Below are 69579 nucleotides of genomic sequence, written 5' to 3' on the forward strand. Positions count from 1 at the left end.
GTTTTTGCTCCAGTATTTCTGGTCCATGAAATCAGCTTGAATGACAAACAGTTCTTTTTGGAAGTGTTTTAGACATAAATTGAACATCTGGAATCTTTCCAATCCCTCTCCGGCTGCATCTTTGGTAGAAAGGCCCATAAATTAAGCTATTTAAGGTAACATAGACCCTGAGGGGACTGGGGCAGGGCTGGAAGCCGGGTGCTTCACTTGGCCTTTCCTGAGCACTTTGACCTTAGCTAAATCGTGCCTCTTCTGGGGCCTCAGTTTACCTGTCTGTCAGAAGATGGCATTGGCTCTAATGGTCCCTTCTGAGGCTCTCCCATCTTTTTGCTGGGGCCCCCAAGCCCTGTCTTCTCTGTGAACCCCAGCTTCCTGCTGGAAAGGAAGAACTGCACAGGGAGGGGAGCGGCTGATCCCCTGGGGCAGTGCAGTGCACAATCACATTAGCCCAGCTTCCCTGCCTTGCTGCGGGGGCGGGGGGTGGGGTGGGGGTGGGGTGGGGGGGTGGAGGGGCTCAGCCATGGGACACTGTCTGTACCTAGACACAGGACTCAGTCAGGAGAACACGCTGCGCACAAGCACACAGGCACAGGCAATCCACAATCCACTCGCACATCTATGCAGCATGCACACCCCAACCAACTCACAACACAGACTACACACACCACACACTGTGCCTCTGTGCATCCGTATGGTGAAGACTTCCGTTTCTGGTTTTGGTAACAGACAAGTATTTCTTGTTCTTTTTGGTAGGTAGGTGCTGGCCCAGATTTCTGGCTTCTGGAGACTTGGTCCCGAAGTGGATCCTTGAAGGTACAGGGAATGAGCAAGCAGGGAAGAAAGAATTCCAAGTAGTGAGGGCCACCCAAAAGGCAATTCATATGTTTGTGTGCACAGGTTTTACGTCACCGTCTACTCCACAGAGGCTTGACGAGTCCCTTTTGCTTGCCATGGGGACTGGGACCCAGCGGGAGCAAGTCCCAGAGTCCTGCCCTCCGGTGCTGCCCGCCAAGTGGAGGGGACCACGAACTCACTCGTCCACAGGGGTTGCAGGGCCCCTGGTTCCTACCAGAGTCCTGACTCATTTCCTCCGCTCACTGTGAAATCCTGAGTTCTGCAAGGTGAAGTCACCTGCCCCAGTAGCCACACTGGACTCTGGAGAAAGTGCCTGGGGCTCTGCAGAAGTCAGGGGCAGCGACTTGAATGAGCTTTTATGTAGGAAAACCTCAAAGTAGTGAGGCAAATTGTAGTGACCAGAGAGGGCAGTGTTGCAGGAATCCAGCAGGGGTAAGCAGGGCTATCAGGCTAAGGTAGCAAGGATGGAAAAGGGCCACAGAAGACATCGCCTGCTGAGGCCCTTGGCCAAGAGATGGGGTGCAAGGTATCTGCATTCACACCCTGGCTCACCTCACTCATAGGTGCCAAGGCTCAGTGTCACTCTCCGTCCATCGGGAACAATGTAAGCTTTCACTTGCTGGGCTGTGTGGGGATCCAACGCATTAAGCCCTGGGTCACTGGACAGCCTGATGTGTGCTTGTTGAGTGGAAGAAAATGAAGTGGGAGAACCATGCCAGGCCACAGGCTGGCCTCAATACACAGTCGTTCTTATTAGGGTTTAAAGTAAAACCAGGGGAAGGAGACAGCTGAACGAAGCCCAGGAAGGACTGGAGGACAAGGACTCGGTGCTGTTAAACCGCTTAGGACTGCCCAAGAAAAGCCACCTCTGTCCTCAGACCTGGGTGGCAGGACGTGAGGGACAGGGCTGGCCAGAGAAGCCCTCCCACCCCATCCACAGCCCGCTCTCCAAGCAGGGCCTATGTTGATGCAGCTGGGTGCTTTCCACAGTGCACAGCCACCTTCTGCCAGCACCAAGAAGACGCAGCCAGCCACCCTCCCATGGCCAGCACCCACGCTGGCTCCTATGGGATCCCAGGTGCCACAGCTCTGGCTGGCTTCTGAACAGGACCGGCTACAGAACTTTTGAGGCCCCTTGGTAAAAAATGCTTAATGACTGCAAATTTCCAGGCAACATTAGGCAGCAGAGCCCTGAACTCTTGTGTCCGTGGGGAGAGGGGCCACGGGAGTGTGGAGGGCACACCCCGCGAGGCTGCCCAGCACCCCAACCTGCTAGGGGTGTCTGAAGCAAAGCCTCCTCCCTGGGTCTAGACATTGCTCTGCAGATTTCAGTGCTCGGGCAGGGCTGCTGGCAGCACACACTGTCTGGAGTCTCCAAGTAGTCTGTCCCAGCAGTCACTCAGGAGACAAGTGCCTTTCACAACCCTGTGAACACAGCTGAGTTGGGAAACATGGTCCAAACTCCAGAGTTCCTGGGATCTCAAGGGCCCTTGGCTCCTCTACCGCCCACAGCTTTAGCCTTGCACCTGCTGCCCCTGGCCTGGGATCCCTAACGTGCCTGGGGGCTCCCACTGTCCCAGAGAGGTGGCCCTGACTTCTTGCACTCAGGTCCCCTCCAGACCCTTTCCTTCTCTGTTCCCCCTAGCTCTTTTTCTCCTCTAGAATTATCACCCAGACTCTTCTGCCCACAAACATCTCGGCAGATGCTCAGTCGGTGGGTTGAGTGAGAAGCCATCTCCGCCAGGCAGGCCTCTGTGATTTTGTCCCAACCTGGCCTCTGGCTCGTCATCATCGTAACTGAAATGACCTTGTTGAACTATGGGTTTGTGTGTGTATTTGTGGTCCCTTTTGCCCTCCAAGATATCACATGAGGGCAAGAACGTTGTTTCCTTTACAGTCTGGTGTCCAGCATAGAACCTGGCACTGAATAGCAGCACAGTATTTGTTGACTGAACAAAGAAACTTCTTTCCCTGATTTGTGGCCTTTCCCTGTGGGCACTAAGGCCGCTCGATCAGCACTGGGCTCCTCCCCTCTAGCCCCTCAGATCCCAGCAAAGTAAGCTCTCCCACCCTGGCTTGCTGATACCCTAACTTTGCCTCTCTCTCCCCAGCAGACTCTGAGATGTAAACTCGGCTGCCTGTGTCCGGCCTGTGTTGGGCTCTGTGCCCTTGTGGCTGCGTTCCCAGCATGAGGATTACCAGATTCAACAAAACTGCACAGGACATCCCGTTGAATTTGAATTTCAGATAAGCAACACTCAAATTTTTAGAGCAAGCAGAGTCCCAAATATTGCATGGGATATACTGAACACGGTTTACCCAAAATGCAAATTTCCCCAGGTGTCTGTATTTCATGTGACAGCCCTAGGTGCGCTGGAGGCTGCCCATGAGTGTGGATGTCAAACCCATGTTCTTCCCAAAGTAATCGTGTCTTTTCCCACTGCCTGGGGCCCAAGGTCCCCATAATCAATTCATCCGCCTGCCCAAGGGAAGGTAAATGGACAGTAAAATGTCGGCAGGTAGGTCCTCCCTTCCCCTGGTTTCCATGAGGATTACACAGCCCAAGAGCTTATACATATTCACTCTTCCTGAATTCTTTCAAGACATCTACCCAAGTCCCCACAGTGGTGCCCGTGAAGGTGCCATCAACGGTCCCACTCAGCAGAGAAGGAAACTGAAGTCAGGGAGGTGAAGACAGTCACCCCAGGCCACACTGCTTCGTTCCGCTGATCCACCTGGGCCCAGTCTGACCGCCACACTGGACGACACCCTCCAAGTGGAACCAACTTTGGAACTAGGGCCAGAGATCACTAAGCCAATCCCCGGGGACTGTAGGGTTACACTGTAGCACCTGGTAAGTGGTGGCCCTGGCCTTGTCCTAGACGGATCAATGGAAGGTCAAGCACTCTGGGGAGGTTTGTTTTCTTCAATCCACTGAATTAACTGGCTATTTTTGCCTGCTGTCGTTCAGCCTCCATTGTGTAAAAGCTGCTTCATTTCCAAGACAATCAACGTGTGATTTCTCAGTGCCAGACGAGCCAGATCTCCTGCAAGAGACTTCCCGGAGGGCAGGAGCTGTGTCTGGCATTGCTGAATTCCTGTGCTCGGGGCTGGAGCTCTGTGGAGTTTGTTGATTGAATGAACGAAGACAAGGCTGCAAGGAGGGCTAGTAATGGCGATCTCCACAGGGAATCAGGGGCATCCCAAGGCCCAGCCAACGCTTTTGCTGGGCTCCGAGGCAGCTTACTTTGCAAGCTACAGGAGCCAAGTTGCGGCAAGACCTCCGGGCTGGGGTGGGGTGGGGGCCCGGCCCAGGTGGCTGTGGCTTTGAGACCAAGTCTCCCTTCCCAACAAATGGCTGTCAGCACCTCCTGCCCTCTCTCTGGACTGCACACTCGGCCTCCTCCCAATTAGAGTGGTGATCCACCCGTGAGCTTCCGGAAAGCCCCTCCAGCCTTCCAGGGAGAGCTTCGGACCTCGCTCTGCACCACAGGCCAAGCGCTGCCTCTTCTGGCTACCCTTCAGGAGCCAACAGGGTGCATTTGTCCAGGGCTAGACTCTGCCTTCTGCTCCACCTTCACCTCCCAAACCCTCCCCTCAGCCCTCTATCCAAGCTATTAAGGGCAAAATAACTTGCACAGGTTTCTTTTCCCTCGGAATACAAAAGGAGTCCCTGCTCATTAATAAAGCTACAAGCATCGCAGGAGTGCTGCGTGTGGATAAAGAGCTAGAAACGTGTGGGTGTGGGGGAGCAGATGCCGGGGGACCTTGGCAGTACGTGCGCCTCCTCGTTGGCCAGCTCCCGCTCTGCACAACGCAGCCCTCAACATTTCACCTCCGCACGTTGGTGTCCAGTTGAGATCATATTTGGCTCCTTTCTGGCACACAGTAGGAACTCCACGACGCTTCTTTAGTAAGTGGAAATGTAGGAAAGGGTTTAAGAGGCGCCGCCCCAAATATCTTGAGAGCTGGAGAGTTGCGCTAGGGAGGGAGGCCTCTTATGTAATATTTAATATCTTTTCAAACCTGGAGAATGTGTTCTTGTAGCGCTCTTGTAATTAAAACTTAATGAGCTAAAAGTACACGCCCGCACACCCCCAGCTGAACTCCGGGGCCACGCCCCCCGCCCCTGGGCCCCGGGGCACCAGACAATGTCGGTCGCCTCTGTCGGCGCAGCCTCCCGGGTCCCCGCAGCGCCAAGCCCCCAGTCTGCGGCGCGTATTTACACCGCGAGGGCCCCCGGGCGTTCCTCCGGGCCGTCCCAGACTCGCCTACGCGACTTCATCTTCCAGAGCGAGCCACGGACCGCTCGGGTTAAAGTGCGCTGCAGGCGCAGTGGCCCGGAGCCCGATGCGGCCGAAACAGGGCAGGCGGGCAGTCTCCGGCCACCTCAGACTATGGGTGAGGGGCTCCTCCCCCTTGCTCCAATTTCCCTGCCCCGAACCCCGGGGACCTCGCGCTCCGTGGGAGACAGACTTCCCCTCAAAGCCCGGGTCACGAACCCGGGGGCGGGGGAGGGGGGCACGCCCCCAGAGCCTCGCTCCGGCTCCACGCCGACTCGGGTTGGAGAGGTGCACAGCGCCCCTCCGCGCCGTGCAGGTCCCGGGTCTACGGGGGCCGCCAAGCTCTGGCCCTTTAAGAGCCCGCCCCGTTTCCCGACTCCCCGCCCCTCGGCCCAGGGAGGGGGTGCGGGGGAACCTCGGCTGGGATTGGCGCAGCGCGCGCCCCCTCCCCGGCCCCCGCGCGGTGGGAACCGGCAGCCCCGTCTAGCGCTGACGTCAGACCGTCTGCCTGCCTCCGACCGCGGTCTCGGGGCGAAACCCGATCTCCTTGGACTTGAATGAGGAGGAGGCGGCGGCGGCGGCGGCGGCGGCGGAGGCGCTCGGCTGGGGAAAGCCAGCGGCGGAGCCTCAGCCCGGGCGGCGGAGCGCGCCCCGGCTGCTGGCCCATTTTTCGGACGCCACCCGCGGGCACCGCCGACCCCCCCGGGGCTGCCGATCGGCGGCCGGGGGACGCGGAGGAGCGCGGCCGCGCGCGCTGAGCCCCGCGGCGCCCCGGGAACTTGGCGGCGCCCGGAGCCGGGCGAGCCGGGGCGCGCCTCCCCCGCCGCGCGCCTCCTGCATGCGGGGCCCGAGCACCGGGCGCCGGCCGGAGCCCCCCCCGGCCGTCCCCGCCCCCCGCGCCGCGCCGCCGCGCCGTCCATGCACCGCTTGATGGGGGTCAACAGCACCGCCGCCGCCGCCGCCGCCGGGCAGCCCAATGTCTCCTGCACGTGCAACTGCAAGCGCTCTTTGTTCCAGAGCATGGAGATCAGTGAGTGACCCCGCGCCCCCTCCCCAGGGGCCCCATCGGGCTCGGACCCCGGGTCGGGGCGCAGCTGCAGACCGGCCCGGCCGGTGCGCGCCCCCTCGGGCCATGCGCCCTGAGCCCCAGCTGCGCCCGCCGCACCCCGGACGCGCCCTCCCGGCTCTCGGCAGCTGGCGGCCAGCCCGGCTTTGTCCCGCGGAGCTGCGAGCCTGGCACGGCCCCCGCTGCCCGCGCCCCGCCCTCGGACCCGGGGCCCAGGGGCGGCGCGGCGCGGTGCGGAGGGCTGGGGCGGCCGAATGCGTGAAGTTTCTGTTTTATTTCCCTAAGGAACAGTCGCGGTGGAGCAATTAGGCCGGCCCTTTATCAACTTCGGGCGGGGGCCGGGCGGGCCTGTGAGACACTGTCTGCTCTTCGAGGTGTCTGGGGCTCCAGCCGGATGTCTGGGGTGTGTGGCGCTGTCTCCGCGAGTGGATTTCCGTGCGGGCCATGGAGTGTGCGCGACTGCGTGTGTCTGGGGTTCCGTGCTGCTCTGGGTGTCTGTGAGTCCGCGTCGCGTCTGTCCCAGGACTGTGCTTCCGAGCCTCCCTAGTCATTGTCTGGGTCGAGGGCTGGGTGCTCTTGCGTGCGCCTCTGTGGGGTCCAAATCCCTCTGGATCTCAGGGCCGTTTGTGCCCAGGTGTCTGCGTCCAGGTTTCAGTGCCGGTGCGTCTGGCCCAAGCTGGATCCTGACAGAGAGAGAGGGAGAGAGAGAGAGAGAGAGAGAGAGAGAGAGAGAGAGAGAGAGAGAGAGAGAGAGAGAGAGAGTGAGTGAGTGTCATTGTGAGTGTCTGTGTCTGTGTTCCCGACGCACCTATAAATAGCCTCTGTCTGGACAGCTTGGCTCAGGCTGGCTGGGACGTTACAAAGGAGTCAAAGTTTGGGGCCATTTGGGTTTGGGTCTGCCCTGTTCCGAAGCGGCCAGTGGAGCAGCCCGGGGAGTGGGTGCTTGAACCTCAACTGAGGTCCAGGTCCTGTGTATCCAGACGTTGAGACCAGTGAGCCTCTGCCTCTTTCATCCTGGCGCACCCAGGCGGCTGTTCTGCTGGTGGGGAATTGAACCCTCCCTATCCTCTCCTGCAGCCCACTCTTCTGGAACCTTTTGGCCCTTTTGAGCTTTAGTTTCCGGTTCTGCCCAGAAGCACCCCAGGTAAAGGGCCATGCATTCCTTCCCTGCCCAAGCCAGCCTTCCAGCCCAGATCGGAGCCCAGGGGCAACCACCGTGGAACCAGGGCAGTCACTAGGTGACGCATGAGCCCGTTTCCACAGGCGGCTGCCACAGTTGGGGCCCCCTAAGCCTATACAGTGAGACACAAGAGGTAAAAATAACCCATGACAGCCCAGCTGTGGCAGGGTGGCCAGGCTCTGGTGGTGAATCCTTCCACCCTCCTAGACTCTTTCCTCCCATACTGGAATTGAAAGTCCTGTTCTCCCCACTGCCCTAGACGCCCTGAGCCAGGCCAGGAGGTGCCAGGAGAACCTGTCCAGAGCCAACGTTTGCGGAATTGACTTGCATTAAACCCAGCTCCCTCCCAAAGGCCCTCTGTGAACTTGGGAGGCTCCTGAAATGCATGAGGATGTTATTAAAATATGTGTGCACATTTGGTGCAGGGGTTGCTGCATAAACACCTGGGCTGCCCTATTCTGCCCCTCACCCAGTAGAGCTGCCTTAGGGGGACCTCTCCCGCCTGGGGTCCACTTTGTGCATCCCCTGTATTCCAAGGTCTAGACACAGACATCCTGGTCTTTTTCACTTTACATTCCGGACTTAAAACAATATATATCATTCTTGTTTCTGCCCTAAGGATGTTTTGGCTGACACCAAGGCATCTTGTTACTACTGCCTGTTCCCCCTGCAAGTTCGCTGCCAGCAGGACTTGAGGGGAGCCTGGAACCCTGGCCTGTTCCCTGGGTGCCCAGTTAGCCCCTGCGTTCTGGTTATACATAGGTCTTCTACTGGAAGAGAGCCTGGGGCAGGGAGGGACTCAGTCTTTCAAATGTGGATATAATGTAACAGTTTGTTGCAAGTGTTAATCAGATTTCCCTGAAAGCCCTGGGTGTGGGAGCCTTAAGGCCTGCTTTTTCCTGGAGTTCCTTTATACGGAAAGATAGGGAGGGAGAGAAGGCAGAGAAGGCGGAAGGGTGTGGGGGGACGGCGACCTGTACTGTTGGAAGCTGCTTGCAACTGTAGACCTGAAGCAGGATTTGGAGTTGGGCCTCAGGGCAGTGTCCATGGGGTTCCTCTAAAAGATTCTGCTAAAGTCGCCCTGACCTTGTTAGGTCCCTTAAGCCAGCCGCCCCCCTCCCCACTTAGTTTTCTCATTTGAAAAGTGAGACCATGATGGCTGATATCTAAAGTGAAAACTCTGCAGTCTTTTTAGGGGTATGCAGTCTTTTCTCCGGAGTGTGGCTGGACATGGCTTCTTGTCTGTGTTCAGCTCCCTTTTGTGGTCTTCAGCTGCCCCAGATTTCACACCTGGGAGGAGCTGTGTGGAGTCTAGAATTCACAGCCTTGGTTTAGAATTGGGTGAAGTTGGTGCTGGAATCTGCCCAAGGTTCCCAGCCCCCAAGACCCTGTGGGGATTGCTCCTCTGGGGACGCACCTGCCACTTCCTGAATTTGGAACTTGGGGCTTGGAGGGGACCTTTAACGCGACAATCCGAGGGCCCATCTTTTCTGATTGTCAAGGGGTTAGGGTGCTGTCTGGTGGAGGTCACTGTTCTCAAAGCCCACAATGCAAAACTCTGCTGTTTTAAGATTAAACACTGTTTAGACACAAGGGAGGCCCCCAGAGGGCACAGTGGGGAGTTCTCTGAGGTTACTTCTGAGGAAAGGATTCTCCTAGGCTCAGATTTTCTCTTGGCACTCTTTGATTGCTTTTCAGTTCTGCTGCGTCTTTGGGAAGTGCCCCTCTGCCCTCTCCAGCTTTGGAGTGAATCTCGGGGTGGGGGTGCTGCCTGGACACACTGGCTTGTAGGCCTCCAGTCTGGCTCATGAGGCAGGCATTTCTGGAGCACCTCGGGATGCCCAGGACCCACCTCTCCAGTGTCTGCAGTGATGTTTTGTTTTGTCAACGCTGCTGGCCGTCCAGAGTCCATGAGCCACTGGTTCTTCTCTGGTGGCTCTTCCAAAATACATTCCAAAGCCCCGGAAACTGAATGGATGCCAGTTTTTCATTGGTCTGTCAGGCACAGTGTTTTCGTTGGACATTGTTCAAATCCAGGGTCTTGGGCTCTACATCAAGACATCCTGGGCCCAGAGATTCCTCGTTGGGTGGTGAGGAAGGATGTCCTGAGCAGGCAGCATCCCTGGCCTCTGCCCGCTGGATACCAGCCCCCCCATCCCCAGCTGTGATGACCAGAAACATTTCCAGCCAGACCCACTGTTTAACCAGCTGTTGGCTTCTCTGGAAGGACGGAAGGCGGGGGCGGCATCTGAGTTGCTAGAGATGACCCTCAGTTCCCTTCCGAGAGCAGGGCTGTCCAGGCTGGCGCCTGCCGAGTGTCCCCTCGGCCTTTACTGAGTGCCTGTTGTGTGCTACCAGGGCTGGGCACAGAGCCCTTTCTGCAGGGGAAGCTTTCTCTTTTTGTCTTTGATTTGTCTTTGAGGACGGAGTGGTATCAGGAGAGCCTAGTGTCTGGGGATTCAGGTTCAGCCATGGATGTCGGCGCCAGCTGTTTCCCTGTGGGCCTCTAAGCTGGGACTTGTAACCCACGGGTTTCCTGCTGTCTGGGTTTTAGGTCACGGTGCAGTGAGGGAGTTGCATGTTATGACTTCGATCTTAGGTCAGACGTTTGGCTTCGGCCTCTCAGGAGATATGGGATAAGCCAAAGGGTGATCTGGGGTCAGGGGCCAGTTAGCATTGTCAGTTACAACATAGCCAGTTGCTTCTGTGCATGCCTGTGCATGTCTGCGCACACACACACACTACATGCACGCATGCATGGGGTATGCTTACACACTCATGTACTGCCCCTTTCTTCCTGCCCTGCTGGCTTCCCTTTGGGTTGGAAATGGTTAAAGCATCTCGGTATGTAAGAGAGAAAAGGGGAAAAGGTGCACCTTCCCCCATCCAGCTTCTGAGAATTGATGCACATGCCCTTTGGAAGAGAAGGAAAACAGGGTTTTCTTTGGGGTGCCTCCCGGGGTGCCCCCTTCATCCTACAGGATGAACCTCCATCAGACTGCCCCAGAGCCACTGGCTCCAGGGGCCCAGACACCAGGCCATGGGTGTGGAGACATTTTTGACTTGGTCAGTGATTTAAAAGTAACAAAATGTCTGGGAGAAGCCAGTGGGGCCCAAATTGGATCAGTGTGGCCTTTTCTCTTCCGGTGTGACCTTCGAAAAGTTGGCAGCTGGACTCTGCCCTGAAGGAAGCTACTCTGAATTTGCCTTGAGGGGCTGCACGCGCACTTCGAAGCTCAGGGCTGCTTTTGTCTTCCTAAAAGGCGTTGTGTAATCAGGCACGGTGGGGCACATGTGGGGAGGTGAACGTGCTGGGGGTGCCTGCTCTTTGTACTTCCCGGTGAGCTGTGGAGATGGCACCATGCTGCCCCGGGGCTTCCCAGGGCCCGAAAGCAAGGTTCCCAGTGAGCTCTTCTGGGTGGCCAGGGGGACCTGGGGCATGAGTTTTGTCTGAAGGGGCTCCTGTGGGCTGGGCTGTAGCTCCATGGTAGAGCATTTTGCTAGCATACACGAGGACCATAGGTCCCATCTTCAGCTCTGCAAAAATTTTTTAAAAGGGCTTCAGCACACAGTCGCCTCGAGGGCCCTACATAGCCAAACCTTTTGATTCCAGGCAGCCTGTGCAGCTAGATTTGGATGTAAAACTCCTAGCAGTTCCTCCAGAAGAATTAAGAGGGCCTGCAAAACTTACCTACAGAGGTATGGCAGTGTGACCAGGGGTGAGTGGGACAGAGGAGCCCGAATGCACTGGCTGTGTCACCTTTGCTGTCCCTTGGCAGTCTGTACAGCGGGTTGCAGCAGCGCTGCAGTGAATTTGCCGTGAGTATGCAGAGTTCAGAGCTGTGGTGTGGCAGACATCTGGCACCACGGTGTTCACGGGGAAGGGGGTCAGGATATGGGAGCCAGTTAGATTGGATGGCCCCCTCTGCCCAGGCCTCTGGAGGTCACTCCTTCAATACTGCCTGATGAGAACCCCCCACCCTCAAAAAAAAGGAAATGTCTCCATCCTGGGACCGGTGGGGCAGTGTTGGGCTCGGTCGGGCAGCCCACCTGGGACCCGACCTTGGTCGAGGCGGTCACTGAGTATTGCAGTCATTGGCTGCAGACTGAGCTGGCAAAGCCCCCTTGGTGGCTCCCCTGGATCGGGAGGCCGTTAATCTCCTAGGACCTGCCTGGAGGGCTCTCATCACTGCCAGCTTTGGAGCAGGTGAGAGCCACAGAGGCTCTGGGGCAGCACCCCCTTGATGATCCGATGCCCCAGTAGGGCCAATGCACAAGACAACCCAAGAGGAGAAAGACCGGAAACTCACGAAGACCTAGGGTGCCCACATTTGAGAGTCGGTTTCTGCTTTCACGAATGACCGTGTGGGAGCAGAGGATCTCCAAGTGCACCCAGAGCGGCCCTGCGTGGTGTGGAGGAGCTGTGGCCTGGAGGGGCTGTCCCTAGCTTCCTCTCAGCCCTCCTGCCCCGCCCCTCCCTGAGGGGGCTGCACCCCTCGGTGAAGCCATAGCAACACGGAGCACTGACAGCCAACCTCATTTTCCCATCAGGTGACACTACAAAGCCAAACCCTGACACCTCAGAGGTCTCGTCAGGGTCTTGTCAGTCACTGGGAGAAGCGGCTGTCACCAAGCTGGGAAAGAGGGGGTGGGGGGCTTCAGCACTGCAGGCAAGCGTGGAAAAGTTTGGGGTCTCTGTCTGCTCTCTGAAAGTCATAGAGCGGCTTCTCTCCTGTTCCCAAGGTTACTGAAAGATTTGGGTTTTTTTGCTTCCACTCCTTTTCCTAGTTGGATGTGGTGAGATTATTATGTGCCAGGTACTAGTGACGCATTTTTCTCAATCTTCAAAACAACTCTGGGAGAGAGCCATTGCTGTCACCAATTTGCAGACAAAAACATGGGATCAGAGAGGGTGAGACACTTGCTGTAGGTCACACAGCCCACGCTTGCATGCTTTCTTCTCCACAAAGGACAGCCCAACCCCTGAGCTCCGGTTTTCATTGCAAGACTCATGTCACAGTGGTAATTAAGTTTTGTCCTGCGTCTGCAGTCTCATGTTGGACTGTTCATTAGGGAAGATCACTAACAAATCAGCCGCCTCCCAGAGCAGGCAGCTGGCTCCATTCTCCTTGGCAAGGCACTGGCTGATGTTGGTTGGAAATTGTGTGTCCTATCAGGCCTCTGGGGAGCTGGAGTCCTGACCTCCAGCTCTCATGCGCAGGCAGGCAGCAGCACCCATAGTGTTAGGCTGGGAGCTCGGGCGTCCGTGACCCTGCAGGGACCGTGTGAGACTCATCTGGGACACCAGGGACCACGCGTCCGCGTGACCCGCAGTGGTGCCCAGGTGTGGTAAGCGTGGGAACACCACAGACACACCTTGATGAGGCGAGGTAGTGGGCTTCGAACATCCCAGGTGGGTCAGGACACGGCCAAGGTGCTGGCATGGAAACCGTCAGTTTGGAAAGGAAGGGAGGAACCCTCCTCCCATGCCTCCACTCGCCCCTCTGTGAAATGGGGCAGGATTCACACCTACTTACACAGCTGGCAAGAGGGCTGCTGAGCTCTGACAAGGTCCTCTGGCACAGAGCGTTATTTTTAATGCTCCGAGAAGATTCCAGGCTCTGGGGCAGGAAGCTGGGCCTTTACTCCCTGTCCGCCAGCTCTGAGACGGGAAGTGACACCAAGGGCAGGTGCAGAGAGATTAGAGCAGATGCTGGGCCTTCCCACCTCAGTCTGGCTGTCCAGCGATGCCAGGCCTCACAGCCATTTCGAAGGGCATCAAATCAAAATGACCAAAATGCACCGCAAGCACCTGCCACACACCCTGAAAAGGGAACTTCCGGCAGGGTTCTCTGCACACCTTGCTGCGGTCTTGGAGCATTTCCGGTCACTCCCCTTCCTGTCACAGCAAGGGTGGAGCTTGCCTTTGCTTGGAGGTGATGTTGTTGAGACACCGCATGTGGAAAGGAGTTCGCATTCCCGGCTGTCGTGACTCACCCCTGAGGGAGCAGGTGGGGATCGCCATGGATCTCTAATGTGTTTGTCTTTCACTGAGTGGGGGGGGCGCAGCAGGAAGGGGAGCGGCTCGGCTAGGCCACACCAAACCCAGGAGACTGTCAGAAACAGGGGGAGGTGCACACTTGTCTTCACTTCTCTTTGGGTGGATTTTAACTGAAAATTCTTATTGTATCAGTGGGTTTTGGAAATGGATCTAGTGGCCAGAAAAGTTTTACTTGTTTGGTAACAGAGTGGAGATCTCCAACTCCTGAGTGCTGCAGGAAGCTTGCGTCTGTCCTTCGAGTTCTGACTTCCTCGTCTCCTAGGTGGTTGCGCTGGGCAGACACAGCCCAAACTTGCATGACCACGTGGGTTCTGGCTTTGAGAAATCATCCCATCTCGCCTGCCCCCATCACAGGCATTTGGGGTGGCGGGGTGAGCTGGGTTTGTGAGCCCTGGCACAGAGTAGCTGTTCATTAAACAGACACGTGGTTGGTGAGTGAGTGTGGGTTTGTGGTGTTCCTCGGTTTCCCCCGGCTGCTGGAAGCTTGGACCGTTGTTCTGTAAAGTGTGGCCCAGCATGGGGTCAGTGGCAGCTGTTACTCTCAACTGTTGCCAAGAGGTTGTCATTGATTCTCATCGATCAGGAACGGCAGAGTTTCTGCCGGCTCCTAAGGCCTTTGAGATGCGATGTGTCCACCCTCGGCTGGGAGAGTGTGGGGAAGTGACAGTCAGCCATGGATTTATTTGGGTGACAATGGTTAGGAATAAAAAATGTGCATTGTTGTATTTAAAAGGACATAGCCTTGCACATGTAAAACGCATGTTTTTATTATATATATGCACAGAGAGTTTCAAAACGTGGCCTGTCACCCACCAAGGCAGGAGCCTTGCACCAGTCCCTCACTGGGACAAGTGTGGCCCAGGATGGAGCCTGAGCCGTTTCCCAGCCTTGCCCCGAGTCCCCAAGGAGGTGAAGTCACCTTCTCAGGATCCGTCCTTGGCAGGACAGTGGGCAACTGAGTCAGTTTTCCAGAGAACTTGGCAAAGCAAATTGCCCCTCCCCTAGAGGTTCTTCACGGTCCTGGTTACCTGCTTACCCAGGGCTCATCTGGGCTGGATTCGAGAGAGCTGCTTTGCAACCCCCGGCCTCACCCCTAGGACCGCCGGTCCTGAAGCTGGAGTCTTGCACGGCAGGAGGTGGTTCGGCCAGGTATAGGGGTCAGGGTTTTCAGAGCCGCTCAGCCTCTGTCTAGCTGTGTGATCTTTGGAGAGCTAATTCTTCTCCTTGATGTCTGCTGCTGCGTCGGTAAAGGTGATGGATTCCTTCACTGAGTCCACAGAAGTCATCCACTCAGTGGCCAGCTCAGGTCTCAGTGCATGGTAGGTGTTCAGTAAACGCATCGGGATGCCTGTGCTGATGGTAAGTAGCTCTGCTTGGGAGTGCATGCTGGGTGTAAACTCAGTTTTGTCCCCTGGTGTGCCTGGCTCTGCCCACTTGGGTGGGACAGCCCTGCCCTGAGGGAGGCTCTCAGACTTCGAAGATGCCGTCCCTAAGGCTCAGGTGCCTGGGCTACCAGGTTCACTCCAAGCTCTGCTTGGTGATTCATCCCGGAACCTGCATTTCCATGAGGAGGCTCAGAATTGGTGTGTGGCCATAGCAAACACTGTCTTCACTGGGCTAAGTTTTACAGCCAGCGAAAAAGCTTTGATGTGAAATCCCTTCAGCTGCTGTTGGGTTAGAGAGCTGGTTTGAAGGAATGATTGTCACTGGTCACATGCTTCAGCACCCCGTCAGAGATGAGGGATCTCTGCTCTGTTATAGCTGCTGTGTTTAAGAAATTAAAAGTTTACTGAGACTTTTGCCAGAACTGTATTCAAGTACTTCCTTCACACTACTCAGGTGGCTGCACATGTGGAGGACTTCGTTAAGATCTTAAGTAACCTTCCAGAGGAAGACAGAAGGTGGGAGGGAGGAGGATCCACTGCAGCCTGGGGACCCCGAGAGACTTCGGGCACCGCCCCAGCCCAGCTTACAGGCCCCCTCTCCCTAGGCAGATGTGCTCCGGCTGGTCCCAGGTCTGATTGCCTTCCTAAAAACAATTTGTTCGGTAATAATTCTGTAAACCTATGGATCAACTTTGCGCAAACACCCTGAGTGATTTCTTTGTTCTTTTCTTTCTACTTTGTAATTGGTGCCGGTAAAAGCCAAAGGTTTGGTCTTGTGGAAGGCATGATTCATTTATTGGTGTCTGTGCCGCCTCGTTATCATTCAGTCATTTCAGATTGCCGTCGCAGTGAGCCAGGAGTGATTCATGCGGGCTGAGCTCGCAGCCGATGGGGTCATGGCCATAGGAGGAAACTGTTTTTCTAATCTATTTATGGTATAGGAGAAAGAGGTGGGAGTGTTGAGATGACAGGAGAGGGTGTCGATTACACTGGTGAATAAAACCGATTAAATACCACCAGCTCGCCCCGCAAACACCACTCATGATGCCGCTGCTGTCCTATGTGCATCTCTCCTCTAGTTTGTGGGTCTTGCTCTCCAAGCTGGCTGATGTGGGGATGTCCCTGCCAGACCCGGAGGAAGTTTCATGTAAGCCACAAACGGAGAGTGTGTGGCCCCTGTCATGCCCATGTTGACTGGCTCCAGCAAGGAACCACGAAGATATCTAGGCTGAAACTAAGGGGGCTGCTCTCCCTCCTGTCTCTAGCAATTGTTAGTTACTGGCAACTGTTAGGCCTTTTCATTAGCATGATCTTACATTAGGTTTTGCCTAATTTTACGAGTTGCTCTGGGCCCCAAATAAAATTGTCGCTGTCCTCCCATCTAGAGGGTAATTAGAGTTGCTTGCTGCCTGGCCCAGAGCTGTAATTATGAGTCCAACTTCCAATTGTCCATATAAATCCAGGCCCTGCCTGCAAGTGCATACCCAGAAGTTGCTCGTGTCTGGTTGGGGACCTTTCTTCCTGTGGGGATTTCCTTCCTGCGGCACCTGTGCTGGTCAATCCCATCTGCTCAGTGAGGGCCTGGCTTGAGTAGTTCTGAATCCCCAGCTCCCAGGCCAGGGCCAGGTGCAGAGCACATTTCCTGGTATTCTGTCCAGCACTGGCTGGATCGCTGTGTGAAAAAGTTCTGTGGAGGAGAACTCTGCTGGTAACCCATTGGTTAGGGGAGGACCCAGCCAGGATTTATTGGGCTGCTTTGTGACTTTCATAGTACAGATCAGGGTGCTGAGAACGTGGCATTCTATCCAACTCTCTGCTCTCTGCTCATGGCAGACATTGCTAATGGATGGCAGCATCCGACCTTGCTGGGCTCAGATCCTTGCCCTGATGGTGCTCTGGGTGTGTTTGGACTGGGCTGGAGAGATGAACTCTGTAGGCCAGGGGGTGTAGATGATCCTTATGGGGGACTGGAGGTTGTCTCTGCAGAGAAATGGGGGGGGAACTGCCCCTGCGTCACCATGGGACCACTTCCCCATCTGCTCCTCCTTGTTACCTCGGAGGGCCCTGGGCTGCTTAGCAAGTCCCAGGCATTCCCTTCACGGATGTTCCCCTGCAGATGAGCCAGCCCCCTGCTTCTGGCTCTCAGGCCTGGGTCCCCCAGCGTATGTGAGAGACCTGCTCCAAGGGCAAGCAAGGATCTCACCAAGATCATGGTTCTGTCTGGAGTAGGACCCCACCGCAGGACCCCTCAGTCCCCCGATAGTACCACCTCGTTGCCTTTTTCAAAAATCAGGATCACAAACCGGAATGTAGAAGCCGCCCTTTTATCCTGCCATGGAAAGCCCTGAGTTCTGCCCTAAGTCCTGTGTGGCATTCCTTTACACTCTAGTGAGAAGGAGCCTGGACTCTGCCCCAAACAGTCGGTGGGGGTGGGAGGTTGTGGAACCAGAATAAGAAAGGGGAGAATCTGGGAAGGAGTCCAGATTTGAAGAATGAACCCTGTGCCTCACCCACAGCCTTGTCTACTTGGTTTTTCTCGGTGCTGGCCACAGGGACAGTCGCTTTTCAAGCCCTTGCCATTCCTCTGGAGGTCTCTGAGTACTTGCACACCAGCCTCAGGAGGAGCTAAGTCACTCAGCAGAGGTCACTCCACACGGAGCAGCATGTGAACTTGGGGGCAGGACTCGAAGCCTGTGCTCTGCTTGTCAGCCAGGGATGACCCCATGTCCCCTGAGCCTCAGAACTGCCTGTCGCCGGGTTTAAGGGCACGGCTGAGTTTGAGCCTCTCTGTTCTTTGCCCTCTTGGACTTTGTTGGCTGGGCCTGTGTCCACTCCGCTGGCCAGGAGAGCCTCCCTTCCTCTACATTCTCCGGTCTTGGAACTGTCCTGGGCAGCAGCGAGAGCAGGAGAGAGCAGGAATTGTCCGGTATCAGTTTGCAGCTGAAGGGAAAATGGGTCACCATGACTGACGGGTGCTGGGCACGGGGTGGAAGGAGAAGCACAGGGAAGCAGGAGGGGGCTGCAGGCTCGTGGCCAGAGGGGAGCAGGGCTCCAGACTCAAGGCTTTCTTGGCCCTGGAGGCCCAGGTGAGCCCAGGCTCACCCCTCTCCCTTCCCGTCCCCACCCGCTCCTCTCCTCTGTCTTTGCAGAGTGGACGTAACTGAACCCCAGCCATCTTGTAAGAGCAAGGGAACCCGTGGGGTCACTGTTCTAGCCCAGCTTAGGAGCCAGAGCTCCGTGCTGCTTCCTGCGGCAGTTTGCAGACAGCGAAGTGCACCCCACTTAGGTGCGAGGCAGAGTGTGTCCTGGCAGGTGCACGAGGCCACTGCCTGCACCCAGATGTGCACGTTGTCTCCCCGGAAGGTCCCTGCCTGCCCGGCCCGGCACCTGCCCTCTGACAGCCCTCCGTCACAGGGGACGTTTTCCTGCCATAGACATTGCCTGAGTGGGACTGGGCTGCGTGCTCACTGTCTGGCTTCTTTCCCTCGGCCTCCTGACTTCCAGACCCCTCCAGCTGTTGTCTTTATCAGTAGTGGTTCCTGCTCATTTGGATTGAGTGTAGGTGACTGACTCACAGTGAGATTCCAGGGGTCTCCATAGGAAACCCTTTGTAACCAGAGTCTGATCTCCATGGACAGGTGCCAGGACCTGGGCATCTGTCCCCCGCCCAGCCGGGGGACTTGGCAGTGGCAGAGCCTCCCATGACTGCAGGTGCAGCCTCTCTGGGTCTGCGAGGCTGGCAGCCCATCCACCTGCCCGCATTCCTGTTCGAGAATGAGGATGTGGGTGACCCCAGACGGGGATGAATCATGTCTTGGGGAGGTGGTTACTCAAGAGGCGCTGAGCTACAGGGTGGCCGTGCTGGCCAGTGGGACCGGCCTGGGAGCCACGCTGCTTAGGAGTGGGGGCGTGGCCATCCAGGTGGGGCTCGTGTGACCCCAGGGTCCCATCTTCTCCATTCAAGCATTCTCTAAGGAAGAAAAGGGACCAGCAGTGTCCTCAGAATTGGGGTGCAGTTCAGAATTGTGGCTTTGGCTCCATGCCTCCCCAGCTCCTGTTCTTCATTTGTGAAGTGGGCACGCTGGTCAGTAGTCCTGTCCTGACCCCCATGAGCTGTGTGAGGACAACACAGCTTTGACCTACTGAGTGCCAGGCATGATGTCATAGGAGCCACCAAACCCATTTTACAGGCGGGGAGACTGAGGCTGGGGACAGAAGGCCATGTGCCTGGCCACTGGCTGAGCTGGATCTGTAACCTGGCTAACCCTCTTCCACGTGAGTTCCAAGAGGTCTGCAGACCCAGAGCAAGCTTTGAGAAAATTTTAGGTGGCACCTGGATGGACAGTTAAAATGCAGTTCTTACGTACTTATGTTGATATATGTTAAATACATGTTAGGAAAAAACACAGCAAGTATATTATGGATTTCATGAGTATTGTTTAAGACAAGGCTAAATGCGTAGTAAAAGTGAATATTTCAGTTGGAAGGAAAATATCGAGCCATTTAAATTCCTTCAGTGGGATATTTGCAGATGGTAAAAATCGGACAGGCTGAGAGTGACGTTTGAGAGCTGGGGCCCAGGGCCTTGGATCTTTCCGAATAAGGATGAACCCAGACCTTCACCTCAGGATGGCAGCGCTCTGCTCTTTGGTCTTCTGGGGCCTACGGGAGCCCTGCTGCTGCCCTGCAGGCCGCACGACACCCCCGAGGTTTGTAGAGGAGCCAGCTGTGGGCAGCACATCCAGAGCTGCCCAGGAAATGGCTGGGTGGCATCCTGATCCGGGTGGCACCCAAAGTCTGCTCTTCTCTGTAATGTTGGTTCATTTGCCCTAGTGTCTGAAATGGCATCGCTTCACCGACTGGGTCTGCACCTTCTTATCCAGCTTCCTGGGGTTCCTTTCCAGGGAGCCTGGGAAGCAAAGGGCCCCGTGGGTCCAGCCCTGGGCCCTGCAGGGGTGTGGGACCCCTGTGTCGCCCTGTGTGGCCTGCACTGCTGTCCTGCTGTTGCCGCTTCCCGCAGGGAGAGTCCTGGAGTGGGCGCTGCAGCTTCCCCCACCCTGGCGCAGGGTTTACCAGGCTACCTCAGCCGGCCTTGCTCCCGGGCTGGGCTCCGACCTGTGTGCACTGGGGGAAAGGGCAGGGACGAGGCACCGCCAGCCCACGGGGCCAGGGAGGGCACCAGCGCACCTCCCACCTCCCTCCCCGCTCATCCCGAGCCTGCTACCTGACTACCTGTCTAGGAATTTTTATTGCAGCCCACAGGGGCATGGCGAGGAGGCTGGAATGCGAAAACCCAAGGCCCTGGGAGACAAGGAGTAGGCGGCTGCAGACAGAAGCTCCTGGTGCTGGACAGGAGCCCAGGCTGTGGACCCCCAGCCCACACACAGCTCGGGTGTGTGCCACGGTCTACCGCTTCAGGACCTGTCTGGGTTGGGTGAGGTTTCTTAATGCTGTTTCTAGCAGCTGAACTCTGGTTTGATTTTGGTTTGCCCACTTCCCGGGAGACCTTGACCTATGGCAGGGACTCTGAGACAAAGGGCGCTGCCTATGAGGTGTGAAATCCAGAACTGTTCCAGCCGCTGCTGCTGGGCTTCGGCAGCCCCATCCGGGCCCCGACATGCAGCTGCAGCGGAGCTCTGTTCTGAGGCTGCATCTTCCTGCCTCACTGAGCCCTCTGCACGGATACGGACGCTGAGGCCTGCACAGCGTGGGTCGTAGGTCTCTAGGTGGTGGGTGGCTGGCAGTCTGGCTCCAGTGCTTCCTAGTTTGCCCAAGTGTTGGCCGTGTGCTTTGCCCAGGACAGCACGGCACCCGCTAGGCCTGATCAGCCTTGCCGGTCAGCACAGGTCTGGGGTAGAGGCTCGTACAGCAGAGGAGAGAGGGCACCCCGAGAGAGTGAGGCCTGCCAGCCCTGCGCCTGGTGCTGTGCCTTCTCTCTGCACCCCCGAGGGTCGGCTAAGGGAGGACGGAGGGTCTCAGGCTCCAGGGTGACTGTGGCTCCCGAAGGCTGCTCCCACTGGGGCCTGCCGAGCTGGCATGGGATCACTGCGCTGCCTCTTCCCATCAGCGGCCTTGGCCCCTGGAGCCCCCCCAGGCCCAGCATGGCCACATCTGTTCCCTGCTGGCTGCAGGCCGGGAAAGAGCAGCCTCCTGGGCAGGGAGGGCCCTGAGGAGAAGGGCAGGTCGGGGGACGCAGCAGTGACCTCCACCCCACTCCCTGGCTTCCCCGAGGCCTCCTAGCAACAGCATTCACCCCTTGCCCACACCCTGCCTCCCGTGACTCCACCCACAAGGCTGTACCTCCAGTGAGGCCAGGCCCGGTGCCTAGGGGCTGAGTGGGAGCGCAGGATCAGGCCCTGGGCTGGGCGCTGCAGCCTGTGGGTCCATCCTCACCATCATTTTTAAGAGGCTGCTTCCCCTCTTTAAGCTTCTGTTTTCTCCTCTGCAAAATGGGAATTATAATCATCTCCCTCATTAGTGTCTTTGTGGAAATTAAATGAGATAATGTGGGGAAAGCATTTAGCCCAGTACCTTTGTAGCTCGAGAAATGTGTGCTCTGTTATGAAAACATGGTCTGCACAGCAGGAGAAATGGTTACCTGAGGCCCAGGACCTGCCTGTGAAAAGGGAGAGGAGAAAACATGAAGCCACTGGCTTTGGTAAACAAAAGTTGAGGGGCTTCTAGGGAAGGACATGCTATGGTGGGCCCCAAGGCATGAGTAGGAGTTCTGCCCAGGGAGAGAGAGACTCTGGGGAGAGAGTGCAGGGACCCGCTATCGAGAAAGGCCCGGTTGTCCTGGACCACATGGTGGGGTGGCGTTAGGACTGGTTGTGGAGTCAGCGAGGTTGGGGGAGGTTCCCCATCTCGGTGTACGCAGTGGACAGAATCACGAGTTGGAGATGGTATGGTTGGTGGCACCGTGGGTGGGTTTCTTTTCTCTGCGAGGGGCCCGGCCTGTCCCAGGGCCACTCAGATCTGTCTCATTCTCCTCAGCAGAGTAGATCTCCCTTGGGGAAAGCATCGGTTTCACCTTGGGGGCCCAGGGAGGAGCCCGTGTCCGCAGAGTGGGGTGAGAGCCACCAGCTGGCGCTGTCCCTGGTCTTGCATCGGCCCCTGCAGAGCCCACGTGGGGATGGCCGCACATCCCCGCCGCTGAGGGCACCCCTGGGTGCTCCCCTCTTCCCATATTGATGGAACAGGAGGTTCTGGTGCCTAGGGGGCTGTGTCCTCAGTAATTTTACGCATATTTAGAAACCTCGCTGATGAGTAGTTTTATCAAGTAGCTCACTGCCTTCTGGATGGATGTGTTTGACATGCCAAGCTGATGTCTGCCTGCAAACGGCCATGAAAACGTCAGGCTCCAGTGTGACAGAGAGGAAAGAGGCACGGAGACCAGTGAATGCCTGACACCTCTGTGGAAATCTGTGGAAAAAGCAGGGCCTGGGCACCCCACTTTCCATCCACATTGTCTCCTGGACTGGACTCTGGGGTGTGGACACATCATCAGTTTTGGGGAGCAGTGGTTCTTCACTGGGCATGGAGCAGAAGCAGGGTGGGTGTTCTTGTGGTGGGGGGATACAGGCTCAAGAACCTGGATCCTGATTGCTGGGGAGGAATCAGTAGGACACAGGCTCACTCCTGACGTGGTGGCGGCTCAGGGCGGTGGGTGTTTCACTTACAAAACCAGGTGCTTATCCCCTTGCTGAGTTGTCCTAGGACAGTTTGCAGGCAGTGGAGTCCTGCCTGTGGTGGTTCTGTTATTCAAGCTTTTTTTTTTTGAGATAGTCTCATGTAGCCCAGGCTGGCCTTGAACTCTCGGAAATCCTCTTGCCTCAGCCTCCTTAGTGGCAGGATTACAGGCATGCGCTACTGTGCCTGGCACTGTTGGAGCCCCTGACATACGCGTTCAGCCCTCCGCACACACATTTCATATCTATGGATTCAGCCAACTCCAGAACAAAAATATCTGGGAAAACATGGCGTCTATGCTGAACTGTATAGGCCTTTTTTTGGGTCATTGTTCTGTAAACAGCTGTTTGTGCACCCTTTGTGTTGTGTTGTGCATTGTGTCCTCTGGAGATGGTCTGAGGTACAGGAAGATGTGTGTAGACCGAGGAGGCAGGACTGAATTCCAAGTGACCGTGTGGAACCCTGGGCAGCATGCTCTGCACCCGCGGCTTGCGGGAGTTAACCAGCACATTTCTCTTCCTTTTCACTGTGAAAATAATGTAGCTGTTCTGACTGTAAAAGGTGATATATGCTCCTATTTAACCAGAAATTCAAAGAATTTGATAAATGACAAAAACAAAGATCCAAGAGTCTGTATTCCACCTCAAGGAGCCCAGTTCCTCATACAGATAATGTGCTCAGGGGCATCTGCCTGTAGGGCTGGGGACGGGCTGCTTCGGGCCCTGGCCCAGACTGCCACCTCCACCTGCCACCTCCTCCTGCTCCTCCTCCTCCTCCTCCTTTCTGCTCCTGCTCCTTCTCCTGCTCCTCCTCCTCTTCTTCCTCCTCCTCCTCCTCTTCCTCCTCCTTTCTGCTCCTGCTCCTTCTCCTGCTCCTCCTCCTCTTCTTCCTCCTCCTCCGCCTCTTCCTCCTCCTCCTTTCTGCTCCTGTTCCTTCTCCTTCTGCTCCAGCTCCTCTTCTTTCTCCTCCTCCTATTCTCCCTCCTCTTCCTCCTCCTGCTCCTCCTCCTCTTCCTCCTCCTCCTCCTCCTCTCTGCTCCTGCTCCTTCTCCTTCTGCTCCGGCTCCTCTTCTTCCTCTTCCTCCTCCTCTTCCTCCTCCTCCTTTCAGGGATTTGGGTGGGGGGGTGAAGAAATGTGCCCAGGCATGAGCAGCCCCTTATGGAACACCTCCCTTGTTCCTGTGCAGTTGGAGCTCGCCCGCTAGCTTCTGCAGATTCTCTGGCAGCTCACCTGATCTGGGAAGATTGGGAGCAAGGTGGCCGAGGAGGGGTCGTTTAGGGCCAGTGGGCCTGGGCCTCCTCACTTGACCGACAGTGCAGACAGCCCCAAGCTTGCAGAGCAGAGGTGAGAGGCAAACTGCGTGTGTGTGGAGACTCAGCTGGATGCCCAGCGCCCGGTGAGCAGCCACAGGCCTCTGCTTCTGCCGCCTCTGGGACACATTTCAGCCTCGGCAGAGTTGCTTCTGCATACATTTGGTCTCCCAAGTCCAGCCTTCATTAAGAACGCCAGCTTCTGTGGGTAAAGCAAGTCTAGAAAGCACAAATCTGATCCCAGCCTTCTTTACTGGTAGGGCTCTCAGAGTCTCAGAGAGGGTGAATAGGGACCTGAGGTCACACAGGTGGCTCCAAAGGTCCGGAAGGAAGGCACTGAGTGCACTGCCTGGCCTCAGCACAAAACCTTTGTGATCTCGTGCTCCTCCTTCCTGAAGCCCCGGGCCTGATGTGTGATGCACTTCAAGCCCAGCCTGGTTCTGGGGCTTCTCGAGGGCGTGGCAGAGCTGCCAGGGGCCTCCTGGGGGTGCACATCATTCAGAGAGGGCCTGGCGACAGCACACACCAGACAAGGGTAAGGCCTTCCTCCTGCCGATGAGAGAGGCAGACACAGGAAGACCCAGGGCGCCCCTGTCACCCTGGCCCTGACTGCATCTGAAGCTACTCAGCTGCTCACGACAAGCTGCAGACATTGGCAGAAGCCACCTGGATCAGCTAGTGTCCCGAGGACTTCGGGTCAGTGACGGCAGAGGGGTGGCTTCAGGCTTCACCTGGAGACAGTGCATCTGGTCTCGGCAGGGGCCGCGCCGGACGCAGAAGGGAAAGGGCAGTGTGTGGTGCCCTGGGGGTGGTCCCGTCAGAGCAGCCTCTTCCTGAGCCCCACGCCAACCAGCCTGTCCTCCAGTGAAGGCCAAGCCATGTCCTGGCCACATAATACCCTGTCTCACGTTCAGACGGGCAGTCTAGACGCCCTTGTTCTCTTTTGTTCCAAAGGGTCAGGGGCTGGGAGGCCCCGGAAAGTGGGGCTTGGGCCCTGATGAGGGAAGGGGGTGGTGCTAGGTGAGGGGAATCTGGCCTCTGAGGAGCAGCCCAGTCTCCCTCTGCCAGCCGCCCAGCGACTGTCCGCTGTCAGAACACGCACCGATTTAGGAAACGATCGCAGCCACTCCCTGGCAGAAACGAGTTCTAAAACCCAATGCAGGTGACTCCCGCTTGGGCCTGTGCGCCCAGAGCTGCATAGCTGACACCATCTAAATAAAACCCCACAGCTCGTGCCAGGACGTCTGGGGCAGGCTGCCAGTGGAACCGAAGGCCTGGAGGCAGCGTGGCCAGCCCTGAGCTGGAGAAACCCCTGTGGGGACAGAGGCAGCCGCACCCACTGTTCAAGCCGCCACCCGGCCCTGGGTACCTCGATGTCTGGGTGCTTCAAAAGGAATAGAGTAGCCAGGCGCTGTGGCACAGGCCTGTAATGCCAGCGTCTCAGGAGGCTGAAACAGGAGGGTCCCAAGTTTGACGCCAGCCTGGGAAATTTAGCAAGGCTATCTCAAAATTTAAAAAATAGGGCCGGGGATTTAGCTCAGTGGTTCCGCCGCCTGCCTCGAAAGCACAAGGTCCCAAGTTCAATCCCTGGTACCACCCCCCCCAAAATAAAAAAAAATAAAAAGGGCTGGAGATGTAACCCAGCACTCCCTGAGTTCAGCCCCTATTACCATTAGAGAAAGAGAGGGAGAGAAAGCGGGGTATCCCAGAGCTGGAGCCGGGGCCTAGAGCCACCTGTCTCCTTGGTCCTGGCTGTCGGGAAGGCCAAGTGTGCCCATCGGGAGCTGCTGCTGCCAGGAGGAGACCCAGCAGCCTCCAGTCCGGTGCTTTGCTTCCAGGCTTGGTTCTTGATGAGTAAACTCTGCCTGTCCGAGCTTCAGTGGCCACGTCTGTGAAATGGGCTGTGGATGGCCAACGTTGTGGGGACAGACGTGAGTCTCGAGGGCCATTGTCCCTGCTCACTGCCTGCATGGTCCCCGGGTGCCCGCAAGGCCACTGCTGACCGCCCTTCCTGTCAGCCATTCCGGGAGCTTCTCAGCTGCCCCAGGGACCCTGGCAGCATTTGGAGATATTTTTGGTTGTCATGACTGGGGAAATGGGGGGAGGGTGCTACTGGCAGGCGGTGACTCAAAGCTGTGGTTGCAGCTGAGCACCCCACAGCACAGGATGCCCCCCCAAACATCCGTTCCTGAAGGGCCATCATGCTGGTTAGGGACCCAGATGGAGCCCAGCCGAGGCCGCAGAGACCCCGCTCCCCAGCTCGGTGCTGGCACATAGCACAAAAGCAACTCTGCCTGGGAAATCGGTCAGTCTGACCCAGGCGGGAGAATAGAGACATCTTGGAAATGGGGAAGAACACCTCCAGCCCCCGAACCTACACACAAACTCAAGCTCAAGGTCGGTGCACACCGAGGCCCTAGTAAGGCGGCTGGCTGCAGGTTAGAAAGCTGTCCAGACCGAGGCGGCGGGGCCAGTTGTATAAGGTGGCCCTGGTGGCCATGGAAGGTGGCCTCTGAAGGAGGGGAGCAGGGCTAGAGGCTCAGCTCTGCCCCCGCCTGTCTGCTGTAGGACTCCACCAGTCCCTCGCCCTCTCTGAACTGTGTCTCCCCACCAGAAGGCCCCTTGCAGCTCTGCCATGCCCGGGAGAAGCCTCGGACCTGAGAGAGCATGGGGCACAGAGCCCACCGTGCCTGGCATGTTGGGAAAGCAGAGTCAGTTCGTTTCTCAGGGATGAGGCTTTTGTGTGGAGTCCAGGAAAAGCTGTGGCCAAGGAGAGACTGGAAGTCAGAGCCACTGGGAGGCTTGGCCTGAGGGTTGAGGGGCTGTGGTTAGACCGGGCTGTGAGCTTGGGTGTGACCTGCAGAGTCTTAGAGAATTCTGGGTACTAGGGAGCCCTGCAGAGGGTTAGAGCAGGGCAGAGTCGCAGAGCCATTGGCACTGAAAGGAGGGCAAGAAGGGGGTACAGGCAGGGGTGAGCGTGGCTGGGGTAGAGGAGGAGATGGGTTCAGAGTTCCGGCAAAGGTAGAGGCACAGAGACCTGGCGCACCCAGCGGGTGGGACCCAGGACTGGGGCGGGTGCAGGGTCAGAGTGGCCGGGGGTGCAGTGTGGGAGGGGTCCATGCGCAGGCTCAGAGCTGTACCCCGCGCAGGCTGCCCTGGCCTTGTGGTGAGCCCGGGGAGCCTCGGGATTGGAGAAGGCAGGCAGTGCTCGGCCCGGACATTCCCTGGGGGTCTCGGATCCCGGACGTGCCTTGGTTTGTCCCCAGGTCTCCTGGTCTCGTCCCTCTGGGTTTCTCATGTTTCCCCTGAATTAGGCCAGAGACTCCCTATGACTATGTTTGGGGAAGAGTTGGCCAGAAAAGTTTGTTTTCCGGATGGGCAGAGCTTTCCAAGGACACGGAGGAGTACAGGCTCCCGTCGAGGGGCTGTGTGGGTAGAAAGGTGTGGTTGTTGATAGCAGTGTCTGCCACAGGGACCAGACGGGGCACGGCCGTTGGTCTGTGCAGGGAAAGCACACAGTTACTGGGTCACCAGGGCAGACCCGGCCCCTCTGGCCTTGGGGGGCTCTGTTCCGTGCTCGGTGAGTCAGCCTGTGTCTCAGGCTCCACCTCTGCCCTGGAGCCCCGGGCCCTTCCTCAGGAAACCCTCCACTGAGCCCCTCTACAAGAGATCTGTGTTCCACGCCTGATCTGCATCCTCCTCCTGGGCAGATGTGCTCCGGAGCCTTTTGGGGGTAGCAGAGCCTGGGCCTGCTAGCAAATAGTAGGGGCTGAGTTTTAACAACAGCTATTAAGGGTGAGCCAGTGGAAAACTGACAGAAAGAGGGGCGCACCTGAGGCTGTACCTTATCCTCAGACTGCCCAGTCCCCACCCTCCCCAGGGCCCGGCAGGACATGGGACGGCTAGGGCCTCTCCATGGGTTCCCTATCCGAGGGCAGGCTTTTTGTTGTTGTTGTTGTTGTTGTTGTTGTTTTTTGGTACTGGGTGCTGAGCCCAGGGTCTTGTACATGGTAGGCGAAGTGTTCTACCACTAAGCTACATCCTCAGGCTTTTCCTTTTTTTGAGACAGGGCTTTACTAAGTTGCTAAGTTGCCCGGGTAAGTTCAAACTTGTGATTCTCCTGCCTTGGGGTTTTGGAGTGCTGGGATTGCAGGTGTGTACCTCCGGGCTCAGCAGGAGGCCAGTTTTATGCTCCCCTGAGCCCGTGCATGCCCTCCTTTCGTCCTCCTCCTTGCGTGTGAGGCACACACCTCATGGGCTATTTCAGCCACCTGGCAGGTAAGGGGGGCCCCTCCTGGACCTCACCAAGCAGAGAAGGCAGCGGGTTGCCTGCTAGGGGCAGCCCAGGACGGTATTTAATCCTCATGGCAGCAGGTATCGGGACCTGACTTCACAGCTGGGGAAACTGAGGCTCGGTGAGGTGACCAGCCTTGGACCACACAATCTGAAAGCCGTGTGGCTGGGCTCTGCCCTCTGGCTCCAATGTCTGGACTCTGCAGCATCTGGGAAGGCGGGCAGGCGAGTCTCAGAAGCGGCAGCTGCCTCTGCCTGGGCAGGCCCTTAAACAAGGTGCTAGTGGCAGAGAAGGCGGCAGCGGCTGCTGAATGGACGGCTCTCCTTGGGGAGCTCTTGGTGCCAGGCCATGCCGGGGGAAGAGCTGGAGACCCTGCTTAGGGGACTCGGCCCTGTCTGGCCACCCCGGTCTGTGACCCGGTCGAGATGCAGGTATGGCTGGTGTTGGGGCTCGGGAGGTCCCGTGTGCGGTTCCTCCCTCCTGTCTGAGGCCGTAGAGGGTATTTGGGGTCACCTTTGCAGCCACCCCACCTCCAGTACTCTCAGGATGACCCCCGTTTTTATGATGACCCTTTGTATGATGGCAAGCTAGGCCCCCACCTGGGAAATGCAAATTTGGAGGTGACCGCAGATTTCTGCCTTTCCGTTTATTCTTGACAGTGCCTCCAGAGGCAGGTGGAGAGAGCTCTCAAACACCCCTACCCCGTGCATTTTAATTTAGCCCATCTTGCCACACACCCCACTTTTAAGTCAACAGTGTTGCAACAGAATTGCCACTGCCCGGTGTTAGAAACGTTTTAGCAAGTCGGCTAGGAACGAGAAGCAAGGGCGAGAGTCATTTGGCGGTCAGCCGAGTCCAGCCCGGCTCTCGGGGCAGCGGGGAGGGCGGCCCAATCAGAGATAATGTTGCTCTGCAGCCTGTGTCCCTCCCCTTCCCTGTCCACCAGCAGACCCCAAACCAGACCGATAACTTAGCATTTTCATTTAAGTCCATCTGACAAATCGTTTTAGACGGAGAAAGCAATACTGCGTCTTTAAATGGCTACTTTGTCAGCGAGTCTCCGCATGCTGTAAAAAGTCCTTTGTTATGTGTCTAGACAGCACGCCAGCGGAATATTTGGTCTGCGTGAGGGGAGAGAGACCTGATAAGGTTGGATTCATTTACCGGCTTATTTAAAGTGGGATTTCAAAACACTCGCTCATAAACTGTTGTCCGCCCAGTCTCCCCCGGCCTCCTCGGAGCCCACACTGGCTTTTCTTGTTTTTATAATTTTTTGCCTGTTCGGGCAGTTAGTGCGAGGTCGCAGCCAGTACCCTGGCGGGGAGAGTGTCTGCGGCTTGCAGCTTTTTTTCTTGTTTTAATTGTCCTCTTTAGGACTGTCTAGACGTCCTGCAGATGTATGTTCTGGGGAAATGGCTTTTCCCTCTGGTTACGCTAAGTGGGAAGGCTGCAGCCGCCGCTCCCTCCCTCCTCCCGGACCGCCTCCCCTTCCCCAAACTCTTCTCTGGGAGGGAGGCCCCCTCCCTGAAATTCAGGCGCTTAGCCTCCTGGCAGGGTCTTTGTGTTTATAACACATTTACTTGGCTGTGCTAATTTTATACGAGAGGGGGAGAGAGAGAGAGAGAGAGAGGTTGAGATTTCAGATTTTCAGTTTGGGGTGGGCAGGGACCACCCCCCAACCTTTCCCATAACTCCTATTTCTTACCACTTTGCCTCCCTGCTTTTCTTTTTTTAAGAAAAAATTTGGTATCCGTAGACTAATAAAACCCCAAGGTGGTTTTTTAAGAATGAAAACATCAGGGCTACTTGAATGGGGGTGAGGTTTTAGTTCTGCCGCACAGATGCATTAATTAGCCCCATTGCCATAGTGACTGGGTCACTGTTGCCAGACCAGAGTGAAAGGGGTGAGCTGTGGGCTCCTTCCCCGCGTGCCACCCATCCCCACAGGGACTGGATATGGGGGCCAGGTGAGCCCTGACAACCCCATCGCCAGCCAGGGAGGTGGGCACCCGGGCGTCCTCCCAGACAGAGCCACAGTGGGGGCCCAGCCACCCGTCCTTCGTCACGCAGGCGCAAGCCCATGAACTTGAGAACTTGAGGGGATGTGCAGTCCAGCTGTGTGAAGGCTGGGGGTCACTCCAGAACCCTCCTGTGGAGCCAGGCCTGATGGACAGAGAGACAGCCGTGCCCTGCCTGCCTCCTCTGACTCCCCTCCCTGAAAACTATTGTCACTGCTGTTGACCCGGCTGCAGAGCCATAAATTTCCACCCACAACGGCCTGCAGTCATCAATCTGCCCTGTGGTTTCTACATAGTAGGGGGCACAAAAGGGGGAGAGTCGGGGTGTGCAGCCGACCAGATGTCTCCTGGGACGCCTGAACTGCGTCTTGTTTCTGCCAGACGAAGCAAAGCCAGCCTCCCAGTGTGCTTTCAAGGGGGTGGGTGGACACTTCTGCACATGCAGGAAACGGAGATGGGCACTGCACACTCCACCCTCACAGCAGACGACCTCAAGCAGGTGCCATCTGCCACACCGCTGCCCCCGCAGTGTTGTTAGCAGCTGCCCCCGAGGCCGGCCCCCTTCTGCCTGGAAGCCCATAAATGCCTGGGAAGGAAGGAAGGAAGGAAGGAAGTGCGGACACAGCCACCCGGGACTGCTGTTTCGCCTTCTGCAGTCACGGAGGCTTCGCTCCCTGCTACGCTGTAAGGAGAAAAATCCAACATGAAGAATTCGAGGGAAGGACCTTGAAAAACAACACACAGGCCACAGAAGCACCCGAGTCTGTCCCGAAGCTCACGCACAGCTGGCCACCCCTTCCTTCCACTGATCCCAAGCGGGAACGTTACTTAGAAGGACGGGCCGTTCTGGGCCGTCCTCAGCCTGGCAGATTGGTCTGCGCTGCAGTAATTAAAGGGACATGATGATACTGACCCAGTCACCTGCCTGCATGGCACAGAGGGGCGAATGGTGCTTATATGGATTCTGCTTTCCAAAATCCACTCTTTCCTGGCTTATCAAAAGCACACCTCTCCTTGAGTTGGGTGGGGGGCTCCTTTTTGAAATAACGATCGTATGTGTGTCTCCCTTTCTTTTTAAGAAGCCCTGGGATCCCTCACTTCCTGTACTGTGAGCAGCTTGGCCTTGTTCAGGGAGATCTGAGTTTGAGGACTTGTAAGGTACGAACCCCCCAAGAGCCAATTGCTTGAGAGGAGACAGGAGAAAGTCTGGTTTGTAAAGCTCGAAGCTGGAAGGCCTGGACGTTTTTTTTTCACCCCTCTTTTCTGTAGAGTTGGAGAAGCCAGAGTTTCAAGCCGGTCTTGGTGTGCTGCCTTATTTAGGAGGCGAATCGCTGCTCATTTGTCAGGCAAAACAGATGTGGCGGGGAGACAACATCTATTTTCATAATTCGAAACAAATCTGGCGAGCCGCCTTCCTTTTCAGTGGGGCCTGCTCATGCAGAAAGCCCGACTCCCCAGCAGCATTTAGCAGAAGTATTTATAGCTTGCCGATTGAACTTTCCTTCCTCCAGGAGGAGCTGGTTTCTGCCGGCGATGGGGACACAGGGTGTCTGCATGGGGAGTGGGTGCAGGGACCATTTAAAACTCAGCAGGTGGAGAAGTGTGTGCGGGCCACCGAAGCTGGCGCATCTGGCCTTGCCGTCCTCGGTGTTTTCACTTCCCTGCTTGTGGGGTGTTGGCTGAGGGCCAGTGGGAGGCTGCAATGGGGGGAGACTCCTAGACAAGCAGCCCACACCATGGCACCCCAGGAAGATGCAGGACCTGAACTCCCAGCTGGCAGGGACTTGTGCTGAGGTTTGCAAGGGGACCTGACTGCACTCCTATTTTATAATGTGGGAACACCAGGTTGGGGGAGAGAACAGCTTGCCCAGGGTCAGCCCCAGAATATTGGCAGGAACTGGACTCTGCCCCTGAGCACCCTTACGACCTGCTCCTGGCTTCCTTCCTGCTCCTGGCTTCCTTCCCATTTGCTACATTGTAACCTCCAGTTAAGTGTAGCTGTTTGTATCTCTTATATGGATTCGAGCAGGGAAAGAAGCTGGGCCTGGTGTCCCTTGCCTGTACATTCGTCACATAGTTGAGCTCCTACTGTGTTTTGCCGAGGAGCTGGAGATGGCTGGTGGTGATGGGGCACCGGCCCCTGCCCATGGGACCACCCACTCTAGCTGCAGAGGCAGCTGGCAAACAGGTTCACAGGGTGGTGATGCTGAGGGGCAACACTGCACAGTCACGTGACCCTCCCTCATCCTGCTGCTCCGGGGACCAGGGCAGAGGAGGCCTCAGAGAGTCTGAGACTTGAGGGACCACAAGGAGTCTCAGCGGGAAGAACTGGGGAGAGGGAAGAAGCTGAGAGGCAGGGCGACCCGGGTCCCCTTGTGGTTTAGTACCCTCCTCTGTAAAATGATGACTGGCAAGTACAGCTGTGTCTGATTCGTTGAAAAAGCCGCCTGCCATAGCTTTTCGAGAGGCCAGCGTTGGCGGAAGCTGGGTGTAGGGAGTATGGGGATTTACTTCTCACATCTCCAAAGAGAGAGAAGTCAGTGAAGATGTGGGAGGGCCCCTGCCCTCCTCCTTGCTGGGGCCAACCTGGGGCAAAGTGATGCTGGCCCCCTACGCGTTCCTCAGTCCGGTCCTCGTGCCTCTTGAGTCCCCAGGGAGCTGCGCCCATGCTGTCCTGCAGATCATGGGACCTGGGCTACCTAGGGCAGGACTTGGAAAGATGAGGCCCAGGCCAGGGGCAGGTGCCCTTGGAATCTCAGACAGGTGGCCAATTTGAGGGTTGGGGTTTCTCATTATCGCCTACCGTTACTCAGCTGGATTGAGTGTGCTGGAAAAGTCAGGAGCCAAACACATGGCTGCTTGGTGTCTGCACTGCTGCACCGGCCAGGGGGCAGATATCACTAATCAATCTGTCCTACTGCACTCAGGACAGACATCACTAATCAACAGCCTGTGACCCTTTCCCAGTACTCAGCTCCAGTACACAGTTTTGTGTGGGACAAAGTCCTTTGCCCTGGTCCTGGTAGCACCCGGGGCAATGGCTCAGGGGCCACTCTGCGGGCCATTGCAAATACGCAGATTGAATGAAGCTATAGTTGTCCCTCCGTATCTTTATACGGGTTCCAGGACCTGTAGTGGATACCAAAAGCCTCAGGGGCTCACATTCCCTGTATTAAAATGGTGTTGTGTTTGCCAGTGCACTTCTGCTTGCCTGTAGATGACTTACAGTACCTACAACAGTATTGATACTGCGTAAATAGTTGTTCCACCATATTGTGTAGAAAATAGTGACCAAAAATGAAGTACGTGTTTGGTACAGGCGCGATTTCCTCCCATATTTCCACCTGCAGTTGGTTGAATCTGAAAACGGGGATCACAGACTGACGCTGCTTGGCATCTGAGGCCCTGAGCCTGTAGCTCTCGCTGCTCCCTTTGGACCCCAGGAGGAGGCTGGAAATCATCCTCGGCTCCGGTTTTCCTATAGATTGGCATCCCATGCCAGACACCCTTCATTTCTTTCTTCTTGATGTGGACCCACCAACAGTAGGGTTTCTCCTCCTCCTCCCGAGATGGGTGTGTGAAGCAGGGCCTGGAGAGTCTGCTCTCCCTCACTCCCGGCTCTCCTCAGTTCATTTTACAAGCGATTACGTAGCCCTGCTGTGTGCTCCATGACTGAGGAGCTGCAGTACCAGACTTCAGACACTCACAGTCCAGGTGTGAAAGGAAGGAGCAGCTTTCTCTAATGGCATTGGAATCGGATGTTCAGATGAAGAAAGTGGCGGTGGTTTTTAAGCTGGTTGTGTGATTTTAGTCCTTGATGCTTTCTTTGTGTTGGAGCCTAACTAGGAATCGCTTATTGCCTGCTGTTGTTTACTGAGCAGACACTGTACTGGGCCCTGTGTTTGAGATACAAACTGTGGTCTTATTAATGCAGACTTTCTTGGTATTGGCACCCTGGATGCTGGGGAGGGAAGTCTGCTGAGGCCGAGTTCCCTGGCATTGCAGGGTGTTTAGCCACATCCCTCCCAGCCCACCACATGCCAGTAGCACACCCTCTCCAGTGTTTCCAGACGTCACCAGTTGTTCCCGGGGGCCACAGTCAGGCCTGGGAAGAGCCCTGCTTCTGTCTGAGAAGCTGATCCCTGGACTGGACATTGGGAAGTGTGGGTTTGTCCATTGGACATGGATCACCCCAGCAATGCTGGTATGTAGTCTTGACTGGAAAATCACACTGCATAATTATATGGATCATTTTCAAACTCCCATTGTATGTGCTGCATTTGGCTCAAATCCACACACAGGGCTGCCCCTCCTCACCCCGCCCAGGAAATCTTACTGCAAGTTTGCCAGGCCCCTAAGCACCATCCTTGTTTTATGCCTCAGAGCCATCTACTGACTTTTCCTTCAGTGAAACAAATACTCCTGCCTCAGGACACTTGCACTTCCAGTTCCTTCATTTGTCTAGGAGTGTTCTTCCTCACCTTTTCTCATCTTTCAGGTCTCAGCTTAAAGCCCACCCCCTCAGCGAGGCCATGCCTGAGCACCCCAACTGAGGGAGTCCCCCCCTGCGCCAGTTCTTGTTGCTCTAGTTTCTCCGCTCTGGCTCCCTGAGGACCGCCCTCTCCAGAGATGACCATGATGCTCAGAGGCCCCTGTGGTCCTGCCTTTTCCACTTGAGGTAGCCACTGGCAGTGGAGCTTGTGGTTGCCTTACTTTGACACATTGTGTGGGGCTGTTTGATTGTAGGAGCATACATTGATAACTCACAGTGACATGTTACACTGGTGAAACTTTGATACATTGTATTAGAGCTTTCTGGTTGTAACAAGGATTTTAGTGACAGTTAGAGACATTGACAAAATATTGATACTTTGATACATGGTAAGGGATACATTGATGTTTGCAGTGATGTTTTACCTTGGCCATACATCGATACTTTGATGCACCGCACTCTGGATATTTGATTGCACTTCCAGTGCTGCTTTGGGGAAACCTGGCTACCCTCCCTCCCCAGGCTCCCCTCTGCCTTTAGGAAAGAGACTGCAAGCTCTTTGCAGGTTGCCATGAACAATACTAGGAACCAGTGCCTCCAGGTTACTTAAAATCTTTCTTCATTTCTCAATTTTAAATGACGGGTTTAGAATTTAATCTTCAAACCTGGGAGCTAGCCTTGCAAGGGGAGAGATGACAGCCTAGAGATGGTTTCATTTGGCTGGCGGCAGCAGCCAGATGGCAGATGCTGTGCGCGAGCGGGACATGAGGAGACTGGGAGAGAGGAGAGCGGCTTCTGCTGGGCGCTTACCCTCCCCGCAGGAAACCACCCTCCCGGGCCACAGGGATCAGGTAAGGCTGCTGCTGCCCCCCTGACACTGGGGACTGAGGCCCTCTTAGAAGTTTCTATTTTGAGATAATCGCCGCTCGGCCTGCAGTTTAAGAAGTAATACAGAGAGATGTAGTGCCCACCATCCAGCCGTCCTCCCTCATGGTGGCCTCTTGCAAAACTGGAGTACAGGGCCACAGTAGGCAGTTGGCACTGGGGGCGACCCATGGCCTATTCCGATTTCCCCAGTTTTACATCCGTTCGCTTGAGTGTGTGTGTGCGCATGCACACGTGCATGCATGAGTGTGTATATTTAGCTCTGCAGTTTTATCACAAGTGTGGGTCTGTGTAACCGCCACAATCAACACGCGCAACAGCCCCATCCCAGGGACTCCTCCCTCTACCCTTTTATAGTCACAGCCACCTCCTTCACTCCTGACAACCACTAATCTGTTCTCCATCTCTGTAATTTTGTCATTTCAAGAGCGTTATGTAAATGGAATCATACGGTGCATAGCCTTCTGAGACTGCTTTTTTCACTCAGCATAATTCCCTGAGGATTAGCCAGGATGCTGCAGGTCTCAGCAGTCCTTTCCTGTTAATTACTGAGTAGTATTCCAGGGTGTGAGGGCATCACTCCTGGCTTACCCGCTCACCTGTGAAAGATGTCCGGGCTGTGATGGTGGGTTCTGGCTATTGCAGGTAAAACTGCCGCCAGTGAACAATCCTGCACAGGTGATGGTGTGAACGAGCCTTCCTCACACTGGGCTCTATGCCGGGGGCACTCGCTAATCCTGTGGTGGCTGCTTGTTTCATTGTTGAACGGTCTTTCCATGAACTTGTGGTCCTCCTGGCCTCTGGAAAGTCCCACATCCTGGTGAGTGGACATTGGCTGTGGATTCCTTCTTTGTTCAGATATTAATCGAGAGCGTCTGACCGTTTGCCACCACGGATACAGTGAGAATAAGATAAATAAGGGCGCTCTTGTGGGGCTTCCTTGCTGGCAGTGTGAAATCACCCATAAAATAACCAAGTTGATAAAGAACATGGTTTCTCATGGCAGCCAACACTTAATGCCCCTGCTTGCCAGGTGCTGTGTGAGTACTTTACCGTCCTCAAACAGTGAGGGCGGGCAGCAGGCAGACAAGGAAGCAGAGAAGGTGCACACCAGCAGTCAGAGGGAGTAACCGGGTGCCATCTGCACTGCCTCCCGTGGCCAGGACGGGCCCTGGGAGCCACAGGGAGAGTGTTCCTGGCAGACACTGCTGCATGCGCAAAGGCCCTGGGGTGGGAACAGGGGAAAGCCATTGGGCTGGAGTGTGGTGGGCCAGGGATGGGAAATGTGACAAATGAGACTGGGGACGGGGAGCTCCTAGGATTTTAATCTGAGTGCAGCAGGGCTTTCCATGATTGAGACTCCCTGCTTCTGAGAGGCCCCAGGCTGGGAGAGCCTGCTGCAGTGCAGGTGGATGCCGGTGTCTGGGGGCCTTGGCTTGCCTTTTGGAGTTGGTTTTGCTCGTCACTTGTCCCCTGGAAAAGGAATAGGAAGAGACACATACAGACATAGATGGGGGAAGGGCCTGACAGATTCAGACCCCAGATGGTCCCTGTGGGGACAGACAGACAAATCCCCACAAGGAAGGGACACATGGCGCCCTCAGACCTTTGCTCCAGGTCTCACTTCCCATGAGCCTCTGCAGGGAAGCCACCTGTCCACCCTCAGGTCCAGTGACCCTTCAGTGACCAGCCGTCTGTGTGTCAGCAAGGAATGCCGCATCTGTGGCCAAGGCTCTTCCTGGGATTCTGCAGGTGACCAGCCCAAGGCAAGCAAGTCTGCACAGTGACACTTGGGTCCTCGTGGACATGGTCCTCCTGTTCATTCAGCTCCCAGTGGGCTCCAGCCTTTTCTGCCGCTGCTGTGTCTGGAGATTGGAGGAGGCGGAAGCGAGGTGGTTGCTTGGGGCTGTTGCTGGTTTCTGAGTCGGAGCTTCCAGGAGGCCACCCGGGTGATGCTGCTTTGTGCTGAGGTTCTCACCCACTCGTGACAGGAGAGAATGGCAGTTATGACCCCACCCCCTGCATCCCTGGTGCAGGGAATGTCTGGCCCTGCCACTTGGGCATATCACTGTGCCTTTCTGAGCCTCAGATTCCTTATTCCTCAAACTGGATAATAATAGGACAAGGGCCCTTCTCGGAGAGCTGCAGGGAAAGTTACATGAAGACAGAAACCCCCTCCCACAGGGCGTGAGGCTGGGCCCATGGCCCTGTACCTCCTGCATATTCGCTGCTGCCATAGTCCGGATTGCTTAGAACCCTGGGCCCCAGGGTTTGAATCACACTGCTCCGAGAGGGCAGGCGATGGTGGGGTTTGAAGCACCTCCCTTGGTTACTCTGGAAACATAGCACCTGGGGTCTGGCGCAGGAGACCTGAATCCGCTGAGCCTTGGTGTGGGGGCACAGTAGCTGCACAATAGATAGGTGCTGCTTGAATGAATGAATGAATGAATAGCAGTATAGGATCCCTGGGGATAGATTTGAGCAACAGAAGAAAATGTCTTTCATGGAAAATCAAACCAGGCTCCTCCTGGGCATCTGTTTATGGAGATTGAGGGGAGGTCGCTGGTGTCCTTGTTGCCAAGGGGGGAAGCTGGGTGATTGTGGGTCTCCCTCCGCACAGGACTCCTGTATCCACTGATTTTCCTTCTATCTCTGAGTGGTGTTCATCCGTTCAGGCTGCTAGAAATGAAAATGCCACGGACCGCGTGGCTTAAGCCGTAGACATTCATTCCTCGCGGTACTGGCAGCTGGGAAATCCAAGGACAAAGTGCTGGCAGTTTGGGCTCCGGCAAGGGTCTGCATCCTTGAGATCCAGGCCCACATCCATGGCCTTGCCCTGCCACGTGCAGGTGGAGGAGGAGGGAGGCGAGAACGTGCTGTCGGGAGTCTTCAGATGAGGGCAGCAGTCTTGGGGTCAGGCTCCCAGCCTCAGACTTCATTTAACCTTAATTATTTCCTTAGAGGCTCTGTCTCCGAAGAGAGCCACCGTAGGGCTTAGGGGTTCAACATGCAAATACGGGGGCCACACAGGTCTGTAACCCGGGTCTCCTTTCCTTCTGCTCCCCATGGGTGAGATCCGTCTTCCCACTGAATTCCTGCCGGTCAGGTGAGGGGGGTCACCGGGTCTGAGGGGTGCACCACTCACGCCAGGTCGCCCACAGTGAGGAGCAGCCCGGGACTGGGCCACTGAGGGCTCCTGCACTCCCTGGGGCCGCACACCCCGCTCTCTGCTGACCGTGTGGACCACCTGCTGGTCTCCCAGCTGCCTGAGCACCACTGTGGCCAGGCTCGGGGCAGAGGTAGTGAAGGGGCTGATGTGTACCTTGTCTCTGGGAAACCTTCATGGTGGCGACCCCAGTTGTCAACACCACAGAGGTAGGAGGTAGGAGTTGCTTCTGGGCAGCCAGGGCTGGCCTTTGAGGGGTAAATAGGAGTCCGTCAGTTAGAGAACAGGTAGGAGGGCTCCTGCTTTCCAGAGTTGTGCAGTGACACAACCGGCAGAGGCCACCAGACAGAGCCCGAGGAGGCTAAATCAGTCGTGAGTTACACATTTTCTTGGAAGTCACAGCAGACATCCTCAGTGGTATTTACCAGGTGAACCATTACACAGGAGGGTTTAAAAGTGCCAAAGATAGCCAGAGATGGGCAGAGCTGCCAGGGCTCTGCACGGGGCCATGCAAGGGCAGCAGCAGCCCCTGGTGCCAGGACGTAGGACACGCAGGTAACGAGGAAGCAGCCAGCGGGGTGTCGGTCTGGCAAGAGGCCCCCGTGATACCACCTGATGTTTATTGCCCGGCTGGCTGCTCTGCCTCTGTTCGTTGCACTCAGTGTATATAGATGGTACCCACTTTGCCCACACTACAGCTGCACAGGGTGGGCCTTGGAGCTCTGCTTTTCCAGTGGGGAAACTGAGGCACAGAGAAGAATATGAGTTCCACAAGTGTGGCCCTGGAAGAGCTGGGGTTTGGGTCTGGTAGGCCCACTCCAGGAGCCCTCTGACCACTGCACTGCCCTGATCCCAGTGTGTAGTGACTTGGATGCAACTCCCAGGGGCCTAGTGGGGAGTGGGCCTCGACACACCTCCTGCCCCCTCCAGCCTCGCCGTGTCTGACCTTGGCTGTCAGTCCGCCTCCTGCCTTGCCACTGCCCCGGGGCCAGACCAAGAATGGCTGGGACCCTTTTGCTCCTGAAAGGCAGGGCCAGCCCCCAGGGTCAGCGCCAAGACCCCTCCAGACGGTGCCCGTCACAGGCTGACCCTTGAGCCTCTCCAGCACGCGGCAGGCATCAATGAGGCCCCCGGCGAAGTGAATGCGGGGCTACTGAGAAGCGGCTAAATACCGGCCACATTGTGCCGCCTGAATCAGAGCCGTGCTTTTTGTCCAAGAGGCTTGGAAACGGAGCCCCAGTTCACTTCCCCCCTCCCGGGGGCCGAAGTCCCAGCTCATGTCAGGAAACGCTAGGCTCTTGAAAATCAGCAATTGAGAGAAACATCTGCTGGTTTCCAAGGAGCACGAGGTGCCTCCGAGCACCAAGGACCTACGTGCGTGGCATTGTCAGCCAACACTCGGAGGCAGGCACGATGACACTCAACGGGCACATGCGAGCCTTTGTAGTATGTTCCTGAGAGTTCCTGTATAATCATTAGTGCCTGTTATAAAAAATGCAAACAATGCAGAAATAGGAAAAGTAACGAGGATAATCTCCCTCTTTCAGCAGGAGCTGTCCTTAATTGGATTGTCCTTTTTCCTATACATGCTGGCCCAGATTATACCCTGTCTGCCTGGCAGTATCAAACAGTGTCCACCCAGTGGGCTGTGGTCTCAGCTGGGGGTGACTTGCTCCCCAGGGCACTTGAGGCTGCATCTGGAAACTTCTGGTTGTCATACGGGGTGGTGACAGTGCTCCTAGCATCTAGTGGGTAGGATCAGCATCCTACAGCTCACGGCTGCCCACGAGGGAGGTTTCCAGCCCCAAATATGCCAGGTACTGAGGCCGAGCAAGCCTGCTGCGGGTTTCTGACTCTTTTTTTTTTTTTCTTGGTAACGGGGATCAAACTCGGGACCTTGCCCTTGTGAGCCAGGTGGTGGAACCACTGAGCTAAATCTCGGCCCTCTGACTCCTTTTGATAGTTCACTATGTGTTAAGCCTCAGGGTTTACCTGATGGCTTGTAGTTATTTATCCTGGACCCACGAGGTCTGGGTATTCCTGTACATGCGCGCATCTATGGGTTCGGGCCTCCTGCGTTTGTGGTTGGGTGCAGTACTGGAAGTTAGAATTGCCAGGAGGAAGGTGCAATTCATGTTGGCTGTGACAGGCCCTGCCATGGAGACAGACCCGGTCGCCCTGCCCCCCATTCTCCATTTGCTCCCCACTCACCTCAGTGAACAGATCACATCTGGCACATTTTAAAGAATTTCCCATTGCACCTCACCATGTCCATTGATGGAAGCGACTCTCGCCATGAATCCACTCCATCCTACCAATAACTCGAAGACGGTGATGGATATTTTGCTGACAGTGGGTGTTTAAAGATGTTCGATGTCGGTGACAATAGAAAAAAAAAATCCCATTAGTTCTTTCCATTTGGATAATAGCAAGAAATAAAAGGCACTGCTTTGTCTTTTCGTATTGAAGGAACATTTAATCATTAGGTTCTAAAATGATTATTCCAGCCCTTTGCTTCTCCTGGAAGCCCGTTCCATGTCTCCTTCCCCACTGCCCAGCCACTTTCCATGAGATGAGCTCAGGACACCAGGTGAAGGTGCCTCTCTGTTCTCAGAAACGACCGGGCTGTGCACACTTCTCCCACCGGGGCTTCTGCGAACAGGCACAGGGTCCTAGGGCAGAAGCTCACACAGCGGGGTGTGGTTCATTTATCTTCGAACTTTCAAGCCTCCGTTTATTGTGTAATTAATGTACCTTGATTGTGTGTGGTTTCTAGTGCCTCCTGGTGCTTCTACCCCTGCTGGGGATGGAGCCTTTCCAGTTTGGCTCTGCAGTGGGCCCTAGCTCAGGCACTGCTAGGGAGCCCTAGTATGAGTTACCCGGGCACCTGGAGGGGGAGGCCCATGCCCAGCACAGAGATGCGGGTGTGTGCAGCTGCCCCTGAACTGAGGTGGGGTGGGGTCAGGAACATCAGCCTTGGTTCTAGCATCAAGGAGGGAGGGTGGGGGGAAGCATAGATGGGTGAATGGATACATGGATAGACACACACACACAGATGCATGGAGGGACTGGACAGAGGGGTGGGTGGATGCGTGGATACCTGGATGGATAGATGGACAGATGTGTGGATGGATGCATGGGTGAGCGGGGAGCTTATCGAGGCTCGAAGATGCAAGGCTGGAAGTGTCCTCACAGCAGAGGGGATGAGCATGGATCCCAGGACGTGATGCACAGAAGCAGACCCTCAGACCCTTCTGCCAACCCCTTTCCTGTACAGCAGCTTGGAGACCCAGGGAGAACACCCTCCTCCCGGAAGTGGCCCAGGGTGCCCCCAGGTACCCATGGCCAGCAGTCCTGTGTGCACCTGCCAGTCTGGGTCTGGGTAAACCCAGATAGCACCCACAAGTACAGGCATGTGCCGGAAGATTCCATCTTTATTTTTAAAGATACGGGTTTGTTTCTCATCCTGCTTGGGGGCTGCCTGTCTGCGTGGTGACCAGTACATAGGTGGCCATTCCTCCCTGTGTTCCATCAGCCCTGTTGGGGACATGTAAGTGGCTCCCAGTTATTTTGGCCTTTTGTGCAGATGTGCAGAGACCCCCCTTGCACACTCACCTCTGCACAAAAGCACAAATGTACAAATGTATTCATCTCTTCAGTGCATCTGTTGTACTCCAGCTTTGGGGAAGGCGCTGCCATAGGCTCTGGATGGGGAACAAATACAGGCCAGCCTGGGCCACCAGTATTCTTGAGGGGAGTGGCAGGAAGTGAACTGGTACAGGTCATGCAGTGTTCTGGGTGAGTGCTACAGAGAGAAGGAAATCGGAAGTGAATGTAGGCAGTGGGGCCCCTGGGCCCTGGGGCTGGAGGACTGTCTAGACGGGGTGCCTAGTCCTGACTCCTGAGGACGTGACATGGGAGCAGAGGCCAGCGGTGATAAAGGGCACAAGCCATGTGGACACGGGGGAAATCATTCCTGGGTGCAGGAACCGCACCTGCAAAGGTCCTGAGGTGGGATGTTCAGTGCTTTCATAGAAAACAGGTGGTTACACCAAAGGGAGAGGCCCGGGGAAGTGGGCCTCAGAGGTGGACACCTGAAGGCCCAGCTGCTGCAAGGCTCATGCTTGGCAGTGTTGGGCCGTGACTTCCCCCTGCCAAGGGGCTCTGGTTGACAGGATCCATGAACCAAAGCGGGGACTTTTTCAACCCACTGCAGCGCAGGTCTGTGTAGAAGGTGGCTGGGAAGGGCCAGGCATGGGAGTAGCCTGGCCCAGGGCTCGAGTTCTGGGCTCAAAAATTTCCTTCTGGAAGTTCCCTCTGGGAAGCCAACAGGCACAGTGAGGCCGGGCTCACCTGTGAGTCTTCCTGGTCAGGTCCCAGCCGAGAGCTTTGGCCAAGCAGGGTTCAGAACCCAGGCCCCCGGGAGGCAAACTTGGTATTCTCTACCTGAACCCAGGGCCCTGCCAAGAGCAGTGGGGAGCAAGCTGGGCCCCCCCAGGTTCCCTCCTCCCAACCCGGAACCGCATCACGCATCACCTGTCCAGGCCCCTGATGCCCAGCTGACCCAGCCGCCCTGGAATATGGTGCCGTTGATTTCTAAATAGGAGAGACCTGGCCTAGACTTCGGCCTGCTCCCAAACCTCCCGGGAGAAAGTGGAGTTGTTCGTATTTATGCCTCAGGGAAGTTCTTACCTATGACGCTGTCTTTGGTGGGTATTTGAAGCGGCTCCAAGAGTGATCAGAAAGTTACTCCTTTGGCATCTGGTTCAATTTCACTTGAAATTAGGGTGTGTTGGGGGGCTGGGCTCTTTATTCAAGAAGGAGCCGGGTGGGGGAGGAAAGGCAGCAGCCAGGCGGGGGCTCTGCGGAATGACAATGAGGCCCTCCCGCGGGTCTCATCCAGGCAGACCTAACAAGATTAGATTTTCATAAATTGCAGACAGTGCCAGCTCCTGATTCTGCAGTGTGCGGTCAGGGCCAGACAGGGCCGCGTGCAGGGCTGCTTGTTAACCAGGAAGGACGCTGCGGCCTCCCCCAGGACAGACCCCCGGGCCGTGGCGGGTGTCGGGCTGGCTGGACTCGAGTGGATTCTGCCCTCCCCACAGCTGAGGAGATGCCCGGGAGCCACAGGGCCACAGTCACTCCAGGTATTTACGGAGATGGGGGCACATGTGCAGCAGGTGCGCGCTTCACACACACGGGCGACTTCCGCAGCCCTCCTGTGGGCACTGGGAAGCGGCCCTCAGGCTTTGAACTGAGGCTTCCCCTGCCAGCTTGGTGCCCAGGGCAGGCCCCACCCCGACAGCAAGAACATTGGCCAAACACTCGGGCAGGAGGGACGCACTTACCGTGGAGCCGACCCTTTGCTTAGTCACAGATCCAGGGCTGCACCTGTGATGCCACCAGAGGGGACCTCAGAGTTCATACCACACCACGGGGTCTCTTGTGGGCATCACAGGTTTGAATTACAGGGGTGTCAGATGAAGTTAGGCAAGGTGCTACACATCTGTAATCCCAGCACTGGGAGGCTGAGGCAGGACAGTCACAGCTTGAGCCTGGCCTCAGGTTCCTCCTCTGTAGGGGAAGTCATGTTAGTCTCCACTCCACAGACTGATGGTGGGAATCACCGAGATGATGGTGCAAGCATTCAGCCCCGTGCCTAGTGTTGAGGGAATCCTGGTGCACAGTACCTCTCCTCGTGTAAGCCCAGTGCGAAGGAGTAGAGAGGAGTGTAGGCCTCCCGGAGCAGCTGCTCGGAAACCAAAAGGGGACACTGGGCCACTCCAGTGAGGCACACGGACTGTTAATGTGAAATTATTCACGAGGAGAGAAGATGCTAAATTAAATGAGAGTGACCTTAGAGTGCACATGGAAGATGGGCTTGGTCACCCCAAGAGCCTGCCACATTCATCACCCTGCCCAAGGGAAAAATTAGGAAGAAAAATGGCAGGAGCCACTCCCAGCCTCCCCGAGAGGAGCACAGCAGGAACACCAGACACCACGGCGTTCTGCTTCCAGGACGCCTGCTCGAGGCCTGGGTCCACGGAGGCCATGCAGACTCGGCAAACCACAGGCCCCTGCAGGCAAGGGTGGTGGTCATCATGACAACGGTGGAGTGCAGTGCTCCGGTGCTCTCTGCTCTGAGCTCTGGTCCCCTTGATGTCAGGGGGCCCTTCAGCTCTGTCAGGAGACGGGGACCAAGCCCTGGCCAAGCAGCATCTCAGGCATCCGGGATGAGGACAGGAAACTAGCAATGCCCTGGGCGTGCTGGGAGAATCAGTAGGAGAATCAGAGGCCTTTTTGACTCTGAGCTGTCAGGGGGGCTCCGGACGTAGCCCTGCTCTTTCTGGTTGTGTGAACCAGCTCAGCTTCTCCCGAGCCTCAGTTTGCTCATCTTCAAAGTGGGAATGGTGACAATGCCTGTGTCAGAGGAGCTCAGAGTCCCCCGGTCTGTGTTGCAGCTTTGAGAATCATGACAGTTCCTACGGTGAGTCCTTACAGTGACCGTGGGCTGGGACCAGACCACTTGTGGCTCCTGGCCTGTCCCCCATGACTGGTGGCCAAGTCTCATCTCCACAGAGCTGAGAGGTGGGATCAGGAGGGAGTGTAGGACCACCTCTGTGTATACAGCTGGGGTGCAGGAGGTCAGATTAGGGCAGCCGACGCTGGCACAGGTGGCTGTACCATTGGCAGTGGAGTGACCTGGGGCCCATCTTGGCCAGAAGTGCCCCCAGCCACCCACCTACAAATACATTGGGTTCAGCTTCCAGCCTGAAAGGCCGGGCACCTCCCCGCCGGCGTCTGGCTTCTCGGGAGAGAACAGCAAGGTGGCCGCACATGGGCCGGGTCCCACATGGGCCGGATGGATCTTGTTTCCTCCGCCTGGGCCCACAAGGCATCTGAGTCTGAGAGAGACTTGGCTCCCCAGTGTCCCAGTGCCTCGGGACTGCTTCCCTGCCTTCGGGAATCACATAGGCACGGGGTGCAGAGCTGCGTGCCGCTGGGGTGAGGCACTGTGTCCCGTGTGCTGCCTCACTGTCACCCGTTTTCAGCTTGACTCCAGGCCGGTGAATGCAGTGAATGGGGGCAGATGCGCCCCCTTTTGTCCCTGCGAGTGTCCTCTGTGGTCTCTGAGTGGCACCTGTCTGGATGGGGCACGCACAGGAGGAAGGCGGAGGTCCCTCCCCAAGAACCATGCCTGCGGGGGTGCAGGGAGCAGAGCCGGGTTGCAGGGAGCAGAGCGGGGGTGCAGGGCCAGGCAGGGGGTGAGGTGTGGTGGGTGCCAGGCCCCATGGCAACGGGACCCCAGGCAACTGCCTTGCCAGGTGCAGCCCAGTGCTCGATCCATTTCCCTCCCTTAGGTGAGTTTCCGGGTCTGTGCTGTCACGGGGTTGGCGGCCCACAGGACAGGGGGCCACAGCTGTGCACTCTTTTCTGGGAGTGAGCCCCACTCCCGCAACACAGTGCTGGGCTGTCCACACCCCCTGGCCTGTAGGGGGGTCATGCACGCTGCTCCACTCTGGCCTGATGTCTCGCCACGTTCTCGCCGTGGCCGTCTGGGTCCTAGGCAGCCCCGGGAGGAGGACAGCCGGCCTGACCTGGGTCCTGCAGGATGCCAAGGCCTGGGACAGGACAAAGGCAGCCCCATCTCCCTCTCTCCGGGCTGGCCAGGCCAAGGCCCTTGAGACAGCGGGAGGCGGGGCGTCCCCAGCTGGGGTGAAGAGTGCAGGTCTGGGGAGGGAATCACAGGCTCTCCTGGGGAGGGGGGCGTGGGTGTTGCACAAAGCAGCCCTGTGTGTCCCCTGAATGCGAGGCTTTCTCCTGGGCCTCAGCAGACGGCCCTGCACCCTGCAGAATCGAGCCAGACTGCCCAGGCCCTGAACGGATGGAGAAGAGGAGGTGTGGCCACAGTGACCTGGTCCCATGCCTTGTCCTGTACCCAGCCCACCCTCTGCCCTGCTCTGCCCTCCCGGTGGGGGCCTGAGGATGTCCCCAGGCAGCTCGGGGAGCCCGAGACCCCACCGGGCGGGGCCCCGCCTTCTCAGGACCTGGGCACCTCTCTCCAAAGCCCTTGGCTCCTCCTTCGGCTGCCGGGTCCCTCGGGGGTGGGAGGGGTCAGGTCCAGGCCAGGAACTCAGGCCAGAGCCCCAGGCGGGTTGAATCCCCGAGGCAGCGGCAAAGTGGATGGCCACGTGGGAGGATCTACAGCTTTGGTCTCTGCCCTGCTTGTGACCGGCAGGGGACCTTTCTCCGAGGTGGTGACAGCCAGGGACAGCATAGGGCTCAGGAGGGCCTCTGTCCCTCACCAATTGCCAGCTGTGACTGCAGAAGTTCTCCACACAGTCACGTGTCCCCGCAGCAGCCGAGAAGGGCGAGGAGGAGGGAGAGGAGGCGCCTGGAGGGGAGTGCGCAGTTCTCCATAGGAGTTCCACCGGCACTGGGTGAAGTGCCCACTGGGGGCGCTGTTCTCCTGTGCGAGGCCCTGGCCAGAAGTGGGCCTGGGGCTGGAAGTGGTCCCTGCCACCCCCTCCTTCCTGGGAGGAGAACTGTGGCCCCAGGAGTCCTGGGCCATGGCTTGTTAGGGGCGGCCATGGAAAGTCTGTCCTCCGGCAGGGGGCAGCGCATCCCTGTGGCCCAGGCAGGGCGGCTGCTGCCCCTCCTGGGGTTACCTCCAAGGTACTCGGTGTCGTGCTGGTTGGACCCACGGCCCCACCTGAGTCAGTAGAGCCATGGGGCTCAGGCAGGATGGGAATAACCTTCCTTCTCCAGTGCTTGAGGGTTTTTCTGCCTTCTAGGGAACCCCCCTACGAAAAAATACTTTCAAAAACCAGAATTGAAATGTCTGTAGCCATCTGGCCTCTACCAAGAGGGGTCCTCACCACCCTGCCCCGTGAGGGTGGGAGTACTTTTCTGATACGTGTGTACATGCTGCCCGTGTTTGTCATATGCGTTCTGTGTTTGCTGGGCATGTATAGGATTTGGGGTGTTGTTTTTTGGTGTGTATAAAAGTGTTGGGGTATTTTGGGGTGTGTAGGAGTGTTGGTACATGCAGGAGTTGGGGCATGCAGGAGCATTAGCAAGGGTCTCGGGGTGTGTAGGAGAGTCTGAGTGTTGGAGTTTCGTTGGGGTGTGTAGGAGCCTCGGCGTGTGCAGGTGTGTCGGAGTGTCGTTGGGGTGTGTAGGAGCCTCGGCGTGTGCAGGTGTGTTGGAGTGTCGTTGGGGTGCGTAGGAGCCTCGGCGTGTGCAGGTGTGTCGGAGTGTCGTTGGGGTGTGTAGGAGCCTCGGCGTGTGCAGGTGTGTCAGAGTGTCGTTGGGGTGCATAGGGCTGTTGGCATGTGGGCTGTGTGAGTGCACCAGGTTTGCTTGGTGTGCACAACCCCCGTGATCACTTGGTTTTGCTCCACACCCAGGTCCAGCACCCCTCCACACTTTGGTCACCCCTTCCTGCTGGGTGCTTCTCCCGGGGTCCCCCCCAGTCAGGCAGCACTGAGCATTAGGAATAGTGCCAGGGCTCTGGGAGCAAAGGCAGTGAGCCCTTCTGCGTGTCCCATGTTCCCCAGGGCTTAGGTCCCCATGTCCCGTGTTTCCCTGGGCTCAGGTCCGCGTGACCCATGTTCCCCAGGGCTCAGGTCCTGCCAAGGAAGACCCCAGCAGAGCAGCTCCCCAGAATGGCTGGGAAGCTGTCTGGAACCCATGGCCTGTCTCAGTCTGCTGGCGTCCTGGTCCGCAGGGGCTGTAACCCGGGGTGGGGGCCAAGCTGCAGTCTCATGCCTGCCCTTGCCTCCACAGCGGAGCTGGAGTTCGTGCAGATCATCGTCATCGTGGTGGTGATGATGGTCATGGTGGTGGTGATCACGTGCCTGCTGAGCCACTACAAGCTGTCGGCCCGCTCCTTCATCAGCCGGCACAGCCAGGGCCGGAGGAGGGACGACGGGCTCTCCTCTGTAAGTGCCTGCGTCCTGGGCCTCCCGTCCACTAGGGGTGCTTCCGGGCACCCTGATTTGGGGCAGGAATACGGGGGCTGAGAGCCCCGGTGTGGCTTCTCCCCATCGTGGAGTAACAGCACCTGGGTGACCTCCCTGGGACGCTGTGTGGGGCAAGCCGAGGGTCTGGGGCAGAGGGAGGGTTGGCGCCCCGGGCCTTGGCTCCTGGAGGGGGATGGCCAACCCACACAGGTCTTTCTGTCCCACAGCCGGCGGGAGGCGGGGCGGGATCCAGGAGCTCTGGGAGGCCGGGTGGGCCAGGACCGGGGCTGGCTGCTTCTGCCTTCACCTCCTGTTGGGCCCAGTGGGGATAGGAGGGGCGGGAGGCAGCTGCACTGTGGTGACCGGGTCTAGCGGTGCATGGTAGTCAGCCTGGGGGGACAGCCAGGAGGGACGGGAAGCTGGCATTTGACTCCCCAGAGGGACGCGGCAGAGGAAGTGTCCTGGCCTCGTGCCAGTGCCTCACCAGCATCGGCCCTGCGGTCACACTGCTGCCGGGGGTACTGGGTCTCTGCCCAGCTCCACCATCCCAGTTGTGTGCCCTCGACATGGTCCTGACTCCCAAGATGGGGTCTCAGGTCCCTCGAGTATGTCGGGGACTGGCAGTGGTGCCACCTCCCAGAGGACCTGGGGTGGGCGCAGGCTGGGGCAGGGTCCTTGCCCCTGGAAAGTCCTCTGCCCCCCGTTCCATGGTCCCTGTGTCAGGCACAGGCCAAGGGCCCGGCCTCTCTGCGGAGGGGGCTGTGGCTGACTGAGAGCCCAGGGCGAGCTGTTCTGAGGCCCAGCTCCTCAGTATAAAGTCAGGGTGCAGGGTTCAGAAGGGCGAGAGGGGCAAAGTACCCTCGGCCCTTCATAACCTGGGGTCCACACACTTGGTTTTCTGAAAGAAAGCTGGGCACAGTGGGTCACAGCCGTAATCCCAACACTGGGAGGCTGAGGCAGGAGGATTGCCATAAGTTCAAGGCCAGCCTGGGCTACATGGTGAGCTCAAGGCTGGCCTGAACTATATACTGGGCCCCTGTCTCAAACAAACAAAAACATAAGTATCTGAAAGGAAAATGTGAAAACCCTCAGAGGTTTCCCTAGTTATTATTCCCTAAAAGGAGCAGTGTATCAGCTATTTCCCAGCACTCACTCTGTATTGGGTAGAAGTAATCTAGAGGTTATGTAAAGGACAGAGCAGGATGTGGTGGGGCCCAATGAGCTCCTACACCATCACACATAAGGGGCCTGAGAGCCACAGTTTTGGTGTCTTGGGCCCTGGGGCGTGTCCCTGTGGAACCCATACCGCAGGAATCCTTGCTGTCTGCTCGTGCATTTTGGTGTCAGATCCGTGAGCACCCTCGTGCCCCCTGGAGACCCCAGTAGCATCCCCAAAACTGCACAAAGTCAATGCTCGGGGTGCCCCACAGGGTCCCCAGCTCCCTTTGGAGGGCTCTGTCCTGCTGTCTTCCTCTCCTCAACTCAGGAGCGCAGTCAGCCAGTGGCTCCCCTGCGCCTGCCCCGGACTGGCTGAGGAAGGAGGCCAGATGGTGGGAAGCAGCTGTCTTCGGACGGGCTGGGTGTGTCTGGAGGAGGCGGGTGGCCTGTGGGCAGCCAGGGGGGTGCTCGCCAGGTCCAGGGCAGGCAGCGCCAGGTAGGGCTCCCTGGCTCTGGGGGATGCCTGGGCTGGCTGCGGCACCCAGCACCTGTGGGCTGAGCCAAGCTGGCGCTGGCAGGTTCAAACATCTCTGCTCACATCAGGCCTGGCCTTGGTGTGTCACCCAGTCGTCAGGGCGGGCAACTCTCATGGGGACACCAGGGCCCTGAAGCCACCCGGCGTGCGTCCAGAGGGCAGACTGCATCTGCTGTGAAGGAATCTGCAGCCTCTGAAGCCCAGGGCTCCCCTGGCTGTCTGTTTGCTGTTGTTGTCACCCAGCAACGGGGCTGCCATCTGCTTGCAAGTGTTCTGCATGCAGCGCCTGCGTCGGCGGCTTCCAGGGCTCGCCCCGCTTTATAGAGCAGAAACGGGCTCAGAGGTGGGGCGCTTGTCCAGGCCGTGTTGCTCGCCAGGGCTGTGTGAAGAGCCTGTGGCTCATTTTAGGCAGGATAAAGATAGCTGAGGTTTTAGGGAACGCAGGCAGAGGCTGGGGCCTGGGGCGACGTCCTGCTCTCCAGGAGGGGCACAGCCCTTCCGGCAGCACCAGGCTGGGCTGCAGCACAGGCAGGACCCGCCCTGGCTTCCCGGACCCCTGGGAATAAGAGTGCCCCCACCCCCACTCTGCCACCTACCCAGCCACCCGCACAAACCCCAGGGACACCAGGCTGACTAAACACAGAGCCTGGTGGGGCCCAGCACAGACCGTGGCAGCGACCCCGGGGCCCAGCCAGACACTGTCTGAGGAGTCCTGGGCCCTGCAACTTCCCCGAGAGACTCACACAGCTGCTGTCGCCCCGGACTGGCCTTCGTCCTGCCCGCCTCTTCAAGGTGACCCCGGGAGTCCCCCCCACACCGTGTGTAGCCAGCAGCCCACCTCCCGCACCCTCAGGTCATCTCCATAACCCAGGACCTGGGGTGCGTGGGAGCCAGTGCTGAGGTCCAGTCCCAGCCTCCTCACTCCCCGAGACCCCAGCTACCCCCCGGCCAGAGGAAGGCTTGGATGCAGGCCAGCCCGGGGTTCAGGACCACAGTGACATCAGCCCCCTATTACCAGAGCTCCAGCCTGGAGGGCAAGTCCCAAGTGGGCAGGAGAGGGAGTGGGAGCCCAGAAGGCAGTCGCAGTGCCACCCGGCACCTGCTCAGGAAGCCCCTGCCCCTGCTTCTGAGCCCTCTGAGCTTTGCCCTCAGGTCCCAGGTTGGACGCAGGGTCACCCCCACCCCGAACACCCGCCTTTCCGCCTGCAGCCTCTGGTCATTCCCGCCGCAGTCAGCCACCTCCTCAGCCGCTCCTGCAAGGCCAGCTCAGCCCAGGCCTGCGATGGCAAGACCCTCATTCTTCTTTGTCCCCTTTGTCCCTGGTTCAGTTCTCAGCTCGGATCTCCTGCTCCCCACAGGAGCCCACCCTGCCAAGGGCCCTTTTCCCAGGGGCTGGGCAAAGAATGTGGGCAGTGTTCAGACAGGAGAGGGGCCCAGAGGCAGGCCAGGCCCTGTGGCTTTGGGGGCTGCTGGTTGTGACAGGCCACGTCCGGGCCAGAGGCATCTTGCCAGGTGTTCGGCCTGCACTGTGGTGGGTGGTGGCCCCCTCTCCGGAAGGGTAGGACTGTCACTGGGGAACTGAGGAAAGGAATTGAGCCTCACCTGGCCACGCCCCCAGGTGCTGGTTCCTGCAGTCTGGAGATGAAGGCAGGCAGGGGTCACCAGGAATCAGAAAGCCAAGGTCTGGCAGAAAGCCAGCAGACTGATTTTGTACATAGAATGTGGCTGGCTCATAGCCGTACGTACGTGCTCCTTCATAGGAGTCTGGCTGTAGCAGCAGAGTTGGCTGGGGCGACGGACCAGCCACCTTGACCCTCTGTGGAAACAGGTGACCCCTGGTCTAGATGGGAGCAGGGGTGGGGGAATCCGCCCTGGAGAAGCATTCACACAGCAGGGGCCAGAACGGAGCAGGTGTCAGGGAGAGGAGGGAGTGGGAGAGGACTGAGAAGGAGCAGCCCCCAGAGGCAGGGAGCAGCAGGGAGAAGGTGGTTTTAGGGGAAGGAGCAATGGCCGGGAGCCTGCCTGGCTGTGGGGCACAGGGGTGATCAGCTATGGGCCGAGAATGGCACCCTGCCCTCCTCCTCCTCCTCCCCGCTCCCCTCGCATCTGCCTGAAGCACCGGCCTAGGAGGGCTGGGGTGATTCTGAAGCTTGTGCCCCACCCCATAGGACACAGTTGTACCTAGTCCCACGCAGCTGCTTACACACTACGTACCATGCTGGGGGCTGGGCACGGGGGACCTGGTAGCCTCTGCCGTGACAGTCACAGCTCCCAAAGGCTGAATGAGTCACATGACCAGGCAGGGAAACCGGCCTGGGTGGACAGAGGGGCCTGGGGGTGCATTTAGGTGTTTATCTGCCCATGACACAGACAGGAAAGTGTTGAGGGGACACTGTTACAGGAGGCTGCGGGGTGTAAGATGTCTGGGTCAGAGCTGGGCTTTGTCCTGGAGCAGCGGGAGGTGGGAAGGGTTTAAGCGGCCGGGGCACCCAGAGCCCTCTCTGTCAACAGGCAAGCCGAATTGCCCCGGCAGCAGAGCCTCAGGTACATTTGGGTTTAATTGCAGTGTTGGCACTTTGCAATAAATAAGTGGATTTGGGGTTTCAGTCTCTAAAGGGTTCGCCATCACTGGTTTAAACCAAGGGGTAGTGGAGCTGGGGTAGAGGAATCCTCCAGCTTCTACTAGCAGCAAGGGCCCTGTGGGGAGGAGGGCAGGTGGGAGAGGAGCAGGAGCCCCTCTGGAAACCCCTGAGGGCCTGGAAGAGAGGCTACACAGCCTCCTGCAAAATCTGCATCTCACCATGTCTGCCACTGGCTTGTCCAGAGTCTGAGTCTGAGAGACCCGCTTTGGTCCGGGGTGGGTGGAATGAGGGTTGGGGAGAGAGTGAGCTATCAGGAATGACTCCGTGGGTCTGCTTGTGCAACTGAAAGCTCACCAGGGCATTCAGTAAATTAAGGAACAAGGTGAGGGAGAAAGACATAGTGATCTCTTACGCACCAGGGCCGTCCTGCTGGGACAGTCTGAGGACCACAGGGCCCCCTAGTGGCTGTCTAGGAAACAGCCCCTGGCACCCCCCTCCCATGCTGCAGGGGAGACATCACCTACATGGGAACCCTCTGGAAAATGTGTCCCCAAAGAAGCTTTTGGTCAGTGGCTGTGTTCATGATCTTGATTGTGTGGTGATGGCTACCTCATATATGCACGGGCCCAAGCGGAATAGAGTGTGTACTTTGAATATGTATGTTTATTGCATTTCATTTAGATCTCAGTGAAACCATAGACTTTAAGACACCCCTGCCTCAGCCGTGTGGGGGAACTCAGATGAACTGGCCCTAGCACAGGGTCCCACTGTCCTGGGAGGAGTTGCTGCCCTGCTGGAATCACAAAGCAGAACGCTGAGCTTCATGAGGTGGTGGCAGCTGTGTCGTTGGCACCTGGCCCATAGCTTGGCACAGAAGCGCACCCTGTCTACGTTTATGGTGGTGTTAGACGCCCTGGAACTGAAAGCCAAGAGGGGCCGGCCACAACAGGGCAGCAGTGCGAAGGGCCCACGGTTAGCGCCCAGCATGTTAGACACAACAGAGCCAGTCTCTGTGCCTCTGGGGGGGCACAGTGGCGCCATCCGACTCTCACACATTCCCTGAGGGTCTCAGGGGGCCCCGGGTGGTTTTTTAACTTGTTAAATTCTTCAGTAACTCCCACTTTCCTACAAGCCAGTTAAGGGTCTATTCTTAAGTCCATGGAAAGCCCTGGAGGGCTCAGTGGGGCCAGACCAGGTGTGTATACTGGAAAGCTTGAGGTGCCTGGACAGCAGTGGCAGCTGAGCAGGGGTTAGTGCGGCACTCATGTGGTCGTGAGCTCCAGGGTGGCCAGGAGGAAGGTCTCAGTGCTGAAGCTGGAGCATCCTTTGCTTTCCTCTCCGACCTGCCTGTCCCTCTTCACCCCTGCAGGAAGGATGCCTCTGGCCCTCAGAGAGCACGGTGTCAGGCAGCGGAATCCCCGAGGTGAGACCCAGCCCCCCCCCTGCACCCCCAGCCCAGCCCCCACAGACTGCAGGGAGTGTTGGCTTCCCAAGGCTTTCGGCAGCCGCCTCTTCTGCACCTGCTCTGCAGTCTGGGACCACGTACCCCACCCTGAAGGAGCTCCCACTATCAGCACGTGGGCTCCCCTGTCCCAGGAGGGTGGGCATCTCCATGGCCAAGACCCCCACCCTGCCGGGTGTCTTCCCCACCTGCCCTGTGACGCAGCCGTCCCCTGGGGCATGGGCCGCTGGATCTCCTGTCTCTGCCCTGGGTCTGGGGCCACCCCCCTCACTTGGGTCTGCTCTTCCAGCCACAGGTCTACACGGCACCACGGCCCGCTGACCGCCTGGCTGTGCCTGCCTTCGCCCCCCGGGACCGCTTCCACCGCTTCCAGCCCACCTACCCCTACCTGCAGCACGAGATCGACCTGCCACCCACCATCTCACTGTCCGATGGAGAGGAGCCCCCACCCTACCAGGGCCCCTGCACCCTCCAGCTGCGGGACCCTGAGCAGCAGCTGGAGCTGAACCGAGAGTCAGTGCGCGCACCGCCCAACCGAACCATCTTCGACAGTGACCTGATGGACAGCGCCATGCTGGGTGGCCCCTGTCCCCCCAGCAGTAACTCCGGCATCAGTGCCACATGCTACGGCAGCGGCGGGCGCATGGAGGGGCCACCCCCCACCTACAGCGAGGTCATCGGCCACTACCCCGGCTCCTCCTTTCAGCACCAGCAAAGCAGCGGGCCGCCCTCCCTGCTGGAGGGGACCCGGCTCCACCACTCCCACATGGCACCCCTGGAGAGCAAAGAGAAGGAGAAACAGAAAGGACACCCCCTCTAGGCTCCCAGGGCGGGCCAGGGCTGCGTGGGGCAGAAGGCAAACACTCCGCACTTCTAGAAGAGAAGAGAGAGGAGGGCAGGGCGACACACGGGAAGTGCAGCGTGTGACACCCCCACCTCTCTGTGTATAAATATTTACGTGTAATGTCTGGTCTGAATGCACAAGCTCAGAAAGCTTGCAAAAAACAAAACAACAAAAAAACCACGTTTCTTTGTTGAGCCGTGTCTTGAAGGCAAAAGAAAAAAAAAATTCTACAGTAGTCTTTTTTTTGTTCCAGTTGAGCTACGTGCGTGAATGCTTAATTTTCTTTTGTTTATGATGATTTCACTTAACTTTAAAGACATATTTGCACAAAACCTTTGTTTAAAGATCTGCAATATTATATATATAAATATATATAAAATGAGAGAAACTGTATGTGCGAGGGCAGGAGTATTTTTGTATTAGAAGAGGCTTATTAAAAAAAAGTTGTTTTCTGAACTAGAAGAGGAAAAAATGGCAATTTTTGAGTGCCAACTCAAAAAGTGTGTATTACCTTGTAAAGAAAAAAATTACAAAGCAGGGGTTTAGAGATATTTATATAAATGTTGAGATTTTGCACTATTTTTTAATATAACTATGTCAGTGCTTGTTTGATGGAAACTTCTGTCGTGTCTCTGGAGAGTCAAGGGAGAAAGGTCAGAGTTTGGGAGTCAGGTCAGGCAGCGGAGCCCCGCCCGCCTGTGCTCCGGGGCCCCCTTGAGGCCGCCTCTGCCCGGAGATAAGTGGGTGCCAAGCTAGACATTCTCTGCCGAAGGGGATTCGCGTTCTCCCTCTGGGCCGGAATAGCCTTTGGGATGCAGAGCAATCCAAAGTCACCCCAGAGGCACCTGGGTCCAGGTGGTGGTTTTTGCCTTTCCCAAAATGAAAAATAAACTGTTACTGAAGGAATCTTAGCTTTTCTTCCTCTTTTATAAGCTGCGAAGGTCCCCGGGGGAAGCTGCAGCCAAAACCTGTGATTGACGCCGGGGACAGGCCAGAGGGGCAGGTGGCCTGTTGGTGCTGAATGCCTCGGTGGCGATTCAGCAGGCTCCCCAGTGCAGCCGGGCTGGGGCAGTACCCTGGCGAATAGGAAAGGCCCAAAGTCTCAGCGGTGACCTCATCCTGGGGCCTTTTATGTCTCGATTTTCCAATAAACAGATGATCCGAGATGACAAGGTGACAAGCCCAGGTTTCTCCCAGGACGTGTGAAAGTTAATTCAGAAAAGAAAAACGGAAACGGTCAAACCAGCATACACCTATGCTTCCAGCTTTCGCAAAATTTCCTACTTTCTCCTGCCCCGCATCCTCCCCATCCTTTGGACACAGTTGTCTGTGATGTGTTTGTCTGTTTCCATGAGCACCTCGTGTGCCGGGTTTCTGCTGAGTGGGTTTGGCATGACTGGCCCCCGTGGCGGTGGCCTGCAGGTGGCAAAGCAGAATGGGCACACACAAATAGAGGTGGCAGGGTCACTTGGGACAGGTAGGGACCATGGCTGCAGCTGAGGTCTTCCCTCCCCACGATGGACTGACAGCAGCCCATGGAGTGGCCCTCACTCCCCAGAAAGAGCAGGGCACATCCACCTCCTCCGCAGGGGGAGGAGCTCATTCTGGGCAGAATGCTATTACTTTAAGAATAGGACCTGAAAACAGTTCTGCAGTTCTGACAGCTGGACCTCTAGGTGTCCACTTGAAGAGCCCAGTGACCCAGGAACCTTTCCTATCTGTGACAGTAGCAGAACCGGCCTCTCCATGGGGTTTTCCCCTGAAGTCTGCCTCCCTCTTGAAGAGGATTCTTCCTTGAAGTCATTGCGGGAAGTCAGCATAGCTTGTCCCAAAGGTACAGGGACACAAAGATGTTCCCACGGTATTTTTCCTTTGTGTCCAGTGTCCCTGGTGTTGTGCTAAAGACACAGTCACTCTCGCCCTGCTCTCCCTGGGTCTGGCGTCCCTTCCCGTGGTCACAGAGGGTCACTACTTCCTTGAAAACAACTGTCTCCCTCTTGCCTCCCCACCAGGGAGGCGACCCCTCCTGTCCCCGCATCCTTTTTTGTCAAAGACTGCGTAACTGAGTTGAAAACCTAGAGAATGGACCTCATGGGTGTGTGTGGCATGAGCCACACGCTGGGCTGAAGTGTCCTGCTGTCCTCTAGCTGGACCATTGGATTCTTGCTGCTTTGTGACATGGTCCCCGTTTACTGTGGTGGGGTCTCCAGCACCCACCCCTCTGCTCCCCCAGGAAGGGAGTCCAGGGTGCCAGTTGCAGAGGTTTGAGGGGAAGGGCTTGTCACCTGCAGGGTACACCCCCGGAAATTGCTGGAGTGCTTACAGACCTGAAAGCTGCCGCTGGAACTCAGCTCTTCGCTTCTTCTCGGTACCCCACACCTCTAGATGCGGGCTGAGGTGTCGATATCTGTTGACGTATCCCTTAGGAGCCCAACCCCCTTTTCCAGCAGGAAGTCAGATGGGGCCCTGGGAAGCGGCTGGTTGGAGGGTTGCGGGGGGGGGGGGGGTCCATCGTGGGCTCAGAGAAGGGGCAGAACTTGGCCTGTACGCCCCTCCTTTGTGCCCTGCCTGTCAGCCTCGCCCCCTGCCCCACTTCCTACAGTGAATAGTGCTGCTTCTGCAAAGCCCAGGCCTACATGGACAGACGTAGTAGATTGCACTGAGAGACACGCATCTTTTCAGAAGCCCAGAGTTTTGGCAAAAAGCTAAAAGTGACCCCTTGGACCACCTGGGGTAGGGCACGAACCAGATCCAGTCCCATGTCCTCGTATGGGTCCTGTCCCTGTGAACTGTATGTTTCAGATACTTTTTTTCCTATGTGCAACACAGCTCCCAGAACCATGAGCCCCCAGGGATGTGGAGAGAACATGCTTTGGGTTCTGTCGTGTTTCTGGACCCTGTGCTCAGAGGGCCGCTGTACCGTGGAGCTCCGAAGGCCGCTGCAGTTCTGCCTGACCCACGGCTGTCTGTCACGCTGACTGCACCGCTTGCGTGTTGCCTCTGGGGCGTTAGAACACTCCTGCAGCCCTGTACCCCAAGTTCCGTTCAAGCCAATCTTCTGTAAGCTCTCTGCGCTCCCGTGGCAGCATCAGGCTGCCGCTGTGGAGGCTGCCCGGATGCCCATCCTCAGGCCTGAAGAAATTGCTTGTTGTGTATCAGTAATCATTAGTGGCAATGATGACATTCTGAAAAGCTGCAATACTTATACAATAAATTTTACAATTCTTTGGAACAAGGCTTTTCCCCTTCTTTGGCTGTGCTGCGAGTTTCCCCTCCAGATTCCTGTTCCCTACCACCCTCTACAACCGCAGGATGCATTTAGCAGAAAGAGCCCTCGGAGCTGCCGTGTGGGTTCCATTTGTTCGACTTCTCTGCTTTAGTTCAGGCAGAATTTGGGGAGCCCGGGGGAAGTGGTTCCTCTGCAAATAGTTCCGGTAAAAGGAATTTGCAAAACACCACACAGATCTCTTCTCTCTTGAAATCTCCATTTGCCCCAGCGTAAGGAAAGTTCTGGAAAGGTCTGCAAGAAAGACACTGGCTTTTGGTAGACATGGTAAATGCAGGGCTGGATTGAGGATATGTCCCTCCCCAGGGAGGGAGGTAGCCATGGGAGGAAAGAGGCAGGGGAGGAGTTGAGCAAAGGAGGTTCTAGGCCAAGTCCCACCTCCGCCCAAGCCCCACGGGGGCCCAGCGGGGAGCTGTGGAGTAGCTGCCTGGGGAAGGTGGACACACGGGCCCTTCTGGCCCTTGGTGCACAGGAGTGGAGTGGGGACGAGGACCGGCAGCCCCAGCAAGCCCCTCCCCGATGTCACCCCTCTGCAGGGACACGTGGAAGTGAGGGGCAGTGCACAGACCCCCCAAAGATGCCTAAGGAACTTGAGTGGGGCCCATGGTGCCCACTACAAAACTGTCTAGTTCATTTCTCTAAATAGACCTGACTTTCACGTCTGACCAAAGCTTTAAAAACCCCAGCCAGGGCCAGGGATTTAGCTCAGTGGTTTTGCCGCCTGCTGCGCAAGCACAAGGACCCGAGTTCAATCCCTAGTACCAAAAAATAAAAAAATAAAAAAAATAAATAAATTAAAACCCCAGCCAGTGTAGGGAATGAAGCCTGAGGACAGCCGCTGTTTGGCCTCAGCCCTGGTGTTTCCTAAGCTGCTGAACCACAGAGCCAGCCCGAGAAGCATCGCAATGCTTTGCAAAACGCTGGCTGAAGTCAGCACCTCATTGAGTGAGGCCAGAACTGGGTTCCCATCTGCCTTTTCTGTTCCCTCTTCTGGCAGAAGCGAACCTCAGATTGTAGAGGACTAGGGAGAAACCCAAAGAGCTCCTCACTCTTTGGTGAGAGCCAGGACCACGCTGTGTTCCCTCTCGCTGGAGCCTGAGCTGCTCTCTGGGGCCATGCCCCTTGGTCACCTGTCTGGACTGGCTTGACCACAGTGCCTGGGAGATGCTTGCTGCTGGTGTCCATGGTGCCTCCCAGCCCCCCACACAGTGCCAGGCACACACAGACGCCAGCCACTCTCGCCAGCAACTCGGGATCCTGGGGGTTTCCATGCTGTACCAGACGCACCCCACCACCACCACCTTCTGGACCAGTTTGCAGGTCTTGAGCTGAGACAGGCAGGACAGCCTCCCCCAGGGATGGGGCAGAGCAGGGTGCCTTTCCCCACTGGAGAGGAGCCCCGGCTGCCACCACAAGGGGCCCCTGCCACTGGGTACAGCTCCAGCAGACAGCGGCCCAGCTCTGGACCGGTAACAATGTCAGAACAGCTGTTGCTCTCGGAGCACCTTCTAGGCTCTTCCTGAAGTTGGCAGCTCCTCATTCGGGAGGGCTCCTCTTTCACTTGGCCGGTTTTTTTGAGAACGGCCGGGTGCCAGGCACAGCTGGCTCTTGGGAGATGCCAGCACCCCGCCCACCCCTGACCTCGGAGCACTCCATGCTGGTTTTAGAGACAGACTCACTAACTGGTCCCTCTGCCCATACAGTGAGGGCAAGGAGGGCACGGCACAGGGGATGGATTTCAGCTGAGGGGCACAGACACTCCTCGACTTACATCACGATGCCGTGGGCTGAGAACCCACTTATACCCCAACCCACAGAACCTCCTAGTGGAGCCAGCCTGGCTTACTCGTTAGTCTGCAGCTGGGCAAAATCACCTAACACCAGGCCTGCTTTATAATGAAGTGCTGAACATCCGGTGCCAATTGCCTGAGCAGGTGGGTGGGGCTCAGCTTGGCTCCTGCACCATCCGGGCAGGGCGGTCCCCAGAGGGGAAGGGGAGCCCCTCACCCCCTGTGCATCAGCGGGGTGTGCAGGTGGGCTGGCTTACTGGGCTGGGAGAAGCCCCAGTGCTGTGATAAGCATTGTGTGCCTAGTGTAGGAGCAGCCATGTGGGAACCTAAAGCAAAGATCAGAGAACTTTTCTGCAGAGGGCCTGACAGTCGGATACTTCAGGCTTTCTGGGTTGCATGATGGTTGTCGCAACTACTCAGCTCTGCTGTTGTAACCCAAAGGCAGCCGTAGACAGTGTTAACTAAATGGACGCAGCTGTGTATCAAAAGAGCTCTTGGGGTTGGCTGGGTGTTTCCCAGGAGGGAGGCCCCAGAGGTAAGGCGCCCTCACTGTGCCGAGCCCAGGTGGTGAGCTGTTAGCATGACCGAAATGCTGAGGGGTCCAGTTTCCCCACCATGAAGTTGCTCTCCCCTCCTCTCCCCGCCCTGCACTCTCCAAAAGCAAGCAGAAGTCATACCGAGGGAGGACGGGGCTGGGCTCCACCTCCTTAGGGTTCGCATCTGTACAAATCTGCATAAATTCTTGGAATCCTTCTGCATGAGAAATTTATTCATTCTTTTAATCAATCAATTATTTTACCAGAATGGACTTATGGATGTTTCTTTCGTACTTTGAGTTATAGTCCGACAGCACCTTATTCATTTTGTTATTTATTTTGTTCCAGCTTTGGCCAGTTGGCTCTTAACATCCCTTTTAAAAATTTTTTATTTTTTTAGTACCAGGGATCGAACTCGGGACCTTGCGCTTTCGAGGCAGGTGGTGGAACCACTGAGCTACATCCCTGGCAGCAATAGCATTTTAGAGTCATCCACCTCATGGCTCAAGCAGCTCGTTTCCTTTCATTGCCAGCCATGCTCCAGTGCCCAAGGGCACCATATTTGATTTACACACTCACACTCACCCACTGAAGGACATCTTTTGCTACTTCATAACCACCAGATTGGATAATGAATACAGCTGCTAAAGCATTCTTCTACAGATTTTTTGTGGCATAAATTCCAAATCAGTTAGGTAAATAACTAGCAGCAGAAGTGCTAGATTATGTGGTTAGATTATGTTTGGCCTTGTAAGAAACTGCCCAGCTGTCTTCCGAAGTAACTGCACTGATTTGAATTTGCACCAGCAATGACTAAGAGTGCCTGTTGCTCCGCATCTCTGCCAGCAGTTGTCAGTGTCAGGTTTTTGAATTTCAGTGACTTTAAGAGATGTGTAGTTACATCTCATACTGTTTTAAAAGTTCCCAAGTGGCAAATGCTTTCAGGCATCTTTTGACATGCATATTCGCCATCTGTGTGTCTTCTTCGCTGAGGTATATGTTCCAATCTTTGGTCCATTTCTTAAATTGGGTGATTTGCTTTCTTATTGTTGAGTTTTACAAGTTGTTTGTATATTTTGGATACAAATCCTTTATCTGATATATGTTTACAAACATTTTCTTCTAGTCTGAGGCTTGTTTTCCATTCTTTTAACAATGTGTGTTGCAGAGAAGTTTTTAATTTTAGTGAAGTCTAACTCTTTCTCCCTCCATGGATCCTGCTTGTGGTGTTGTATCTGGTTACCCATCACCAAATCACAATGTCCAATAGTTCCAGCACTGTTTTTTGAACTAGTGTCTTTTCAATATTGGATAGCCTTTGTTCCTTTGTCAAAGATTGGTTGATTATATTTGTGTGGATTTTTTCCTGAGCCTTTATTCTGTTCAATTTATCAGTTCCTTCTTCAGTACCACACTGTTGTGATTATGATAGCATTATAATAAGTCTTCAAGTCAGGCAGAGTGCTCCGACTTTTTCTTTTTCTTATGTATTATATTGGCTACTCTAGGCCTATTACCTTTCCATATAAACTGTAGAATCCATTAGTCAGTAGCTATAAAATAATTTACTGGGGTTCTGTGAATCAAGTTGGGAAGAATTGACTTTTTTAATGATACAAAGTTTGCCCCAAAAATGTATACCTCAGAAAAAGAAAAATTTGTATAAATATTTCAGTACTTAAATTATTGAGGCATCATGAGATTAATACAAGTTACCTTTGGCCTCTGTAATTACAAGAGGTGCTCAAAGTGGTGACCACGAGCTTCCAGACATGTATTAGTACAGCCAACTGTGGAAATGTCCATACATTTTCTTGGCAGGCTGTACGTAATCTTCTAATCCATGAGCACAGGACTATCCATTTATTTAGATCTTTATTCCCTTTATCATAATTTTATAGTTTTAGGCATATACATCATCTAGCATGTATATATTTTGCCAGAGCTATTCCCATTTCCATTTCCATAAATTTATCATTTATGGGTGGTATGGTTGTGAGTGGTATTGTTTAACTTCAAATTTCAGTTGGTTATGCTTGGTACCTCGGAAAGCCATTGACTTTTGCGTATTAACTTGGACTCCGAAGACATTGTCATAATCACCTATTAGTTTGGGGAGGTATTTTTATTGATGATGATGATGATGCTTGGGGGTTTTGGTATTAACAATTATGTTATCTACAAACAAAAGCAGTTCTATTTATTCCCCCATAATTGTGTATATTTTTATTCCTCTTCTTTTTTCCCTTTCTTTCTTTCTTGCCCCACCTGTGACTTCCAGTGCAGTTGAATAGGAGCAGTGAGGAGAGTATCCTTGCCTTGCCCCCGATTTTAGGGAGAAACCATTTTATTTCTCACCCCTGAATACAGTGTTAGCTTTAAGGTTTTTGTGTAGATGATCTTGACAAGTTGAAGCAATTTTCCTCTTGTCTTGGTCTGCTGTGGATTATAAGCAATGGAAATTTATTTCTTGTAGTTCTGCAGAGTGAGAAGACCAATGTCAATTTCCTCTAGCTTGGTTTTTGACAAAGGCCTGCTTCCAGGTTCAAAGACAGCGGTGATCTTGCTGTGTCCTTACAAGGAGGACAGGACAAGGGCTTCCTCTGGGATCTCTTTCCTAAGGGCACTAACCTCAGTCACTTCCCAGAGAGTAATCTAACACCATCACCTCGGGGATTAGGGTTTCAACACAGGAATTCAGAAGCCTCCAACATTCGGTCCATTACATGTTTATTCCTACTAGCTTTTATCAAAAGTGGGTAGTGGGTTTTGTCAAATGCTTTTTCTGTATCACTGGTGTGATCATATGATTTTTCTTTTGCCTAGTGGTGTGAATGATGTTGGGCTCTTTATACATTGTTGTGTTTAATTTATTGTTTTGAGGAAGATTTTTGTATTTATGTTCATAAAAAATATCGGTCTGTAGTTTTTATTTCTTGTAACGTTTTTTTTTTTTTTTTTGGTACCAGGGATCAAACTTGGGTCCTTGTGCTTGCAAGGCAGGTGGTGGAACCGCTGAGCTAAATCCCCAGCCCCTAGTTTCTTATTTTTTTAAATGGCTTTGGTAATAGGATAATAGCAGCCTCATAAAATGAATTAAATAATGTTTCCTATTTCTGGAAGAAAGTGTGGAAATTGGTACTATTTCTTCTTTAAGTGTTTTGTACAGTTCACCAAATAAAACCACTTGGTACTGATGTTTGCTTTACTGGAAGATTATTAATTATAAAATAATTATTTATTAATATAGGTATTCAAATTATCTATTCTTGTGTAAGTTTTGTAGTTTGTAGCTTTCCAGGAATCAGGCCATTTCATCCAAGTGTGTTGTTTTTAGTATTTCTCTTTATCCTTTTAATGTCCACAGGCTCAGTAATGATAGTTCTTCTTTTTTTCTGATATTGGTAGTTTAAATCTTCTCTTTTCTTGGTTACCCTTGCTAGAGGTTTGTCAATTGCATTGGCATTTTTTAATGAACAAGAATTTGGTTTTATTGATTTTTCTTTCTTGTTTTACTATTTTCCTTATTCTTTTTTTTTTTTGGTACCAGGGATTGAACTCGGGACCTCGCGCTTTCGAGGCAGGCGCTGGAACCACTGAGCTAAATCCCTGACCCTCCTTATTCTTTTTATCTATTTGCCTTAGCTTTAACTTGCTCTTCTTGCTGTAGTTTTCTAAGGTGTTAACTTATATAATTCATTTGGGATCTTTCTTCTTTTCTAATCTATATATTTTAGTGCTCTAAATTTCCCTATAAGCATTGCCTTAGTTGCATCCCATGAATCTTTGTATGTGTTAGGTCTCTGTCTATTCATTTCTATTCATCCATCTCAAAGCATTTTCTAATTTTACTTGTCATTTCTTCCTTTATGCACTTGTTATTTAGAAGTAGGTTGTTTAACACTCAAATATTTGGAGATCTTTCAACTATTTTCCTATGACTGATTTCTAGTTTAATTTCATTGTGATCTGAAACATGCATGTTATGTTTGATTTCTATTATCTTACATATGTTAAGATGTGTTGGATGACCCAGGATCTAGTCCATCCTGGTGAATGTTCCACATGGGCCTGAGAAAAATGTGTATATTAAGACTGGATAGAGTATTCTATAAATGTCAATTACATCAAGGCGATAGAGTTCTCAATTCTGTCCTTACTGGTTTGTCACCTTCTTGATCCATCAGTTACCAAAAAGAGGTGCTGAAAACTCCAACTATAATACGTTTTCTTTCCTTGTTCTCCTTTCATCAGTTTTGGCCTGTGTATTCTGATGCCCTGTGTTAGGTGCACCAGATGACATTCTGGAAAGTCATCCTTTTTATCAAGTGATGACCATCTGCATCCCTGATAACTCTCCTTGCTTTGTAGTCCACTTTCCTAAAATTAATATATTTACCCCAGCCTTAGTTGATTAATGTGTTAGATCTCTGTCTATTCATTTACTCTTAGACTGTTTGAAGTTTATATTTAGAATGAGTCTCTAGAGAAAATATAAAATAAAGTGGGGTATTTTAAAAGTTTGTCTTGTCACTGTCTGTCTTTTAATTGGTGTAATTAGATCATTTGCATTTAAAGTGAATATTTATATAGTGGGACTAATATCTACAGTATTCATAACTGTTTTCTCTTTGTTATACTTATTCCTTATTTCCTCATTAAATTTCCTCCTTTTTCGACTTCTCCAGTTTTAATTGATAATTATATATGATGGCATTTTCCCTCCTCGCTTAACATGTCAATATATTTCATTTCAGGAAAATGCTAGTGATTGCTCTAGAATTTACAACATATAACTACTCTTAGTCCGATTTCTTTTTCTTTTTCTTTTTCTTTTTTTTTTTTTTTTGGTACCGGGGATCGAACTCGGGTCCTTGCGCTTGCACAGCAGGGGGCGAAACCACTGAGCTAAATCCCCGGCCTTCTTAGCCCAATTTCTGAAAGCGCTGTACTACCTCATGTATCTTATAACAGAGTGTCGTGGTCAGCTGGGCTGCTAGAATAAGCACCAGAGACCAAGTGACACAAACAAGAGAATTTTATTTCCTCAGCTCTGGAAGCCAGGAAGCCCAAGACAAAGGTGCCTACTGACTGAGTTCCTGCTGAGCCTCTCTCGGCCACAGATGACTCTTCCTGTGTTATGTGGACCTCAGTTCTCTGATGGGTCAAAGAAAAGTTGTTGATTTTCAGTCTGTTCCGCTCTTTCTTATTGTAAGGGTACAAGCAATGACTTACAAGTTGTATGTCAGAGATGAAAATAGAAGTTCCTCTGTTCTTTATCTTTAAGTAAAATTCACCGTTTAAAAGTATATGATTTGTGTCACTTTTCTCTCACTGTTGAGACAACATACCCGGCGCCCAAAGTTAGGGAGGAAGGGGTTTTTAGCTCACAGTTGATCGAGGTTTCAGCCCATGATGGGCTGGCTCCAAGGCAGGGCGGCAGAGGGGCCACAGTCCGTGGTGGTGGAAGACAGCAAAAGCAACAAGCGACCTTAAGGTCTCTCTTCTCCTTTCATCCCATCCGGACTACCGGGATTAGGCCGATGCCAAATGAATCTCTCACAGGCAGTGGCTTAGTAATCACCCTCAATCCTAGCATCACACAGTCCAGCTCCAGCCACCTCTGAAAAAACTGCATGAGGCTTTAGGGGGCATCTAGACAGAAGCCACAACATGATCCAGGCTGTTAGCACACTCACAAGGCTGTACTGTCCTTGCCACGAATTCCAGAACACTCTTCATCTCTGTAAAGAGAAATCCCAGTCCCATTAGCAACTGCTCCTCACGCCCTTCCCCCGCAACCTCTAATCTGCTTCCTGCCTTTATCTGCCGTTCTGGATATTTCATATCAGTGGAATCAAACAAGACATGGCCTTTTGTGTTTGGCTTCTTTCACTTGACATAATGTTTCCAAGGTTCATCTCTGCTACAGCATGAGAAAGTTCTCCATTTTGTTGTTGTTGAAGCATACTTCGTTTTGTTTATCCATGCTTCTACCAGTTGATGGACATTTGGGTAGTTTCTCTTTTTGGCTGTTGTCAGCAATGCTGCTATGGACATTCCTGTACAAGTTTAGTGTGAACAGATGCTTTCATTTCTCTTGGATATAGACGTAGGGTGGCTCATGTAGTAATCTGATGCTTAATTTTCTGAGGAACAGCCAAGCTTGCCCTCGGTGGCCGCAAGTCCCATCAGCAATGTATAAAGATCCCAGTTTCTCGCATCCTCACCAGCACTCACTACTTCCCTTTCCCTTTTTTTTGGTACTGGGGATCAAACTCATGACCTTGCACTTGCCAGGCAGGCGTGGCGCCACTGAGCTACAGCCTCACCCGGCGGTGGGCCCTCCCTCCGTTTCCCTTCTATACAGCGCCCCAGTAGGGGTGAAGTAAGGTCTCATCAAGGGTTTGTTTCGCATTTGCATAATAAGTGAGCCCTGAATCTTTTCATGTGCTCACTGGCCTTTGCCACATCTTTGCAGAAATGTCTGTTCCATGTTTTCCTGTCTTTTACATGGACCATTTGTCTTTTTATTAAGTTGTGCTACTTATTTATAAGTGGGATGGGATTGGGCACAGTCACTACAGTTGGGGCCTTGATGGCCCCTGAGTAAGGAGAGGGGTCAGAGAAGTCAGCCTACAGTGCTATGTTCAAAATATCAGGCAAAAAAAGCAGGGTTAGCTGGGTCGGCTACAGCTGCTTAACAAACCTGCTCAAAACCCGATGGCTTCCGAGAACAGGCGCCAGCTGGACCCCACATACCTGAATCACAGGCGGCTCTGCTGACCCGGCCAGGTGTGCCTGATCTCCTCCGGGCTTGCTTGGGCCTCTAGCTCAGCTTGGGATGCTGGGCGCTGCTGGTCCAGCTCAGCCTCGGCTGGAATGGCTTCTCTTTGGTTGCTCTTCATGCGGCAGCCGGGCAGGGCTCCGAGAGAGGTGGCAGCATACAAGTCCTCTTGAATTGTAGGCTCAGACCCAATACATGGAGCAGAAAAGCTCAGGTTCAAGGGAAGGGAGATGCAATGCACGCATTGGTGAGGGGCTGCAAAGTCCTGGAGGGCACAGGCTGGGCTGTCCCCCTCCCTCTGAACAAGCGCTGCTCCTCAGACACACAGCTCACCTGGGAACCCTCCCAGGAACTCACTGGAGTCACCCACAGTTCGCAGCAGGGGGTCCTCCAGTCTCAGTCTCGGCATGGCGCAGCTGCCCTCTGAAACCCGGATGAGAAGCGCAGCCGTCTGGAGCTTCACTGTCTGCCACGCCATGTGCCAAAGGCTTGGTCCCAAGGAGGGCGCTACTGGGAGGTACTGTGGCCCTTTAGGAGGCCGGGCTCAGTGGGAGACCCTGATGCCATGGGGGGCCGTGGCCCCAAAGGGGACTGTGGGGCTCCAGCTCCCTCCTGGCTCACGATGTGAGCGGTTTCACTCCACTCTGCTCCCCACCACCCAGTACCCCATCTGAGACCCAGAGCAACAGGGCTGTCAGGGGTGGGCTGGGACCTAGAACTGTGAGCCCAATGAGACTTTTCTCTTCATAAGTTAACTGTTTGGGATTTCATCACAGAAACATGAAGCTGACTAAAACAGAGGACTTCCAAGTCTGCTCTTTCCCACCCCACGGCCTTGTCCTGGGGTCTGGGAACCACACTGAGACCCTGACACGGAATAGCAAGGGACCCTCAGCCACTGCCTCCATTGTCTAGATGAGGAAACGGAGGCTCGGGAGCAGGTGAGACACAGAGGTGGGAGGGACCCTACATCTCACCTGCCCTCCCCGTGTCCCAGGGCCATGCACACCCTGTGTTCTCTGTGGGTTGAGTCCTGGCCTGCTCAGAGCGACAGTGGCAGGTGAGACCTCCGTGCACATTCTCTTGCTGCCTGCGCTGTGTGCGGATGGTGCTGCAGAGCTGCTTTTCAGCTCAGCATACTGTGCATTTTTATGAAGGCAGAGCAGCCGGTCCAAAGCAATCCCACCCCTAACCAGAGGTGACCCAGATCTCACACCTCTTCCTCTGAGTTGCTATTCATTTCCCTCCACTCTGCGGCTCCTCCAGCCCTCGACTTCCTGTGTAGACAGACAAGGAGCTGGCAGGCTGGCGAGACTCAGCCACCTGCCCCCACTTTCCAATTCAGAAACATTCTTACTTGTGGTTGCTTTCGTGATTGTTTGTGTGACATAAAGGAGTGCGACCCAAGCCCCTGCTTCTTGCCCCCACCTGGGAGACAGTGTGCCCGGGCGAGGCTGGGCCCTGGCCTGGCCTGAGGGTCCCCCACTCCTCTGCGTCCCTCACTTCCTCCCCACTCATCCTCTGCACCTCCCCTTCCGACTCCTCAAGACTAAAGGCACGCACATTCAGCACTGCAGCAGAACTGAACCATCCACGCTGTCTGATTTGTTTCTGAAATTCAGCAAGTGGTGTTTATGTGGTGGGACTCCGCAGACCCTGCCCGCTGCTTTGTAAAGCCCAGGCCATTGTAAAATCTGAGTGTGGCTGTTGTTTTTACTATGCAGTGCTATGGACTGAACTGTGTCGCCCCTGCAAACGGATATGTTGAGCCCCTAACCCCAGGGTGCCAATGAGGCCGCTAGGCGCTGCCCAGGTTTGGATGTCAGCAGTGGGCTGCGGCCCTCATGATGGGACCAGGGTCCTGATAAGAGATGCCGCAGAACGTGGTCTCTCCAGTCCTTCTCTCCCCACCGTGTGTGCACACAGAGAGGTGGTTGTCTGCTCGCCAGG

The 69579-nt window shown here is 55.4% G+C and overlaps 1 protein-coding gene across 2 annotated transcripts; it reads left to right on the top strand.

Moving 5' to 3' along the window:
• The first annotated feature begins 5627 nt into the window (after window positions 1–5627).
• Pmepa1 (prostate transmembrane protein, androgen induced 1) lies at window positions 5628–56136 on the top strand. Of its 2 annotated transcripts, none has more exons than XM_004840931.3 (4): window positions 5628–6168; window positions 48474–48628; window positions 54294–54347; window positions 54676–56136. In XM_004840931.3, the coding sequence occupies exons 1-4, from the start codon at window positions 6057–6059 to the stop codon at window positions 55204–55206; spliced, it is 852 nt and encodes a 283-aa protein (XP_004840988.2). In that variant the 5' UTR covers window positions 5628–6056; the 3' UTR covers window positions 55207–56136. The 2 variants fall into 2 exon arrangements, with proteins under 2 accessions (XP_004840988.2, XP_021110817.2); XM_021255158.2 differs by lacking the exon at window positions 5628–6168 and adding an exon at window positions 6233–13395.
• Window positions 56137–69579: the final 13443 nt, after the last annotated feature.

Source organism: Heterocephalus glaber, unplaced genomic scaffold, assembly GCF_053883595.1.
Source record: "Heterocephalus glaber isolate CG9 unplaced genomic scaffold, H.glaber_assembly_v1.0 deba00001673, whole genome shotgun sequence".
In the NCBI taxonomy this organism is placed as follows: domain Eukaryota; kingdom Metazoa; phylum Chordata; class Mammalia; order Rodentia; family Bathyergidae; genus Heterocephalus; species Heterocephalus glaber.

What these genes read in the sequence shown, in the direction of transcription:
- Pmepa1 (XM_004840931.3), top strand. Translation starts at nt 6,057, where the DNA reads ATGCACCGCTTGATGGGGGTCAACAGCACCGCCGCCGCCGCCGCCGCC. An exon ending in GGGACGACGGGCTCTCCTCT is followed by an intron (nt 48,629 to 54,293) that starts GTAAGTGCCTGC and finishes TCACCCCTGCAG; the next exon opens with GAAGGATGCCTCTGGCCCTC. An exon ending in CAGGCAGCGGAATCCCCGAG is followed by an intron (nt 54,348 to 54,675) that starts GTGAGACCCAGC and finishes CTGCTCTTCCAG; the next exon opens with CCACAGGTCTACACGGCACC.